Here is a 70839-nt window from a genome sequence, read left to right as displayed (position 1 = left end):
TTAATGACTGTATCAAGGCAAATCTTTAAAAACATAATATAAACACCAACAATTGGGAAACACTTGCCTGCAAATGCTCCAATTGGAGAACACCCTTTACCAAAGGTGTCATGGGCTTTGAAGACACTCAAACTCAGGACGCAAGGGAGAAACACGCTAAGAGGAAGGCATGCTTGGCAAATCCAACCGTGATCAACTCCCGCCCAGAAACCAATGTCCCCATTGTGGAAAGATGTGTGGATCCAGAATTGGCCTCCACAGTCACTTACGGACTCATTGTTGAAACCGTGTTTATGGAAGACGATCTTACTTGGCTACAAGTGATAGCCAAAGAAAGAGAAAGAAAGATTGCTATGGCCAATGGCTGACGCAAATAAAGATTCATTCAATTCAAGCCTGGGGTACACTTTGGAGCACTGACTCTAGTCAGCAGAAATCTCAGCCTGCGGGATGACACTTGCAGCTGCATTGAGTTCCGCCAGTGAGGCCATAAGACAGTTCTGGTACTGATTCCGTGTGATCTGTTTTGGAGAGAGAAAGCAATTACTCCAGAAGCATACTGCCAACACCCAGCATGCACAACCAGACCTCACCTATCTATTATTATTACAATTTATTTAATTTGCTAAGCCACCCAACATAGGAGATTTGCAATGGCCACCATGCTCTCGAGCAAAATACCAGGATGTTTCATTTTCCCCAGGACCTTTGAGGGCTATGCAATGCTACCCTCCAAGCCCTCACTATCTGGCCCTCAGGATTCTCCCCCAGGCCTACTCACGCTTTCCAGCCAGGTAAAAACACACAAGGAAAGTGCAGGCTGAGTGTTTTTGTCTGGCTGGGGTGTATTCTTGAACTCTGATCATGGTTCTCTCTTGCCTGGATGGAGGAAACAGAGGTGTGGGAGAGAGGGGGTGAGTAAAAACCAGCCTGGTGTATAAAAGGTAAACATTCACATTCGTTGCTCTGCCCATCACTGGCATGTGGTTCCAATAAAGTTGCCTAGAAGGGATTGAGGCCCTCCGACTGAGAGAGATTCCTCACTCCTGTCTTATGTATACACAGGTAGTCTGGCCAGAAATGGTGTGGTGGGGGCTGCTAAGGTGGCAGCTCAACCCCTTCTCCCACAGAACTGCAGGCGGCCAAAGAATAAGCTACAAAGAAGTCAGAAGTAGCAAACATCAAGTTTACACCCACCCGCAAATAGGTGTCTAAAGAGAAGCCTTATCAGGATGGTCAAATCAACTGCCCAAGTGGGAGGAGGCAGTGGCGGAGGAAGGGGGGTGCGGGGGGTGCGGCCTGACCCAGGTGTCATCCGTGAGGGGGTGTGACATCACAGTGCCCCCCCCCCAAAGACACAGCATGTGCGCTGCTCCAGGTGCTGGAGCAGCTAGCTCCGCCTTCGGGAGGAGGGAGACCACCCACAATTCTGGGAAGCCTAGATGGGCAGTGGAATACATTAAAAATAATGAGAGATGCGACCACATTCTCAAGTTCCTATAACCTGAGGGCATTCTTCTCCTGCCTCAGCAGACCATTTCGAGAATGAGCTATGAGGGTTTGGGAACCGTTGGTGACCAGGAAATCTGGAAATCTGAGACATGGCCGCAGGTGCCAACAGCAAATGGCTGCCCTGAGCAGCATGGCTAGTTACAAAGCAAAGGTTGGGCCTGAGCTCCAAATGCTAAACCACAGCTTTGACCACCACCTAGTACACAAAAATATTCACTGGTGGGGCTATGACCCTGCAGAAAGTGAATGCAAAGCCACAGTCCTATGCATGCTTACCCTGGGAGAAGTCCCATTGAACTCAGTGGAACTTATGTCTGAGCAGACCTACATAGAAGTAGAACTGAGGGCAGCTTTGGAATTTTCTAGATCAGAGGTGGGCCCTTCAGATGCTGCCAAACTACAACTCCCATCTTCCCTGACCACTGGTGAGGCTTGCTAGAGCTGATGAGAGTTGTCAATGCAACATCTGGGGTGCTAAAGATGAATGAATATACCGGCATCTATTAGGAAAGTATCACCCTTCACCTCACCCAGAATCTCCTTTTCGGGGGTCAAACAAATCCGTCGAGGCCTCACCTTGATGTACAGGAGGTCAGTGAGAGCATGGACAGTGTAGTCTGCCATGTACTGTAGGCTGTTGCTGGGGAGGACCTGGTTGCTGCTGGTGATGCTAAAGCATTGCATATTGCTCATGCGAATCTGGGAGCCTATGATTTCCACACCTGCACATGGGGAAAAGTGAAGCAAGAATTGTACGCTCCAGCCTGCTCTCCTCGGTCTTTTCCCCAGCTGCTTCCCTTGGCCCGCCAACCCACCCAAGCTCCATCTACTTTTGCTGAACTGCCTTCAACCATGTTTCCACCCACCCAAGGGAGCTAGAAATGCAAGTCACATTTATGTAGCAGGGGAGGGGCTCAGACCAGGGTCCTGCCTAGGAAAGTGTATCCAAGAGAAAGGGAACAAGAGGGAACATTGAACTGGACACAGAGATAAACAGTTCCAAGCTGCAAGAAGCAGCCTCTGGGAACAGCAAGGGAGTGCTGTTGTTTTTTGGGTGGGGGGACTGGTGCTGCTTTGAGGCCAGCGCTGCTTTATGCGCATGTGTCCCACATCTGTTGTGTTTCAGAGTCTCTCCTTGCCAAGGACACAAGCCCTGTAAAGAGGCCCCTGAAACAACTTGGGGAACTAGAAGCCATGGATGGAAGGATATAGATCTGGAACCTGCAACAAAATGTTGCCTTGTGAAGTGCTGCTATTCAATAAGCCGCTGTATTCCATTTCCATTTCCTTCACCCAGCTGTCAGCCCTCTCCCACCACAGTCAGTCAGGTTTGTCTCTAGGAGATACTAGGCAGCTGCCTAGAGTGCTGGTCACTGAGAATAGCAGGTCTGGGGAACAGGGGGTGGCAGCAAGTATTGGTGGGATTGTTTTGCCTGCTTGCTTGGTTAAGCAACATTGTGCTGGACTTTTCCTGCCTATGCCTGAGCACTACTTGCTTATAGGACTCTTTTAACCAAGAGGGAGAGAGAGAGAGCAGAAATGATGAGCCAGAGGGAGTTGCATTGTCTGGGAAACAGCCGCAAGAAGGTCTGGCACACTCAGGGAAACTCAAGGGCCCTTCCCTGAATGTTGTACTGGGGATGGATGAATCGTTCTGATTAAACCACTAGATGGCACCAGACTATGGTGCAAACCAAGTACGCAATTATCCAGCCTCCAAAAATGCACAGGAACAGATGACTAATTGCTGCCTCATCCACTTTGTGTGTGTGTGCGCGCACACACGCACACACACAATTTACTTTTCAATTTCATCACTACCAAATTTGCTCTGTTGTCCTGGCACAACAAATCCACTTTTAAAACGAAGCTGACCTTTTGCAGCCAAGAAAGTGATGGGGGAAAGTGTGGACTGAATGGTTAACGGCAGGTGTGCCAACTGTAGGGGGCCGAGGTATCTTCAGGCCCCTCAATATTTGTTGGGGGAGGCTGTTGTGCATTGCATGTGTGGGTCGTCATGCACGTGCGGCGTCACAGCTTCAGTGCCCAGCTCCTCCAAAGTGCTTGGCCTCCTCCAGACAATGTGATGTTTCACATGCATCACATGCCGGGCCCCCTCAGTCTCAGGGGCAACCTAGTGCCTCTGATTAATGAAAAGATGTATAAACACCCCATGAGCACCGGCGGAGCAAGTCGATCAGGCGCCTGTGCCCAGGGTCAGGGCCATGTGCCCATGGGGCAGGGCCAGGCGGGGCAGGACACTCTGTGGGGCCTCCAAGGAGTCTGCCTGCCTCTTCCCCCATAGCCACTCTACAGCTGGGGGGGGGGAGGCGGTGGGCGGACTGTTTGGGGCAGTGCGGAGCCTGCAGGTACCCAAGCCACCACGTCACTCCCAGGAAAGATGCGTGGCTCGGGCACACTGCATTTTGTGTGCCCCCCAGTGGTGACACCTGGGGTGACCTGCCTCCACCACACACCCCTTCCTCCACCCCTGCCCACGAGAAAACTAGGATGCATGCTCCTTGTTGTAAACTGTTCCGCAAACAAATCAGACCAAATGCTCATAGGGCTCACCCATGCTTCCGCTTGTCCTATGCCTGGAAAGCATGGATCCAAGAGGTTTTCTGCTTGTCCCACATTTTCTAGGCATGGGTGAGAGTGGTTTTGCCTTTGCCCTGCTGCTTTTCCCACAGAAAACCCATCTATGCTCTACCAGCTGAAGCTGGGATGTACTTGTGTTTCTTTCAGTCTGCAAATCATGGATACTTATCATTTTTCCCTGCCATCTGCATTGTGTTTCCTTTGACTTGAAATAAATGGGGTAGAATAATGTAATAGCAACGTAATTTATGTAATTTTGCTGCAGCAGAAAGGCAAGTAATGCACTTTTTAGTGGAGAATTAACTGCTGTGGAATGGAAACAGTGATGCATGAGAGAAATAGAAGACATTATGGGAAATGATGTATTCTTATCTCCCTACCTGGTAGTGAGCCCAATTGAATTCAGTAGGACTTGCTTCTTAGCAGACGTGGTTAGGATTACAGCCTAAACCATGGGTTGGTAAACTAAGGCCCAGGAGCCGGATCCAGCCCAATAGCCTTCTAAATCCGGCCTGTGGAAGGTCCAGGGATCAGCGTGTTTTTACATGAGTAGAATGTGTCCTTTTATTAAAAATGCATCTCTGGGTTATTTGTGGGGCATAGGAATTCGTTCGTATTTTTTTCCAAAATATAGTTCGGCCTCCCACAAGGTCTCAGGGACAGTGGACCAGCACCCTGCCAAAAAAGCTTGCTGACCCCTGGCCTAAACTATCAAGTGGGGAGAGTTTCTGACTGTGGGAGGAGAAGGAATGCAGATTACCTCCTTGGATGGGTGTACCCAAGGCCATGACTCCATAGTAGGAGAAGGGTCCGTTCTCAAATTTCATGTTTTCCTTGCAAGCTTCAACCTCCACCTTTCCCTGGAATAGAGAGGCAATATTAGGACCTTCAAACTTCATTTGTCAGAGAAGGGTCAACCTGTAGCACCCAAGCCAATCTGGAATCTCCATGGCAAGCAGAAGTAACTCCCAAGAAACCCAATCAAAGGAAGCATTGCAGACAAGCATTATTCATATCTCTCAAACAATGGGCTTGGTAGCTTTGGCATGCGTAGGATAGGCCCAGAAAGAAGGCCTGCTCCTTAATTCGAAGTAGGGACCAGCTGCTATCACTCTGTTGTGCAGGACAGCTCAGTCGGTTGAGCATGAGACTCTTGATCTCAAGGTTGTGGGTTCGAGTCCCACATTGGGCAAAAGATTCCTGCACTGCAGGGGGTTGGACTAGATGACTCTCATGGTCCCTTCCAACTCTACAATTCTATGATTCTGCAATAAAATTTATTTTTTTTACTTACAGTACTGCAGATATGGGGAACCTGTGGCCCTCTAGATGTTGCTGGACTCCCACCAAACTTTTTTTAATGAATTTTATTTATAATCATTATTACAATGATTACAATTTCCAATATCATGTTCACATTAAAATAAACATTTCCCCCGTTAATTTCTTTCTTTATAATACTGCATTCAATGCCTTCCCTTCTTTCCCTTCCCTGATTCCTTTATTTTCCCCACCATTCCTGCATATTCTCATATATCCATTTAGTTCCCCTTTACTTTTATTATTCCTTTATTATATATTATACTGTTGTTTACCTTAATCCTGCTAGCGTTTTCACATGTTCACAGTTATTATACAAATTCTCCACAATATACTTGATCTCATATTTTACTTGTTAGACCTGCTAATGACTGCTCACCAGTCATGACGTGGGCGGCTTTTGCAACCCGGCACAGCTTCCCTGACCCACGGGGTCACGCCACCCGTTGCTCCGACCCCTGGGCCGTCCCCATAGGCTGTAGGTCATCCATGTGACCAGCACCATCAGCCAATCGGCTGCGGTCCCGGGGGCAGAGCTGGGGATCAGAAAAGGAGGCTGCAGTCAATGCTGGTCAGCCATTCTGGTCAGAGCGTCAGCAAGGAAGGTTGTTGTTGTGTTGTAAGCCAGAAAATAGCTTATCTCCTGAGTTTACACCAATAAAATTCAGAAACGTGAGGAGTTAGGAGTCCAGTGCTGTTTATTGCAAAGCAATAGGTCACAGTCAGATCATTTCGCAAAACTGCAACCCCGCCTGGTGGTCCAGGCAGTGGTATTTATAAAATTTTCAGCAAAGCATTTCAGTTTCCACCAATCATATACATCATTACCTCATTTCATGTTTAATACACATGCGCAGTAAGCACTGGCAATTTCTGCTGATTAAGTTCCAATTCCCACCATGTTCTGTTACATTGTGTTAGTGTGCGTGTTGGAAACCTATGTTACGTGTAGCCATTTGCACCAGGTAGCAAATTATGTTCTAGCTTTGAGCTGTATCTTTGTGATTCATATATTAGCTGTATTCCTGCCCCAACTGGAGTGGGGGCCGGCAACTTGCAAAATCATCAGTTTCATAAAGTACATAACAGGTTACCATAACTTTTCTATTAGAAGCACACTGAAGGATTTACAGGGGTATCACATTTATTGTGGCCCTTTGGGCCACCACCACAGTTGGACCCACCTTTATTCTTAAGGTAACATGGCCCAGGTCTTGATGTCACGGCGCCTGTTGTCGCCTCATCCTCAATGCTGGGCTTCCTTTATTCTGGCACTGACGGGCGGATTGCTGGGTCCGCAGGCAGCGGCCTCCTTGGGGGGAGGGGGAGAAGACGGGCTGCATCCAGGCTAACCCCCCCCCCTTGGGGACACGAGTTCGGCACCAGTTTATTTCACATGGCTGGTGTTAATTTTGTCCCTGGTGCATGGACGGTGCCATGTTGCTGTGATCACATGGTCGGCGCCATTTTATTTTTGGCCACATGGTCGGCGCCATGTGATCTGCACAAGCACGTTCGCAGACGGTCCAAATGGTCCGTTTCCTCCAGGCGTGCTTGGAGTTGTTCAGCAACCACCCGCTCAATCACCTTGCCCAAGAATGGCAGATTTGAGACTGGGCGATAGTTGGCCAAATTGGCCGGGTCTAAGGATGTTTTTTAAGAAGCGGTTTAATGACCGCCTCTTTCAGCGGGTCTGGGAAGGCTCCCTCACAGAGGGAAGCATTCACCACCCCGCAGAGCCCATCACCCAGCCCTTCCCGGCTCGCTTTTATCAGCCAGGATGGGCAAGGATGGGCCATTGACACTTGGTAGGCTCGACGTTGAGCTCTAGCCTGTGTCCGGTCTGATTCAGAATGGTACTGACATGCCACATGGAGTGCCACCAGTGATAAGGCTTTTAAGGTGGACTCTGTTCCAATTGGTCTGTCACTAGCAGGGTCACAGTATCATGGAACTGTAGAGTTGGAAGGGACCATGAGAGTTGTCTTGTCTGGATACATGACTATAGCCTAAGCATGGGGTACTTCTGCATCCATGGGCCCTTATGCCAAACCATAGAAGTTGTTGTGGGCCTCACACGTGTGCTGTCTTTGCTCCCTAGCTGTAACCCACCCACCCCTTGGCTAAAGAAGGCCTTTTTCAAGTTTCAGCACAAAGATGGGACCCAGCAGGCACCAGGAGGACATCTGTGGGCACCTTGGCTACCAAAAGTGCTGCATTGATGACCCACAGATTAGGTCATGCACTTGGTGCTTCCTTGGCTGTGCGGAGAGAGTAGGAAGTGCCAACAAATTACCTGTAAAATGAGAATGAAGTAATCTGCCGGCTTGTTCTTTTCATACAAGTTATATTCAGGAGATTCCTTGTCCTGCTCATCAATTTTCAGCTCACAGATGACACCAGGATGCTTGAGAAGACGTAGCAGGTACTTCTCAGAGATGAGGCTCGGGCAAAATTGCAAGACCTCTGCATGACAAGGAGAGGGCACAGGGATCAAAGGATGCTTCCTGTAAGCAAAATCCTTTCCCAGATCCATGCCACCAGGAGGCAAAGCGAGTTAGCCGGCTGGAAGCAGATGGCGGGTGGTGTCGGATGGAACAGAGTGGGAGAGTGATGGCACTCACATATTATGGGCATCAGCTACCTGAAAATCCTTTTGTGCCTGCTGCACTGAAGTGAACAGGAACTGAGCAGGAGCACAGCTCATTGGGAAGATACTCTGTATGTGTACAGAGCTAGGAGTTTGAATATGCATGTGTGTGACTCAGGTAGGTTTGGCTTTAAGTTTCAGATCAGATGGGACCTTTCCAGTGGCCCAGGTGGTCCCTGAGGGCTCGTACCTGTAGAGAGAAAGCGGTGTGCAGCCAGGAGTAGCTGACGGGAGATCTTCAACTCAGTGTCATTGCCCTTGAAGGCCGAGAAGTCCCACTTCCTTGGGCTGGCATCTCGTCTTCTGGTACGATTATAGGCTGCAAGGGAGGAAACCAAATAAGGAATCACTACACTGTGTGGTTACAGAAGCAGCCATGGGAACACTACGCAATGTAAGAGTGGAAGGAAATGGAAAGAGCAGAATCTCGCAATCGCATGTGGATCTAAACGAACATATATGTTTCTAGTCCTCATGATCACTGAGGAAAATCTGAAAGCACATGGTAGCTGTCTGCGAGATGGCTCAGAAACCAGTGACGTGGAATTTGGGAGCTTCCTGTCTTGTCCCCCTCTTCCGAGGGGGTGACCCCCCATCTCAACACCAATTTTGCTTCCCCTTTAGCCCTTGTCGAAAAGATTGCTAGATTCTACCGTGACTGACATGCATTTGGATTTTATTTTTAAGAAACAAAATGTATATACCACTTCTTAATAACAAAAAGTGGTTTACAAGAAGTGTTAAAATGATCAATAAAACAGTTCAAAACATGTAACTGGAAATAGTAAAGGTAAAGGGACCCGTGACCATTAGGTCCAGTCGTGACCGACTCTGGGGTTGCGGCGCTCATCTCGCTTTATTGGCCTAGGGAGCCGGCGTACAGCTTCTGGGTCATGTGACCAGCATGACTAAGCTGCTTCAGGTGAACCAGAGCAGCGCATGGAAACGCCGTTTACCTTACCGCTGGAGCGGTACCTATTTATCTACTTGCACTTTTGACGTGCTTTCGAACTGCTAGGTTGGCAGGAGCTGGGACCGAGCAACAGGAGCTCACCCCGTCGTGGGGATTCGAACCTCCGACCTTCTGATTGGCAAGCCCTAGGCTCTGTGGTTTAACCCACAGCGCCACCCGCATCCCGTAACTGAAAATATTTTAAATAGTTATATTAAAACACATCAACATCCATGTATCCGGATAGCTTTGCCTAAATAAAAATGTTTTAAGCAGGTGCCAAAATGAGCACAGTGAAGGCACCTCCCTGATGTCCACAGGCAGGGAGTTCCAAAGTGTAGGAGCTGCCATACAAAAAGCTTGAAGTATGAAATTATTTTGGTTTACATTTTTGGATGACTTTATACTCCAGCCTTCACAAGTACATTTACGGCAGCTAACAAATCCAGATGTTCCCCCCTTACACCTTTCATCCTCACATCAGTCCTGCGCGGGTAGGCTAGGCAGAGAGATAGTGACTGGCCCAAAGTCACCCAGTGAGCTTTATGGTCCCTGGGTGGGTCTCCCCAGTCCGAGTGATCAGCAGAGATAAAACAGCGGAGACCTTTGCCTGATACTGAAATGGTATCAAAGTCAGTATCACCACTGAGGTGTCTCCTTTGCTCCCCTCACAACACCACCCACCACACCTTTGGTGGCAGCAATACACTAAGTTAGGCTTTTCTTGACATTTTCCATGATGGAACCCAAAATGGCACCCACAGGACTCCCCATGTGTTCCCTCGTCAAGGCACTGAGCAGCCCCAGATCTGCTTAGCTTGAGCATGTTGGCTGCATCATGTCCCTTCAGAGCACACCAAAGAAATATGTTTGTATAAATATAAATGTGTTTAACTGGCAAGATCAAGTTCACAGTTGATATATCCATGGAGTTTAGCCTTTTTTGAAAATACCGGCAACACGCAACCTGGATTGTACTTGGAATTTCTCAAAGCTTCTCATTTTTCCTGGCAACGCAGAGGGCTAGGTAAGGATAAACAGCAGGGCTCCATACCTGTCTGCAGTTTAATGAGCTGGGGGCCCCAAACCAAGAACTAGGAGTTGCACAAAGGGAGTCCAGGGGCAAAGCCAGCAGTCAGGACCAAGAAGGTGGTTGGAGCTGGAGGACAAATCAGGAAGCAAGGTTGAGGAGCAAACCAGATGCCAGGACTGACAGACAAACCATGAGGCAAGACTGGGGAGCAACTAGAGAGCGCCCCTCAAGAGGACAAAGTGGGGCAGTGCCTCTGAGCCTCACCATGTTGCCTTCCATGAAATGGGTTGGGGGAACTGTTTTGTTGCCATAGAAAAGACTATTCGCTTCACTTATTGTTTTCCCCGGCTCTGTTTGCAATGCCCTGAGCTCCACCAGGCCCAATGGGCACCGGTCACCATTGGGAGCAGATCAAAAGCAGTGGTGCAGTTAGATAATGATTATTCAGGAGGGCTCCTCAGATAAATGTGCATTCCTTCACTTGCTTCTGCTGAGTGAGGTCCTGGACTTCTGCACCACCTTGTTTTGACAGCCCATAATTTCCTTATTTTAATTCTGCCTATTGGTGCTTCATAACATTGCAGCTTGGAGCAATTATAGCTCCTGCAACAGTATCTCAGTAACCCTAAACCCAAGGCCAGAGTCCCAAATTACCTCATGACACTATTGATTCTAGGCAAACTACAAGAGAAATGAGCAAAATTCAGTTGGAAACAACTAGTGCCGATCATGATCTTTTCCCTCTACCATTCTTCTCAGAGAGTTTTCTGCAGAAATGGCAGTAGTCCAAGATAGGCTAGCTGAGTAACCATTGGTGGGAACAAAATACAGTTGCACCTGCCACAGCACAGTGTGTGTTAAGCCTTCATCTGAAGACAGGTGAGGAACACAAGGCCTGCTAAATATTGTAGGACTCCCATCATCACTAAAAATTGGCCATACTAACTGGGGCTAATGGAAGTTAGAGTCCAACAATATCTGTAGGGCCATAGCTTCCCCACCCACACCCAAGATGAGGAAATATAATGCAGTCTCTCTCTCTCTCTCTCTCTCTCTCTCTCTCTCTCTCACTCACACACACACACACACACTGCTGTTTCATAGGTAGAAAAACAACTAGGAATGAACCTAACTGTAGAGATCTGATTCGTCCAGGATCTCTGACTTGATTATCTCTTCAATGACATCCTCCAGGGTCACGATACCCACCACTTCACCTTCATCTTCAGGCTCAACCTCATTCTTCTTTAGGACAATGGCCAGGTGAGATTTACCTGTGGGGCAGACTTTGGTTATATCACTGAGGCATGGGCATAGCCAAGGGGAGAAGCAGGGGGCAGCTGCCCACCTAGATCAAGTAAAACAATAGAAGTACTTAACTAACTGACTAATCACATCAGTTCTGCCCCCTAACAAAGTCCTGCTCCCCCCCCCAACAGAAATCCTGGCCACACCCATGCACTGAGGCGAAGACATCATTTGATGGTGTTTTTAAAAATAAACAAATATATATAAAAATTAGTTTCAAAAAAGTTTTAAAGAGTTACCGGTATATCCATTAAATAAAATTCTTATATAATCTTGGCTTTGGCCCACAGATGTTCTTTTATGGAGATGGGGAACCTGTGTCTCTCAAGGTGTGCCTTACAGCTCTTCAGCAAACTTATCTATAGGTCTGACCATTTGTCCATCTACTGGTAGCCCAGCCTATTCTGCCTGGCAGTGGCTCTCCAAAGTCTCAGATGGGAAATAATATTCCACATCTCTGCTATTTGACCCTTTTGAATGGAAGATGTCAGGGACTGAACACAAGACTTTTCTGCTTTCAATGCAATCCCACCTCCGACATGCCTTTTTCTTTCATCCTGTAGATCCCCCGCTTCCATTCTGCTTTAACTAAGACAACTGTTGCATTTAAAGAAGACTCATAGTATATATGCCTTCCCCAATTTGGTGCCCTCCAGATATTGTTGGACCACAACTCCTGTCATCCTTATTCTGGCTGTGAGTTAGAGAAAAACAACACCTGGAGATTGGCACCAGGTTTGGGGAAGGCTGTAGGAGATCCTTCTCCTGTTCCTTCAGGAAAGCTGCCTGCAATCCTTAAAGTGCCTGTAGCTGATTCTGCAGTCACCTGCTTCTGCATAGGATTCACCAGTTGCTGGGAAGGACAAGTGGTGAGAGGGCTGTTGCATTCAGGTCCTGCTTGCAGGCTACCTATAAGCATGTGGTTGGCCATTAGGAGAAAAGGATGCTGGACTAAGATGGGCCTTTGGCCTGATCTCGCAGGGCTCTTCTTACATGCTTATGGCTATGGAGTGGGAGAAGTTATAGGGCAGTCATCCCCAGAGGCAAAGAACGATGAGAGAGCCATGTGCTCAGGCCAGCTCACCCATGAGGCAGAGTGAGGCAGCTGACTCAGGTGGAAGAATCCAAGGGGTGCTGCCATGGGTGCCCCCACCGGCAGAGAAGTAAAGAGAAGTGGCTGAGACTTCTGAGTTATGGCAAGATCTTGCGAGAGCCCTGCGAGAGCTCCATGAGGTCTTGTGGGGCTCTCACAAGGCTGTGGCAACGCGGGTGGCACTTTCCTGTTTCACCTCAGGTGGCAAAACAGGTTGGGCTGCCCCTGACAGGGTGCTATATAAGGGGGTGCTGAACTCTTCTCTCACCCCACCTCCTGTGATTCATCTGAGTTCTGCCTGGGGAGACACTGGGCCTCAATGGGCAAGGGCCATTTCTGTCATCCATAAAACGTTGGCACCAATCTATGCCATCACTTTCTCTGGATGATGACCAACCCCTCTGGCCTGTTCTAAAGGTAACAATTTTTAAAAGTTGCTCCTTCTCCAAAAGAGAAACAAAAAGTTAACTTTTAAATAGAGGCTGAAGCTGACTCGATCTGCACCTTGTTACCTTTTTTGAACTCTTCAAGCACGGCATCCAGTTTAGTATTGTGGCAAACAAAATGCACCGGATGGTTGTAAAATTTAGTGATTGTCTTCAGCGGGGTGCAGTCATCTGGGTCCACAAAGGCTAGATCCTTGACATATAGCATATCAACTATATTCGTCCTCTCCTTATCGTAAATGGGGATGCGTGTGTAGCCGCTCTCCATGATCTCCGTCATGGTGTTGAAGTCAAGGACGGCGTTGCTGTTGAGCAAGAAGCAATCATGCAGGGGGGTCATGACGTGCTCCACTGCCTTAGTCCTCAGCTCCAGTGCTCCTTGGATGATATTCAGCTCTTGCTTCAGCAGGTCCATGTACGGCTCGGTCAGCCTCAGCATCTCCATCAGCTTCTCTCGGTTGTACCTGAGGCCCATTTCTTGACCGAGTACATAGTCCAGTATTTTACTCATAGGGTAGGAGAGAGGGAAAGTCAGCAGCATGACAAACTTGGTGATGACAATGGTTTTGGCACCCACTTCCAAGCCATGGCGGCAGCAGAGGGCCTGGGGGATTATCTCCCCAAAGAGAACAATGCCGAATGTAGAGGCCACTATAGCCAGAAGGCTTGCACTAACCATGGAGTCAAACAGTATGGTGAAGGAGGTGTTGACTAAGACGTTGCCGAGGAGCAAAGAACAGAGCAGGTAATTGCCGTGCCGCCGAACAGGCTCGATTATAGTGGCACACTTCTTCTCCATGGGTGTGCCACAGTTCTGGATGATGCGCAGCTCCATGGGGTCCAGGGACATCAGGCCCAGGTTGAGACCACTAAACATGCCTGACAATGCCAGCAGGATGACCACCAGGACTAACTTCAGCCAGAGAGGCAGTCTGAAATGATCTCCCTCGATCACTTGGATCACCAAATCGCGGTCGCTAAACCAATACCGTGGCTTGCCCGAATGATCTTCCAAGCACATCACATAGTTCTTGAACTCGATTTCCTTCCGCAGGATCTGAACTGACACATCCACCAGGGCGGTGGTGTTCCGTACCTCGTGGCAGTATGGGTTCACCAGCATGTCACTGCTCTTCTTGATGCAGGGGTCCCCATGAGCATTAGAATCTGACGCATCAGGTAAGTCAGCAAAGTATAACATCTGGCAAGTAGGTCGGTGGATGCCCTGGCCGAAGATCCGAAGCCGGATGATGCTTCCTTCCACCACTTGGATGATGCCATTTTCCAAGACTGTAGTACCTGGTTTGGTGCTGTTCTCCACCCTCATGCCTAAAATGACTGTTCTACTAGACACCCCATTCCCAGCAGTGGCTGGCAAAGGGAACGTCGTCAGCAGAAAGAAGAGATACCTTAGCAGCAGCAGTACCAGTCCAGCATCCTCATCCCACCAGCTGAGGCAACTCCCCAAACCGTTCATTGTGGACATGTCCCTTGAGAGCTCCTTTGATCAGTACCACCATATGGTAGCTCCCTCCAGATACTCTCTAGGTGCACACACTGGGCTGTACAAGCACATGTCATAAACCATCTCATATGCAGACACACTCACCTCATTTGCATACCACACTGTTTCCTAGTAGCTTAAATAACTCCACCCTTGAAGGAGATATTTGATATATTCTTCCATGGTGCGGGGAGAGGGGAAGGTCCTGTCAGAGGTCAGCACCCTAAACAGATGGCCAGTTCTTGCTCTGAGGGAGAAATTGGCCCCCCCAGATCTCTCTGGTCTTCAGGTCATTCTCCAGGCTACACATTTTCCTCAGCCATATTTCCTCTCCCCAGGCCACACCCACTTCACCAACCATAGATTGTCACTTCACTTCTGTGAGTGTTTCCTCCTGACTGGAATGTGTCCTTGAACTCTGATAATCCCTCTTGGTTGCTTGAATGGAGTATAGATGGGGGTGCGTAAAAGAAGCCTACTGTGTGTAAGATTAAGAAGTATATACATTGCTCCCCTCACATTTGTTTCTGGCCCTGCCCATCACTGGCATGTGGCCCCCAGAAGAAAATATGTGGACCCAGGAGAAAATACGGCCCTCAGTCTGGAAAAGATTCCTAACTCCTGTATTAGATATTGGTCAAAAAGAAAGTTATCACCCTACTAGTATTCTTTTTTTCTTTCTTTCCTGGGCAGAGGGATTGTTTGTTAAATCAGTCTGGGAACTGTAGTTCCATGAGGGAAACAGTGGTCTCCTGTCAACTCACAACACTAGTTACAATCCACAGTTCCCAACAGTTCCAAAATGCGAGCATGTCATTTTAAGGGGGGGGGGGGAAGGATGCATAGTATAGGGGGGGAAATGTGTACTAAAGCTTACATTGGTTGATCTCTCTATCTCCCAAGTATGCATTTGTATCATTGTATTCCAAGGTCCTGGAACAGATCTGAGTTTGTGCAGGAGGTGGTGGTGGTTGAAGGTGGGGCATCATTCAGAAGATTGATCCTGTCTTTGGAGTTACATTAACATCCTCATGGAGTAATGCTGTGCAATTTATCATAAAAAGGGCATGTTACCCTACTGCTTCCAGAAATGCTATTATTGGCTGAAATATTCACCCCACAGTTTTGTTCCTGCACTTAGCTGCTGTCTGGCTCTCAAGAGATACACTCTCAAATGTATCTATGAGTCTATGATTCTAATATTCAGGTGGAAGTGATTGCTACACAGCTTGTCCCCCATGCTGTTTAACACCTATATGAAGCCGCTGGGAGCTGCAATCAAGTAGTGGTCACCAACATATGACTGACACCAAACTCTTTCTCTCTGTTCCATCTGAATCAGGAAAGGCAGTTGAGATGCTAAGCAGGTGCTTGGAAGCAGTGATGGGCTGGATGTGGGCCAACAAATTGAAACTGAGAGCCAGTGTGGTGTAGTGGTTAAGAATGGCAGACTCGTAATCTGGTGAACTGGGTTCGCGTCTCTGCTCCTCCACATGCAGCTGCTGGGTGACCTTGGGCCAGTCACGCTTCTCTGAAGTCTCTCAGCCTCACTCACCTCACAGAGTGTTTGTTGTGGGGGAGGAAGGGAAAGGAGAATGTTAGCCGCTTTGAGACTCCTTCGGGGAGTGATAAAGCAGGATATCAAATCCAAACCTTCTTCTTCTTCTTGAAAAGACTGAGGTATTCTACAGGTACGTTCCAAGTTCTCAAGTCCAGGAGGTGGGAAGATGGCCTGCTCTGGTTGGGGTTGCACTTCTCTGGAAGGAGCAGTTTCACATCTTGTGGGTACACCTAGATCAAACATTGTCACTTGAGCACTTCCGGGGTGGCGCCATCGGCAATGGCGGACTCCCTCTGAACCGGAGGGACCAGCTCCGCGCGAAACGGGTCTTTTCCACTGCGGCAAAGCGGGGACCCTTTCAGAAATCACAAGTGGATGAAGCCTGTGACCATGGGACTCGGCGGGCACCTTTAGCACCCCCCCAACCCGCAAAGGAACCCACTAATGGGCTCCGAAGCGAAGAGGGGGAAGTGGCGCGGTGCTGTGAGTCAACTGCTATTTCCGTGGAGCGAAGCCGCACAGCCGTTGCCGGAGAGCGCTGCCTTTTTCCTGGGACAATTTGGCATCTAAAGTAACCACCCGTGAGTACTCAAATATTGAACAATTGGACTTCAAATAAGAACTGGCAATTAGAAAGGAATTGGACTTAAAAATTTACCTTAATTTGGCACTGAAACAGGAAGGTCTAAACAGGAAGTCAGCCTTCCGTTTCCTTGTAGTCAGAAGAAAGCAAAGACAACATAAACAAGAGCTTAGAAAATTACTTTTAAAGGATTGGTTTTCACCATTTAAAACCGTTGAACCCCCCTTCGGTAGCAGGAGAAGAAGGGGGATCTTTTTTGGACTGTTTAAACCTGCAGAAGTGAGTTTAAAGTAAAGTAACTTTACACCGTCCTGACCCTGGAGCGGGGTGTCAGAATTGACGTTTTGAAGCTCATTGACCAGAGATAAATGCTTTTGACAGATAGTTAAAAGAAGAGTAACATTGTGATTCCACTGTTTCCTTTCGCATTTTAAAGGAACTAATATTGAAAAAATATCATTTTTTAAAAAAGAAACTTTGTTGCTATTGTCCTTAAAAGAAAGAACAACCAGAAGCTCCCCCCCCTAGAGGGGGACTGTGAAATTGTAACCAATTTTAGGGAGCTTGCAGCTGCCACAGATTACAACCGTGGGAAAGAAATTGTGACCTTGCAGGACAATGTTATCAGAAGCACTGTTGGGTGCTTTCTGTAAAATAAATGCCCTATTGGATCAGTTAAGTCAGAAGACGGATTTGATGACTAATGCGGCCAGAACATTTGAACAAGTAGTGGGAAATTATACGGAGTCCACCCAGGAACTTAAACAGGAGTGTGTCCTGACAGAGCAGATGAGAGAAGAGGATGTTGCAGAATCTTGGGCGCCAGAGATGGAGGGACTTTTGGCCCAGCAGGAAAATGAGCCTTTGGATTTGACAAATGAACTTGGAAAAAAACAGATTTGGAAAGACAAAGTTTGGAAAGACAAACTTCCTGACAGTAAGAGCTGTTCGACAGTGGAATTTGCTGCCAAGGAGTGTGGTGGAGTCTCCTTCTTTGGAGGTCTTTAAGCAGAGGCTTGACAACCATATGTCAGGAGTGCTCTGATGGTGTTTCCTGCTTGGCAGGGGGTTGGACTTGATGGCCCTTGTGGTCTCTTCCAACTCTAGGATTCTATGATTCTATGATTCTATGATTCTATGATTCTATGATTCTATGATTGATTTGGAAATGGGGGGTTGGACTGACCCCCCTATGCAGGGATGTTTGGACTTTCCGAGTCTGGCAATGGGCCGTCAGAGGTTTGGAGCTGTTGGGACTTCCAATCTTGGAGGGAATTTGAAACATGTTTTAAAATACCACATGGAGTCTAGTCTGGACTATGAGAAAGGGGCTGATTTGTTGAAAAGGGTCAAAAACACTACCAAGCTGGAGTTCCCACAAGTGAAAGGAAAATATGAAGAAGAGCTGCGGAAGGGACATGGAAGAGATTTGAAGGCCTCGGATATAAGATCACCAGGTTAATGTGCCAGACTAATGGGATAAAAAGGACTGACAATCCCGGGACCGGGGGGAGGGGACGCTGGAAGAAGATTGGATTGTTTTTTATTCTCTTTTTTTATCATCAGAAATGTCTTATGAACGTTGGGAAAATGTTGAAATGAAATTACTTGGCTCTTGTAAAAATGTTTAAAGAATTAGGTAAAAAGGTAATGGTTATGAGAAGCTGGTAAAAATAAGATTTAAGTTTTAAGTTTTAAGGTTTTTTATAAGATAAGATGAAAATAGAGTAAGGTAATGTAATGACAGAATATTATGAATTATGGAAAGGATTTGCTGTGACAATTATTAATCAAGATACAAGAGATGGGGGGGAGGAGGAGGTCATGGAAAGAAGGTAATGAAAGTGGAGAATTTTAAAATGATGGTTTTATTTTTTTTTTATTTTTCTGTTTTTGTCTTTTTTCTTTGCAATTTTGTCTTTTTTTCTTTGTAATTTAAAAAAAAATCTTTTTTCAATAAATATCATTATATATATATAAAAAATTGTCACTTGAGGGGTCCAGGTGGTGTCGGTGGCCACGCTGGGGGTGCCTATTACCAGCTCCTTCTAGTTCACCAACAACAACCACTTTTGGACGGAGATGACTTGGCCATGCAACTGCATGCGCTGGTAATTCCCAGACTTGGTTATTGCAATGTACTGTATGTGGGGCTGCCCTTGAAAATGACTTGGAAACATCAAACGTCATGCAAGAAATAAGCAAAATAGCTAAACAGCTACTAGAAGTCACCCCAGAACTGGCCCTACTGAACATCTTCCAAGAGAACAATGCCTACTCATACTATAAAGAGCTCATAACCCACCTACTCTCAGCAGCCAGAAACATCATAGCCTGTCAGGGACCTGTCAGGAATAAACATGGAACACAGTTGTCAAGAAACAGCCTTACTAGAAATGCTAACCAATAGACTTAAACTGACAAGGGGACAAATAGAAGACGACGCCTTCACTCTAGTATGGCTCCCCTTTATCACATACACAACCCAACAAGACAACAACATGAACCCACCGACAGCATTCGATTCAATATGGCTAACTTGACCCAACAACCCACACCCACACATAAACAAATTCCACTGCAGCCAACCAAAGACAATCAACAACACCCTAGGCCACAACAACTTCTCTCATCACCAAGGAAACATGAGAAGCGAATAGAAAGAGAACATACCCATATGACGCTGACACAAAAACCCCACACATACACTAAGTAAAAGAACATTAGCTTTGCCGCCACCCCTCTCCTGTCCCCACCACTTTTCTTCCCAGCCCTATACTTCATATAACGCCAATGTCTCACAACAAATGTAACTGATCTGTAGAAAACACAACCTGAAGAAACAGACAATGCATGTGCTTTTGTACATGAGGAAAATCTTTAATAAAAAATATTTTTTAAAAAAATGCAGATTACTGGCTTGAGTTGCTTTTATAACTCATATAATCACTGCTCTAAAAAGCTGCATTGGTTGCCAGCTCATTTCCAGGCCCAATTCAAGGTCAAATCTATCTGTTTGACCAGGCATATTACAGTTGTTATTTTACTCTGCTCTGATTTGGCTTTTTGGGGTCTCTAATTGTTATTATATTTGTGTTATTTCTATATCCTAGTGTCTCCTTTTGGATATTTAAAAGGGGTCGAAAAGGAGGCAGGCTGCATTATCTTAATCTTTGTGGGTTCCTTTTTTTTTTGCAGACTCTTCTTTTCAATTCTTTTAAGTAGGCTTTGCTATAATAGGGTCAAAAGCTGATTTGAAAATAATCGCTCATTGGGAGTGAGGAGAGAGAACGGGAGGATTTAAGACCAAGCTGTGCATTTCATACCATTAATTGAAACCCTCTGTGAGATAATGTGTTCCTTCTCCCATCTGAACCCTGCTCCCTCCCTCCCTTACACTGCTATTAAAACCATCCTCTCCACTTTCCTTTTGGCCAACTAGACCCTGGATGAGATTATGGCAACAGTGAGAAAGGAGGGGGTCTGCTCTGCCTTCCCTTCCTCCACTTCCTTTATGGGGTCTATGGTGCCATATCTGTCTTTCACTTAAAGAAGCAGCAGCAGCAAGAACTGTGTTTTAGTGATAGTTTAAAAATAAATAAAATAAAAACAAAACAAAACAGGGTCAAAGTGGCACTCACCACTAGGGATAGGGGAGATTTTATATTCAATTTGCATTTAAAGATGAATCTACCTAATTTGAACTTTCCCAAATAATACAACAACCAAAACAAAACAAAAAATTCACTTCTTTGAATTTTGCACCACAATGCTCCAGCCAAGCCATGCGTACACAAACTGCAAAGTGAACATAGTGAAAATAACATACAGAACTGGATAATGTTAGGGGAAAGTCTTATGCAAAAATGTATATATTAGGCATAACTGCATACCAAACGTGAAATGGGCAGATTCTCCAATCCCTGTGCACCACAAAAGAATCAGCCCTCTGGTATGGACAGAACCTAGTCAGATGTACATATAAAAAAAGTGCAATACTCCTGATAGTGTTGGGAGCAGCCTCATGGCAGCAGAGTCTCTACCACTTACCAGCAGGGACAGGCACAAGGCAGTGGCAAAGTCAGGGCTGTGGGGATGAACCAGTGGGAGCGCCAGATTGGCTCCACAGATGTGCCTCTTAAAATGTGCATGCAGGGTTAACACACAGCTTGGAAGCTGAAGAGAGCAGTGGCTCCCTGCTGGATAAGCACAGCTTACCCTTGGTTATAATCGCAATGAGACCCTCAGTTTTGTAATATAAGAATGCTAAGTTTATATAAGGAAATGCATACTTCTTAGGAAAGATTGTGTCTAATCCAGGTGGAGAGATGCAAAGAGCCATGTGCCTGCTCTTTGCTCTCGGCAGGAGAGACATAAAAAGATGTCTCCTCTCCCAATGTGAAGATGAAAGAGAAGGGGAAAGGAAATGAGGAAAGCAACCCAGAGAGTATCAGTCTAGCACCTGAAGAAAGGTCAGCACATGTTGAAGGACAGCCCTAGGGCAGGCATGGCCAAACTTGGCCCCCCAGCTGTTTTGGGTCTACAGTTCCCATCATCCCTGACCACTGGTCCTGTTAGCTAGGGATGATGGGAGTTGTAGTCCCAAAACAGCTGGAGGGCCAAGTTTGGCCATGCCTGGTCTAGGGAGCTTGGAGGTTCCTCTCTCTCTCTCTCTCTCTCTCTCTCCCCATTCTCCCCATGCAGACACACCAGTATTCAATACAAGCTGAGTTGCAATCCAACACTGAAAACATAGTCAAAATAGACTTCCGGGTTGGTGCGATCTGGAAATGGCGGATTCCCTCCGAGCTCCGGAGGGAATCGGCTCAGCGGTGGATGGGTCTTTGCCGTGCCGGCGACACGGGGACCCTTAAAAACCGCAGGCGCGGAAGCCTGCGGACTGAAGACTCGGCGGGTGCCTTAAGCGCCCCCCCTGATTCGCAATGAGCCTTTTTAAAGGCTACGGAGGGGATACGGGGGACGGCGCGGCACTGAGAGTCGATCGCTACCGCCGCTGAGCGAAGCCGCGAGCCATAACTGGAGAGCGCTGACTTCCTTCCTTGAAATTTGGACTGAAAAAAGAACCCGTGAGTAATTTGGAACTGAACTTTAAAAACTTTTACCTTCTGAATTTGAGACGACCGGGGGGTGTGCCAAAAGGAAGTCCCCATCCCCCCCCCTTGCAGACGATCCAGAGCAACGATATAAGAGCTAAGCTGGAGTGCCCACCCTGTAAAGGGTGAGTTTTAAAAAAGACAGTAACTTCCAAGATTTGGAAAAGCAAATTTAAGCAGGAGAGCGGAGTGTTGGAAGAGTTTTTGTTTTGTGGCAAACAACCCTCCCTCCCGAGCCCGGGAGCGATCTGCTTTGGAGCCTGTATAGAGGAGCAGAATTTGACAGCTGTCAAAGCTGTCAAATGGACTGTTAATAGTGAAAAAATTGCTACTTAAGACCTCTCCGGATAAAAAGGAGTTACAATTGAACTAAAATTTTGGGAAACAAAGAAACAATAATAGGACAGAGGATTGTTGGAGAAAAGACCATCCAGTAACCAGACTCCCTCTAGGGGGAATTCTGTGGAATTACAATGGCTGTGGGTGGAAAGATACTGAGAGAAATCGAAAGGATGTTTTCACTGGTGGGAACCTTACAGGAGCAGACTACAGCTATGAGTAAACAATTGACGGCTTTGGATATGGAAACAAGTAGCTCTGCTGAATGTAATGAGGACCTGAATGAGAAAGAACCCACAGCTGAATTTGAGATAATAAACAAAGAAGAGGAGAAGACAAAACAAGAAAGAGAACAAGTTATGTGGGAAAATACTAACCAGAAGCCGACATCTGGAGAACACAAGCAAGGAGACCATTGGATGGAATCTATTTTAAGCCTACGAAAGATACAGAAGACGAAAGTGGAGGCCCTGGGAGTTTATGGAATTCAGGAACTCGAAATAAAGAAGTACAATTGGGGCCTCCACATAGACTTTGATTTTGACCATCACCAAGACTCAGGCCTTGTGGAAATTCTTCAGCAGTTGCTTCTAAATATGGGAAGAGACTATGGACTGATTGGATTGAATGTTAAGGAAATCTTTCGAGACTCGATGACTGACAAAGAGGACTACCAACAAAACCGGCGGAGAGGGACTGAAATAGATTTGAGAGCCTCGGATGTGCGGAATCCAGGCTAAAAACTGCTACTTTGGACATATCTTGGGAAAGGACGCAAAGCGGGGATGGGAGGGAGGGAAGTATAAATTTAAACAACACTCAAGACCAGGGGGTTCAGTAATAAGGAAATTACTTAAGAAAAAATGAGAAATCGAGGGAAGAGAATTGGGGTCCAACTTAGGGAAAATTTATTTTTTGTTTTTATAAAAGGACTAAGATTAAGACGGAAGAAATGCTAACTTGCTGACATAAACCTGGGAACAGGGATGCAAGGGAGGGGGTGGGGGGAAGTCAAGGACTAGGGTTAGAAAATAAGATTTTCTGGAACTATTCATGTTTGTTGTTTTTTATGTTTGTCTTGGTGTTATGTGTTTTGTTTTTGTCTATATAAAATGTGAAAACCCAATAAAGATTATTAAAAAAAAAAAAGAAAACATAGTCAAAATAAAAAAATTCCTTCCAGTAGCACCTTAAAGACCAACTAAGTTAGTTCTTGGTATGAGCTTTCGTGTGCATGCACACTTCTTCAGATACACTGAAACAGAAGTTGCCAGATCCTTCTATATAGTGAGAAGGTGGGGAGGGGTGTTACTCAGAAGGGTGGTGGGAATGGGAGATAGGCAGATAGCTGAGAGAGCCTCTTGACGACTCTTAACGACTGTAATAGGTCTTACAGGAAAAGGCAAGGGGTGGGAAGGTGAGAAATGGTTTAGTTATGTATAGTGAGATAAGAATCCAATGTCTTTGTTCAGCCCAGGTCTTTTCATGGTTTTAAGTTTGGTAATGAGTTGTAATTCAGCAGCTTCTCTTTCCAGTCTATTTCTGAAATTCCTTTGTAGTAAAACAGCTACTTTGAGATCTTGTATAGAATGTCCTGGGAGATTGAAGTGTTCTCCTACTGGTTTCTCTGTTCAGTGATTCTTGATGTCAGATTTATGTCCGTTTATTCTTTGGCGTAAGGTTTGGCCTGTTTGTCCAATATAGAGAGCTGAAGGACACTGTTGGCATTTGATGGCATACACAATGTTAGACGATGAGCAATTAAATAGTCCCGAGATGGTATGTGTGATGTTGTTGGGGCCAGTAATGGTGTTGTCTGGGTGTATGTGGCAGCAAAGTTGGCATCTGGGTTTATTGCAGGCTCTGGTGCCAGTGTCTGTGTTAAGTCTGGTTGTAGTATTATTGTGGGTTAGGAGTTGTTTAAGATTGGGTGGTTGTCTGTAGGCAATGAAAGGTCTTCCTCCCAGAGCTTGAGAAAGAGAACTGTCATTGTCCAGGAGAGGTTGTAGATCTCTGATGATGCGTTGTACTGTTTTAACTTGGGAGCTGTATGTGATGACTAGAGGTGTTCTGTTATTTTCTTTTTTGGGTCTGTCTTGCAGCAAGTTCTCTCTGGGTATCAGTCTGGCTCTGTTGATCTGTTGTCTAACTTCATCTGCTGGGTATTTTAGTTCTGAGAAGGTTTGCTGTAGATCCCTTAGGTGAGAGTCTCTGTCTGTAGAATTGGAACAGATGCGGCTGTAACGTAGTGCCTGGCTATATACAATGGACTGTTTGGTATGTTTGGGATGGTAGCTAGAGGCATGTAGATATGTTTGTCGGTCAGTTGGTTTGCGGTATAAGGTGGTGTCTATGCGCCCATCCTGTATTTTTATAGTAGTGTCCAAAAAATGTATTTCTTGCATAGATTGATTCATTGTAAGGTTGATTGTGGGGTGAAAATCATTAAATTTCTGGTGAAAGGTGTCCAGGGTCTGTTGACCATGTGTCCAGATGATAAAAATATTGTCAATGTATCGCAGGTACAAGAGAGGTTTGAGTGGGTAGGAGTTCAGGAAACGTTGTTCTAAATCTGCCATGAAGATGTTGGCATACTGTGGGGCCATGCGGGTGCCCATTGCTGTGCCGCTGATCTGAAGAAACAGGTCATCACCGAATTTGAAGTTGTTGTGGGTAAGGACAAATTGGCAGAGTTTGGTGGCAAGGTCCGCTGTGGTTTTATCTGATATGGTGTTCCTTATGGCTTGTAAACCATCGTTGTGTGGGATGTTGGTATACAGAGATTCCACATCCATAGTAGCTAGTATAGTATTGTTGGGAAGATTATTTAAAGACTGTATTTTCCTCAGAAAATCTGTGGTGTCACGTACATAGCTGGGAGCATTGATGGCATATGGTTTCAGAACAGAGTCCATATAACCGGAGACACCCACTGTAACAGTGCCAATACCTGAAATGATGGGGCGTCCTGGATTTCCTGGTTTGTGTATTTTGGGTAGAAGATAGAAAGTTCCTGGTCGAGGTTCTGTTGGTGTGTTGGTGAGGATCTGTTCTTGGATGTGTGGGGGTAGCTCCTTAACAATCTTGTTTAGTTCTTTCTTGTATTCTTGTGTGGGGTCTGAGTCCAATTTTGTGTAAAAGGCGGTATTGGAAAGTTGTTTGTGAGCCTCCTGAATGTAGTCAGTTTTGTTCATGATGACGACAGCTCCACCTTTGTCTGCTTCTTTAATTATAATGTCTGGGTTGTTTCTGAGATTATTTATGGCTCTCCTTTCAGCATGGTTTAGATTTTGTTGTAAGCGATGATGTTTTCTGGTCACATCTGTTTGGATTCTGTGGCGGAAGCAGTCAATGTACAAGTCCAGTGTGGTATTGCGTCCATCAGGAGGGGTCCATGTGGAGTCCCTTTTTGTGTAACACTTTTTCGGTGGTAGTTGGTGGTCCGTGTTCTGTTGGGAGGGTGGTTGTTGTTCTCCAGTGGGTTGAGAGGCGTTGTGTTGTGAAGTTGTTGTTTGTTCTGATTTGTCTTGTTGTTGTGTGTGTTGAAAATACTCCTTCAGGCGTAAACGGCGGAAAAATGCTTCCAAGTCCCCGTAGAACTGAATCATGTGTGGGGATTTGGCAGGGCAGAATGACAGTCCACGTGAAAGGACTGATTCCTCGGCTGGGCTGAGTACTTGTTGTGAGAGATTGACAATATTGTTGATCTTGTTTTGATTAGTAGCCTGTAGGTTGGAAAGGTTGGAGAGTTTCTTGTTTTTCTGTTTTTTCAGTAGCTCCAGTTGAGAGTGGTAAATGTTTTGTTTTTCCTTTTGGAACTCTTGCCAAGCTTGGTGGTTCCTGATAGAGTTGTCTAATACAAGGAGTTCCTCCTTTATTAGCTTCTGTTTAGAGTAGAGAACGCTGATCAGATGTTTGAGCAGCTTCTTAGAGAAAGTGTTGCATAGTTTTCTTGCATATTCAGTGGGATATGTGGATTGTAGAGGGTTCTTAATTCTAAGACCCTTGGGTATAATGTCCAGGTTCTTGCATTTAGTAAGAAAGAAGATATCAGTCTGTACCTGTGCAAGTTTCTTGGTGAGGTTGATGGACTTCCATTTCATGCGGCTCAATGTGGTGCCTTCCATGGTTCCAGTAGTAGATAGGTAGCCGTGTTGGTCTGCCATAGTCAAAATAAAAAAATTCCTTCCAGTAGCACCTTAAAGACCAACTAAGTTAGTTCTTGGTATGAGCTTTCGTGTGCATGCACACTTCTTCAGATACACTGAAACAGAAGTTGCCAGATCCTTCTATATAGTGAGAAGGTGGGGAGGGGTGTTACTCAGAAGGGTGGTGGGAATGGGAGATAGGCAGATAGCTGAGAGAGCCTCTTGACGACTCTTAACGACTGTAATAGGTCTTACAGGAAAAGGCAAGGGGTGGGAAGGTGAGAAATGGTTTAGTTATGTATAGTGAGATAAGAATCCAATGTCTTTGTTCAGCCCAGGTCTTTTCATGGTTTTAAGTTTGGTAATGAGTTGTAATTCAGCAGCTTCTCTTTCCAGTCTATTTCTGAAATTCCTTTGTAGTAAAACAGCTACTTTGAGATCTTGTATAGAATGTCCTGGGAGATTGAAGTGTTCTCCTACTGGTTTCTCTGTTCTGTGATTCTTGATGTCAGATTTATGTCCGTTTATTCTTTGGCGTAAGGTTTGGCCTGTTTGTCCAATATAGAGAGCTGAAGGACACTGTTGGCATTTGATGGCATACACAATGTTAGACGATGAGCAATTAAATAGTCCCGAGATGGTATGTGTGATGTTGTTGGGGCCAGTAATGGTGTTGTCTGGGTGTATGTGGCAGCAAAGTTGGCATCTGGGTTTATTGCAGGCTCTGGTGCCAGTGTCTGTGTTAAGTCTGGTTGTAGTATTATTGTGGGTTAGGAGTTGTTTAAGATTGGGTGGTTGTCTGTAGGCAATGAAAGGTCTTCCTCCCAGAGCTTGAGAAAGAGAACTGTCATTGTCCAGGAGAGGTTGTAGATCTCTGATGATGCGTTGTACTGTTTTAACTTGGGAGCTGTATGTGATGACTAGAGGTGTTCTGTTATTTTCTTTTTTGGGTCTGTCTTGCAGCAAGTTCTCTCTGGGTATCAGTCTGGCTCTGTTGATCTGTTGTCTAACTTCATCTGCTGGGTATTTTAGTTCTGAGAAGGTTTGCTGTAGATCCCTTAGGTGAGAGTCTCTGTCTGTAGAATTGGAACAGATGCGGCTGTAACGTAGTGCCTGGCTATATACAATGGACTGTTTGGTATGTTTGGGATGGTAGCTAGAGGCATGTAGATATGTTTGTCGGTCAGTTGGTTTGCGGTATAAGGTGGTGTCTATGCGCCCATCCTGTATTTTTATAGTAGTGTCCAAAAAATGTATTTCTTGCGTAGATTGATTCATTGTAAGGTTGATTGTGGGGTGAAAATCATTAAATTTCTGGTGAAAGGTGTCCAGGGTCTGTTGACCATGTGTCCAGATGATAAAAATATTGTCAATGTATCGCAGGTACAAGAGAGGTTTGAGTGGGTAGGAGTTCAGGAAACGTTGTTCTAAATCTGCCATGAAGATGTTGGCATACTGTGGGGCCATGCGGGTGCCCATTGCTGTGCCGCTGATCTGAAGAAACAGGTCATCACCGAATTTGAAGTTGTTGTGGGTAAGGACAAATTGGCAGAGTTTGGTGGCAAGGTCCGCTGTGGTTTTATCTGATATGGTGTTCCTTATGGCTTGTAAACCATCGTTGTGTGGGATGTTGGTATACAGAGATTCCACATCCATAGTAGCTAGTATAGTATTGTTGGGAAGATTATTTTGACTATGGCAGACCAACACGGCTACCTATCTACTACTGAAAACATAGACCTTGCATTGGTCTCCCACTAAGCAGTAACTATTGTTGCTGCTCTACCCTACTGCCAGGCAAGTCACTGCTGGGCAGCGTTAGGGGCCACCCATCTGGAAACAGTTCTTAAGGTGCAGGAGCACCTTTTTTCATGTGATCACCCTACTGAGGACATCCAAGGTTGTTGGGGGTTTTTTAAAGAAAATATATTGTTATAATTTTTTGGTGCTAGAGCTTTTGTGGGTGCAGAAGTTCTAGATTTAGTGTTAGATTTTAATCAAGGTTGGGGGAGTTAAAATGCAAACACTGAAGTCCCAGATCCAGTAAGGATTCAAGATGGAAATAACACATGCTGGCTTCCTCCTGAAGTAACTGACTGACAATGGCTGAATCGTTAACCTAACAAAAGATGAATCATCATGACGTTCAGTGCCAAACAGTAAGAGGAATGGAGCCCCTCCTCCAGCTGTGTGTTAGTGGGCAGAGACAAAAAAATGGTTTAGAATTCCTGTTTGGATGATGAAGGCTGGAGGGGGGTGGTTTCACTGGGTTAGCAGTGAAAAGGGAGAAGAATGGGGGTGAAAAGCACCACGCTGCAACCAAGAGACAGGGAGAATGGCTGATTTCTCTGTTCTTAGACCCAAGCCTGCTATGTCTATGGGAGAAGCAAGTGGCCCTCTTGGAGTGTAATGCATTGACCCAGGTAGACTCAGGTTGTATATATGTGTAAAGAAACCATATAGCATAAAGACACCAGAGTCTCCGCAGTGCCCCATTTTCCAAAAGGAAACATAGACAAAGTGTGCTTGCAACTCTGTTCGCTGCAACTTTGTAAACAGTTTCTTATGAGTACTATATCTTGTTACTTATCCTGGGCCCATCAGTTTGATGAAGGGTGTTGAGATATAAATATTCCACCAAATAAAACAAATTATAAAAAAAAACACCTTCTGGAAGCACTGATCTTTGTGATCAGTTCCTTGGCTTCAGTTGGCTTTCCTCAGACTTCATCTGAGCTCAATCCCCCTTGGAGCCTGAATCTGACACTGGCAGCAGCTGACTTACATCCTACGGTCAACTTCCAACAGCGCCATACCTACCTGGACGTTGTTATAGCTCAGTGTGAAGTTTGGAGCAAGTGGAGGCATTGAGAAGGAGCTCGTTTTCCCCATTAGCATGAAGAAAGGCAGGCAGCATGAGTCAGCTGCAAGCTAGGCCTCTTGGCATTTCCACAGTATGAGCTGGCACCGTGACGCACAGCGTTGGTACATTGTGACACAGCAGGAGGAAAAGTCACCAGGCTGGTTAAGGGAAACAGTACTGGCTTAGGAATTACTGCCAGGAGTATTTCAAGTAGAGGTGTTGTTGTTTTTTAAGAATTGCTTGCTTATTTGTGTTGCCTCCTTATGGAGCAACTTGTCACACTGGGGCAACAATCCTATGAACACTAACCTGGGGCAAAGTCCTACTGAGCATAATGGCACTTCTGTGGAAACGTGTGTTGATTTGCATTGTACATCTAAAACCTGCCATCCAAGTACTTTGAGGAAAGGTTGAAGGAGTTACGTGTGCTGCAGGAGAAATGACTGAGAGGCAACAGAACATAAAAAGAGCCCTGCTAGATCAGGTCAAAGGTCCGGCATCCTGTTCTCAGTGTGGCCAGCCGGATGTCTCCTCTGAGAAACCCACAAGAAGGAACAGAAAGCAACAGCAATCTCCCCACTTGTGGTCCCCAGAAATGGGTATTCAGATGTATACTGCTTCCAACAGTGGAGGGATAACGTAATCATGGTTGGGGTGGTGGGGATGACGACAAGTTTATAGTCCTGACCGAAGCACACTAAGAGCTCATCCAGACTTATGTTTGTCTCCTGCCTAGAAAGAACAGGTCCTAGTGGTTTTCCAGTTGCACCTGTGCCTAGAAAGTGTGGGACAAGTGGTTTTGCTCTAGCCCCGCCACTTTCCCCTAGAAAACCCGCAGAACCCGATTGACGTATACCACTGAAGAGGCTTTTCAGAGGAAAGTGTTGGGGCAAGGGCAAGTCTGGATGAGTCATATGTTCTGATGAAGTCAAGCAGAGTTGCTTCTGAGTAAGCATGCATAGGGCTGCATCATGCAGGGGTGGTTCTCTACATTATAATTTTCATTCACGGGCTGCTCCTGTGAGCCATTCCCATCACACACAAGCACTCTGTGACACTGTGCCTTAACTATGTTTGCTCTTAAGTCAGGCAGAGATGCTTTTGGATTGTGACTAGAGGCTTGGTGTGCCCATTACTGACTCTTTGACAGTGTTCCAAGTGCACGACACTGGGGAGTTTTATGTGTCAGTTTTGGTGGGCTGCAGCATCAGTTTCTTCCCACTCCCAGATCTTACTAAGGTACACACTGCAAATAAATGGTGTTCGTTTTTCCTTAAGAAACATTTTTTAAAACACATTGGGAACAATACATACCAACCTGTGCATCTGCCATTAGGTGTATTTTCTGTTGGCACCTCCAAACATTTTTTATTGTGCACTTGCAATGACTGCTGTTCATTAAGGTATTAGGAGGCATTCACAGCTTCTGCACTGTGCTGCAACCCTGATCAGATTCATTCCCAGCCCATATTGCTACCGGGATGTGGCTTTGGGTTGTTTGTTTGTTTGTTTGATGTGATATCATGTGTGGGGCAGATAGAGGCACAGCTGCATCAGCTACACAACAGAATTCCCTGTGGCAAACTCAATCCCACAGCTGATAACACGCAAATAGCATCTTTGCCATCCGGCTAGTGGTCAAGTGCTTGGGAAGTGCTGTCCAAAGCACTTTGCAAGCCCTGTGCTCAGCAAATCCTGAATGCTGAGCAAAGGGCTTGCAAAGCCTCCTGCATTGCTCTTCCCAAGTGTCAGACAACCAGCTGTCTGCTGGGTGCTTGGGAAGCACCACAAGGGATTTTTAGATGGTTGTCCCACCCTCCTGTCAACATTGACCCATGAAGGTAGGGACAATGATTCCACCAGACTAAAAGGTTTCTCCACTGTTTACTTACCAGCTTCTCATCCTACTTCAAGCATCTGTCAACGCCTTACCAGCACACATTCACATTCCCATAAATCAGCCAGCCTCCACTTTGTGTCATGTGCCTTTATTTTATTTTCAGCTGCAGAAATCTACTCAATAAGCACTTTTAATTTCAATGACACTCCTCCAGATTCATATGATTTTGTGATCATGGCTATTCAGTATTCCTACACATGCCCTCTTGAAAGCAATCCCCAATGAGACTTACTCCCAGGTAAGCATACACAGGTGTTCAACCATAGGGAGGGAGAAAATCACACTTTCAAAGTATTTCCCATTGTTTATTTGCAAAGCTATCACCCAGGTGCTGGGATTTGCTTTGTGTGTCTCACCTCTTCCATCTGACTTAAGTCAACCACCTTCAAAACAATGAACACAATGTTTATTTGGGTATAAACTATGTGCTTCTTTCCAGCTGGTGCCTGTAGCAAAATATGTACATTTGTTCCAACAGAGCCCAAATGCCGCATCAGCAGGGCAGGAGCCCTTCGCCAGAAACATATGGGAGGCAAAGATTACGTAACAGACCAGCTGCCTGATTATCTCTTCCACATTAAGGTAGTCCCTGCAGCACTTTCATGAAATAGCAATTTATTTATCTATTTATTTCTAAAAACAAACACACCAGCAAATACCTTCAAGTTCCTTTATAAAAGAGGAGAGTGGACATATCATTTTATCCCTACTAGGCGAAGATAACAGGAGTCCCTTTCTGATGCCAAAGGTCGGGGTGGGGGGGAGAAACAGATTAAAAATTTCCTATCCTTTACATTCTTGTAATGGATTGCTGTACAGGAAGGGGAAATATTATAACTGAATAGGGTATCCAGATGCAAAAGAGAGGGCTCCTGCACCTTTAATAGCTTCATGACCAGCTATAGTTGCTGAAATTCCCTTTTCTACATTGCTACTAAAAGTACAGGAGCCCTGTCCTCTTTTGCGCCTGGCAACCATGCAAGACAGCTAGGGCAGAACCAGTACCTCTCGTACTCTCATTATCTAAACCACATGAATCCCAATTTTCTTTGCTCTTTGTCAGGGCTGTCCAACAGGTCGATTGCGATCTACTGGTCGATTGCGGAGTGTCCGTGGTCTATCCTGAGACACTGACCCCCCCCCCAAAAAAAATCAACAAATTTTGCTCCCTAAAAGAAGTTCAATAACTATGGTCAATACAATGGGTAGATCACTGCCAGTGTTTTTTTAGTGCAAGTAGATCACAGTCTCTCGGAAGCTGGACATCCCTGCTCTATATGAATGCAACTCTGTGGTTGAAAGCATGCGTTTATCCAAATTGCTAGTGGTTGGCAGCCTGGCCCTTTCTTAGGCTGCAATCCTATCCACACTTGAACACAGTAGGACTTATTTCTGAGTGGACCTGTATAGGACTGCACTGTATATGTTCCAGAGAAAGAGAAGAGGGGTTGCATATCTGGATAATGGTCACTCTTCATACAGTCACTCTTCCATGCATTTAACCGATTCAAGATGTCCTTCTGGGGCTTCAACCTGGGGAAAGTGTGCGGGGGGAGTGCTTGGACACAGAGCTTTAAAGTGTGGACCTGTGCCTAGTGTAAGTTTGGGTGAGCCCTTAGTGTGTATTTAAAGCTTCTTATTTCAGAAGCTTTAAATACACACCAATATATTTTTGTAAAATACTACGTCAGTCTCTTGAGAAATCGGTGTTCAAAAATGAGAATGTTAAAATTCCTCTCCTGCTGTCCCCACTATTTTTATTGTTGTTCAACCAACCTCTTGTTATCCTGGTGGTAATGATAACATCAGGTTAAATGCAGTGACTTTATTTCAGTCCTGGTTTTGCAATCTCCCTCCTTTTTTCTTAAAGGGATTTTCTACCCCTCTTGCTTTTAAGTCTGGCTGTTATCAAACCCAAGTGGTTTCTCTGGACGCTCGCATTTCTCCAGTGAGCTCGTGCCTCTTCCTGAGCTCCTTTTCTTCCTACTGCACCACTCCGCCTACTATCTCCCAGTGCTTCATGCATCAATCTCCTTCACTGCTCCAGTTCCTGCAGCAGCATAGCTTGGTAATTTTAGAATGCAGTTCTAACCATGCCTACTCAGAAGTAAGACCAACTGAATCAAATGGGGCATACTCCCAAGTAAGCGGTGTTAGAATTGCAGTGTCTCTGGAATTAATGGTCTTGTCTCCCTACCTCTTTTGATGGCAATACCAGTTTACTTCAGAATGTGATTAGCCAAACCTGTGGCGTAGGTCCCCCACCCGATGCCCATGTCCATGCCCATTCGGCTGAGTGCAGCCCTGGACATTTGCCCCAAAGTCCTGCCTGGATGGCACCACCAAAAGCTTAAACTTGGTGAACCTCACAGGTGCCCAAAGCTCCTTGTTGCGTTTGCTGCAGAAGAGTAACTAGGCTACTTCGCTAGATGCAAAAGCAATCCGAATTCTACAAGAAAACCCCTACAGTTATTTTTGCAGTGAGAAAGTTGTGCAATTTTGTCCAGCATTACTTAGACTGCACAGTACATTCCTGTTACATAACAAGTATTTTAGCTTCGAATTCTAAGCACATACGGTAGCCCTACCTAAGAGAAATGCAGCCTGGCTTCGTTTCAGCATTTTCAGGGCCCTGTTTTGACCCCCATTTTGAAATCTGATTCAATCTGTTCCTTTGTCAAAGCAGCTGAAATTGGAACTAATACAAAAGTACAAAGCTGGCATTTCTTCACCCCATATACCCAAACCTGTTGGATACAGAGGATCAAGAGCACAATATCCAGTGGATATTCTGCACCCATTCGTTACCCTGTAAGATTCTAAATGGCAAAGCAACGCCAACATCTATATTAAAAGTGCAATAAAAGTATTTCAGAAGTTCCCATCAGCTAACCAGCAAGAGGCAAAATCTAGCCCTCATAAAGACCAGGATAGATTCTCAATATGAGAAATTATAGTGTTTCTGATGTTCAGAACAGCAGGTCAGTCCAACTCAGGTCAGTAAGTGCTAGACAAGAGGCTAAAGAAGAGCTCTAATACAATCATTGTAGGAAAAGGTTCCTGCTTAGTCCCCCTTAATGCCATTGTCCAAAACAGCAGGAAGGAGCAATTCAGGGTACCTCTTGTCTTGGTTGCAGTTCGATAGCAGTTTTCCCCTGGTGTAGAAAGGAAGCTTTTGTTATGTACAAGGGCAAAAATAAGGCCAATTTCTTGGATCCAGTAAGCAGAAATGTGATGGAGAGGGGAGAACAGAAGCCAAGCATGACCAGCAGCCTTGCTGGGTAAAAGAAGCACCTGTGTTGAGGAAGATCTAGCAGCAGAGTGTCAGGTGAAGGTCAAGTCTGTCAAGCAGGTGCTTACCTTTGGGCAAGCCTACTCCTCCACATCACTAAAGTCCCATGGCTGGACAAGCAACTTCAAGGTGGAATCTTTGGCAGACAACTTGGAAGCCAAGCCAAAAAAAATCAGAGGGATGGAACTTGCTCTTCTCCTCCTGAACCAAAATTTCTTTCTTCAAAGACCCATGGGTACTAGCAGAGTTTAGGAGGGGCAATGTCAAGTCACAAAAAACTGACTGCTTTTAAGAGTTATGCAAAGATGAAATGTTTCCAAGTTCTGCAGAATCCAGAAACTCTCCCAGGCCCTGGACTAAAGAGGATGAGTTTCTACAAAACAGATGGGTACTTTTCGATTGCATAAGAACCAACAGACTCAACACCCTCTCTCCAGCTGCTGCCAAAATGGCTGCCTAGACATCTCCATGCTGCCCGTTTTGCTCTGGGTCCTCACTAGAATGCAATGCAGAGGCCTCCTGTGGTAACAGACATTGCCAAAAGTCGAAGCTGAAGCACCCAACTGCTCGACTCCTGATAAAAAGGACTCATTGGCTAGGAGCAGAAGGTGCCGTTTTTTGCTTCCTAAAGGCCAGCAGTCTAGGACTGGTTCTCACCATCATCTCACCCTCTGACCGTCAGAGCAAAAAAGCCAGTTCTGGAACAACTTCAAAGCTTCAGCAGACCAGTTCAAGAGCAGCAGAGCAGCAGCTGAATCTGGGGCTGGTTGCAAGCCAAACTTATCCAAACCAAAGGAAAGTCAATGAATGAGATGGTCATGAGAACCAGATGTCTCCTACAGTTGAACCCAAGGCCAAGAGATCTGATGATGATGAGCAGCTGCAAAAGAGCCACACTATACATCTGAAGCATATTTAACTCCCCCCCAAAGAATCTAGGAACTGTAGTTTACTCCTTTACAAACCTTTTCAGCACCCTTAACAAATTTATAGTTGCCAGGATTCCTTGGGGGAAGCCATATACTTTAAATGTGCATCAAGTATGCTTTAAATGCATACTGTGGGTCTGCCTGGAGGGAGCTGTTTGCCACAAGCAGATGGGGAAGGAAGGAAGGAAGGATGCTCACCAACATCATCATCACACCCTCCTGCTCTGGGGGGCTCGGGAAACGGTCCCCATCCTTGGAGGAAAATTCTGTAAGGAAGACCCTCTGCACACTTACTAGCACCCGTCGCCTTCCACCCCACCTTCCTAGCGACATCCCCCCCCCCAGCGGGGGGCAGAGGGGTGCAGCGCCCCGCCCCACTTCTAAGGCCGGGTTCGCCGGGGCTGATGGGGAGAAGGAGCTGCCCCCTGCTGGATCCTCTTGAAGGGGGACTCGGGCGGCTCCGGGACGCCCCCTCGGCCGCGGCGCGTTCTGCAGGCAGCCCAAGGCACGCAGCTGCCCAGTCCCAGCGCCGAAGCCAGCAAGGCGGGCGGCCTGGCTTTCTTGCAGCGCCGCAGGCTCTTCTTCAGGCGCTGCCCGTGCGCGGTCAGGTAGAGCTCGGCCTGCGCCACGCCGCTGCCCAGGCGGCCCAGGCTCTCGGCGCGGTTGGCCATGCGCAGCTCGGCATCGATGAAGACACGGTGCAGCTGCTCGACGCGCCTCTCCAGCTCCGACACCAACTGCCGGCGCCCTTCCGCCTCCAGCAGCCGGCGCCGGGCTTCGGCCAGCTCCAGCGCGCCCCGCACCGCCGCCGGCAGGGACGAGGCGGAGGCGCCCGCGCCGTGCAACTCCAGCTCGCGGCTGGCGGCGGCGGCCGCCTGCTCAGGCTTCCCGGCCTCCGAGCGGCTGTGCGGCGTCATGGCTTCGCCGGCAGAGGGCGCGGGTCCGCAGCCGGGCATCCAGGCGCGCGCGCTTCGGAGAGCGAGAGGAGCGCCCCGCCGCACCTTGGAGAAGCCGCCGCCGCTGCTGCTGCTGGCGAGGCGCCCGGGGCGCGCCGGGGTCCGCTCTCGACGGGGCTAAGGAGCTCCTTCCCAGGCTCGCCTCGGGGATTCGGGGTGCGCTTTCTCTCCCCCGATCCCCCGTCCCGAGGCTCCAGCCAGGGGACCGGCGGCGGCGGCGTTGCTGCTGCGGCAGCGAGGCGCAGGTCTCGCCGGTCTATGATGTTGTGGCGAAGTGGCGAACGGCTCCGAGCGCTCTTATAACGGGACGGCAGGGCGGGCGGGGTGTTGGCAGGGGGGCGGCTGAGAGATGCCGCCCTGAGCCAGTCATCGAAGCGGCGGGAGCATCACTCAGCCAGCGAATCCCCGCCCGGTGCCTGCCCGCCCACCCGGCTGCAGCCGGTGCGCATCCCTTCGCCAGTCCCGACCCCGGCTCCCCTCTTCCCGCCTGGCGGTTGCATCACCTTCGCGCACGTCCGCCTGGGGACTCTCCGCGGTTTGTCCTCCGCGGACGCCCCTTGCCTATGTACGGAAGAGCTGCCAACCCAGCAGCAACCTGCCGCAGGAGCTTCTGGCCAGACACGTTTTCGCTCTGCTTGGAGGCAGACCAGACCACGCACAAACACACCCCTTTCTCACGACGCCCTTTCCCTCGGCGGATAAACACGTGCCAATAGCACACTTTTACTCGAGGCTTCTCTCCCCTGCTGAGGGCAAAATACATGCTTCTGGCAAAGGTGGACAGGCACATTGACTTAACACATACACTTGCTAATCATGGCAACTTCCCATCCCCATGACCATAAAGAACAGGGAGCGGGTGGCATTGTGGTCTAAACCACTGTGCCTCTTGGGCTTGCTGTTCAGAAGGGTCAGTGGTTCAAATCTGTGTGACGGGGTGAGCCAGTTTCTGCCAACCTAGCAGTTCGAAAGCATGCCAGTGCAAGTAGATAAATAGGTACTGCTGCGGCGGGAAAGAAAATGGCATTTACATGCACTCTGACTTCCATCCCGGTGCCCCGTTGTGCCAGAAGCGGTTTAGTCATGCTGGCCACATGACCCGGAAGGCTGTCTGTGGACAAATGCCGGCTCCCTCAGCCTGAAGTGAGATGAGTGCCGCACCCCATAGTTGCCCTTGACTAGACTCAACTGTCCAGGGGTCCTTTACCTTTACCTTCCACCCATTAACAACTAGGGCTGATGAAAGAAATCTTAATACAATCCTATCTGTACAAAATTGATTGTCTTATTGCGGTCTTATTATTCATTGCAATGTATTATGAATTTTACTATAGTAGTCACAGGCCCAGTAAACCCTGTAAAGATATTAGCTTAAGTTTCATGGTCTATACATTTTCCAAGTAAATGTATTAATTAAACCTATACCCTAAACCTATACTTACTTCTGAGGAAATGAACATAGGATTGTACCGTCAATCCAGTGAGCTTTCATTGATTAATCAACCAATGATCTACAGAGTAATAAAGCAATAGAAGAAAAATAATACTGAAAAGTGTTCCCCACCCGTGTTATGCAGCTTCCTCTATTGTTTTTAGCTGCCTCCAATATTTTAATGAATTGGCTGTTTTATTGATTTAGGTATTATAATTTATTTTTATGTTTTACCCCAATCTAGTATTTGGGGTGTCAGTGAGTGGTAGGCTTTTTTAATAAATAAAAATGAAATAATAGAGTAAGGTTCTGCTTTTGCCCATTTTGTACTCTGATTGCTTTCCTTTGAGACTTACTATAGAAAGTTATATATTGATTTTACTTTTTGCCTATCTGTATTTCCAGCACCCCTGATGAGGACAGCTGTAGCAGCATACTGGACAATAAATTATCCAGAAACTGCTTGAGGCTTTCCTCTCATTTTTATGCCATTTTGGTGCCATCTTTTCTTTTTCTCGTTAACTTTTTAGGGATGTTGGGTTGTATTCGAAGTATCACTAAGTGAATAGTTCCTTTGGCTCAATGATTTTGTCTTGCACAATGAAACTTTCCCCTCCTGGCTTTCCCTACGCCCCTCCCCAATCTGTTCTGGGAGTCCCCCCAACCCTCTGTAGCAGATTTGGGGAGGGTATGGGGGGTGGAGTTCTGTTGCACAAGCTTAAATCTTTTCACTGGCAGGGAGTGTTAGATGGATACTGCCCTGTGTATATAATGTATAACTTTCTGCATTCTGCTGCTTGCATTTTTGTTGTTGTTCTAGAAGGGATTAATCTGCAAACTTCTTTCTTCCCTTGCAGCTGGTAAAACACAGTGCAATCCTCCTCATGTCTACTCAGAAATAAGTCCCCACTCAGTCAAGAGAACTGACTCCCTGGAAAGAGCTTTATCGGATTGCAGCTGAAAAAGCACGACTGGGGGCTGGTTCGGCTCCTCTGCAGTGTGCAAAATGCAGGTGACTCTCTTTGCCATGCCCGCCCCACCCGCAAAGGCAGCTACTGCAAGCTTGAGTCAGTTTCATCAAAGAGCCGCAGCTTCATCTGTCTCAGTCATGCCTCCTGCGTGAATTCAGAGGGGGTAACGGATGAGAGGGTGAAACCTTGGCAACTTCCTGCGGGAAATGTTTCTATAGTAATCCAGACAGGAAAATATTGACCTTAGGGACACAGTGCAGCCCAGTGAGAAAGGAGATAATGGGTGGTTACTGGAAAGAGGTGCATATTTACATGATTTCCTAATCCTGACAAGGACAGTATGTTGTTGTTTAGTCGTTTAGTCGTGTCCGACTCTTCGTGACACGAACTCCATGGACAAAGGACAGTATATGCACATGCTATTCTTCTCCATTGGAACTTAGATTCATCAACGCCAAAACACCCAGCCTTCTATTACATGAACCAGGCAGATCTGAGTGGGGTATAGAATAAATGCTTTAATTTATATTATATATTAGCTCTTTAGGGGAAGGGCTGTGGCTTAGTGGTTGAGCATCTGCTTTGGATGCAGAAGGCCCTGGGCTCAATCCCAGGCATCTTTAGGTAGGGAGAGCTGCTGTCAGTTAAGTGGCGATGGACCACTGAACTGGCTCGGTATAAGGCAGCTTCCTCTGTTCCTATGTTATGGGGGAAATACTTTTATTTTTATTTGTTGGAAGGTTTTAACAGCACTCGGATGGGCTGGAGAATTTTGGGGCCAGGGCCAGGGGAAGCGAGAGACTGGAACATGCTTGGAGTGACAGTTCTAAACATGGGACAGAGCAATGGGAGCTCACCCCATCACAGGGATTCGAACCGCCGACCTTCTGATGGGCAAGCCCAAGAGGCTCAGTGGTTTAGACCACAGTGCCACCCAAGTCCCTATGGGAAGATGCCTGGAGGGACAGTTGATTGTGCCTGGGAGAATGAGGGCTCAGAGGTTCCTACCAAGAAAGCAGAACCTGACCCAGCTCTTGTCTGTTTACTTGCTTCAACCTTAGTGGCCATTCCATATACAATTTAACTCCCCCCCCCCCCATTTTCGCACTTCTCATCCCAAGGAACCGTCCCCAAGTTTTCCTGTTCTCTCAAGATGTTTAATCACATTACTCCCCCTCACACATGCACATAACCACCATTTCTGCACATTCTCTGAATTACAGCATCCTTCCACTAGATGTTCCACCTGATACTGCAACGTGTCTGCCAACAGCACGGTTACATAAGGCTTTATTAATAAGGCTTAAAGTGGGATGGGTTGGCAGGAAACCACAGGAAACCCACTCAGAACAAGATTGAGAGCTGTGTGGCAGCGAAATGTCATCCATAGAGCTGGCTGTATCCTGCTAAACAGGAGGTAGCGTTGGCAGCCTACCCATTGGGGATGTTCTTGCTTTTCTAAATTGAATTTTTTTTCCTGCTTCTGGTTAGAACTGGAACAGACTGGACACTGGTGAATTTGCAGTATGAATTTGGGGACTTGGGGGCTTCATCCAATATGTTTGTTTGCCTGTTTCAGCTTATAGCTTGACTGACTCTGCAGCTTCACGGCATATGCTGTCAAATGAAAAGAGTACAAACAGATCCCTGCTCCCCAGCAGGCTTGCAATATGAAGAAGAAAAAAAGAGGGGGAGAGGGGGCTCGATGCCCTTTCTTCTCCCAGAAATGTTGTTCCCTCCTTTTAAGAGCACCCAGCCTGATAATAATTGGATATCAAATCCCGCATCGTGGCCAGCATTCTTATCCAAACCTCCATGTTCAAGAGGAGGGAGGCTCATTTTATGCAAATTCCACCCATTCAATTCTGTCATTAGGTTTTAAGGCAGTAATAATATACAGACCTGCAGTACCTGGGTGTAAACCTCATGTGAATACAATTGAGGTTTATTTCTGAGCAGATAGAACTGCACAGCTAGAAATGCAAACAGAATCACTATCCATGGTGCAAGTAGCAATCCTTTTTTGGCCCAAGGACTGCAGTCACACTGGGGGAAACTGCCGGGAGATGCATGTCCGGTGAGTGGGACCAAAGACAAAAGTGAGTGGAGCAATGTGACCTTCAGGCCCCCCAAAAGTCAAGAGTTTTTGTACACAGAGACAAGCTGCATAAGTACTGTGCATTTAAACACATTACTTCCCACCCGCCCCCAAAGAATCTTGGGAACTGTAGTTTGTTTAAGGTGCTGGGAGTTGTAGCTTGTGAGAAGTAAACTATGGTTCTCAGGATTCTTTGGGATAAGACGTGCTTTAAATGCAGTGGGCATTGTCACAATTCAAGGACTAGCCATGTAATTCAAGGACTAGCCATGTAAAAGCACTTGAAGGCATGGAGCAGGACCGGTGAAGGGCATGGCCTGGTGAGAATCCCAAGGGAATCCTGGGGGGGGGCTGCATTCAGCCCCCAGGCCTGAGATTTCCCCACCCCAGTATAAATGTAACATGTTTGGGCTGCTTCTTGCAGAAATGCAGCTCCAAACATCTCCATTTCTGAGCCTCAGTTCAGCCTCTTTGCTAAATTATTTAAAGTCTTTTCATTCTGAGCTGATCTCCTGATATCACCTTGCAAAGCTGACAAAGGAGGGTTGGGTTTGTGCGGGGGGGTGTCTTTTTTAACATCAAAGAGATTTATACCTGTCCTGGAAGGAATTGTTCTTTGTCCTCTGAAGACAAAGACCAGGCATGAGGACACAGACCCTTCCTGCCTTAAGGCAAGATATATTCTATTGTGCATAAACATAATATAGAACACATGCCCAAAAAAAGGGGGGGGCAGAGGCTGCTTCATTTGCAGTTTTTCTTTTGCTGGCTCATAAGGTAAGCTTTTATTCCTGTGTCTGAAGGACCATAGCTTGCAAAAAAGGGGGTCCTGTACATTCAGTTGAGCATCATTGTTACTTGTTATATCTTGCCCTTCCTCCAAGGAGCTTAGAGCAACATACATGGTTCTCTCCTGTCCCACTGCCAATTTTATTTTCATAGCAACCCTGTGAGGTAGGCTAGGCTGAAATATGGCGCAAGGTCACACTGAGATTCATGACTGAGTGGGGATTTGAATTCAGATCTCTGTAGTTTGCTGGGGGCTTTCAGTTAGAGACCTGCTGATGTGATACCCCCTCACATAACTACCACTTCCAGCGTTCCCTGGGGAGAGGAAATTACTGTATAACCCAGAGATGGTGAGCCTGCGGCCCTCCAGATTTTGTGGGGCTCCAGTTCCCATCAGCCCCAGTCACATAGCCAATGGTCAGGGATGATGGGAGTTATAAGCTGGAGATCCTTGTGTTCCCTGTTCCTGGTTTAAGTGGTTTAAATCTGTGCTGTAGACTGCTCCACTGCTTTGCAGTGCACTGTGGGGATTTCAGTACCCTTCAAAAGGCCTGTGAGAGAGAGGTTATATCTGTAGGGAAGGGTCCCTGGTTCCGGTTGGGGTTGGCAGAGTGCAAGGCAGGAGGTTCACTGTAGGGGACACCAAAGCCATTGACAGGCAGAGCAAACTAAAACTACTTTTGTCCCCACCTTCCTCCCTGCTGGGTTCTACAAGTGCAACACGTAAGACTAAGGTTGAGGAGGTAGCTGACAACCCGTGCTACCCTCTGAACTGGTTGTAAGAGGACAGAGAGAGGATGGGCTGGCTGAGGGCCCTAAAGGATCAGCTTAGCCTTCTGCAGGCTTGGAGACTTCAAAAGGACAACAGCTCTGCCAGGTGCACATGTGACTGGAAGATGTGATGATTGCAAATGAATGGCCCTAAGGAACACTTGTCTATGGGGTACACCTTTTGCACAATGAGCCCCAGTGGAATTGGTTTTACCAACACAGAGAACAGCAGTAAGAAGCAGGAGGTGATCAAAGATGGCCCAGAGGCAAGGCTTTTCTTGGCACATCACTCTAATGATCAGCTGTGCTTCCCATCCGCCAGGTTGCCTCAGGAGACCAAGAGGTACACCTACCCATTACTCTCCAGTATTTTTCCCTAAGGAAAACAGCATGATGTTAAGCCTCTCAATAGGGAACCTTAAAAAGGCTAGTGGAGGATGAATTTACAATACCGGAGGACATGAAACAGACCCGTGCAATATCAGGAAGATGGCTCCTTATTGTAACAGTGTCATATGTTAGCAATTGCCCCAGCTCACAGAAATGGGGAGTGGTCAGGGATCCCCAAGGCTCATGCAGTCCAACCCCTTGCAGTGCAGGAATCACTGTCTCGCAATAGCTCTGGGTACATGCGTCATTTATATGAAAATGCTTGGGCCCTCAGCTGTATAGTGAAGAAGCCAGACGTACCTCTGTGGGGAAGGAATTCCACAACTTAGGGGCTGCCACAGAGAATGCCCTCTCTGGGGTCGCACCCAATATTTCTGAGGGAGGTGGAACTACCAAGAGGGTCCCCTCTGCTGATTTAAGACCCAGGAGATTCTGTGGGGAAGGAGAGGTTTGCGGCCTAAGTTGTTTGTGGCTTTAAACACTAGCAGAGCACCTTAAATTGGGCTCAGAAATGAACTGGCAGCCAATGCGTCTGCTTTAGAACAGGGGTTATATGAGTTCTAAAAGCAATCCCATCCAAAAAGTGGCTGCTGATTAGAATCTTAGAATTGTATAGTGGGAAGGGACCCTGAGGATCATCTAGTCTGACCCCCCTGCAGGAATATCCAGCTGTCCCATATGGGGGTTCAACCTGCACAACTGTGGCATTATCGGCACCATGCTCTAACCAACCGAGTGATCCAGCTCCATTTTGGGGCAGTTAAAAGTTTCAGAGTCCTTTTCAAGGGCAGCCCCATGTAGAGTGCATTGCAATGATGCGATCTGGAAGTTACCAGAATGTGCAGTACCATGGCCTGATCGCCTCTGTCCAAAAGGGGCTGTAGCTAGAAAACTAGCCAGAGCTGGAAATAGGCACTCTTGTCTGAAAACTAACGGAAATGCTTTCTTAGAAAATTGACTGTACATATGGGAGGGCAAAGAACAATGTACGGTCATTCCGGGGAGTGCTACAGAAAATCAGGAATAAATTCATTGCTGGGCTGCACATCACTTGCTAAATGATTGCCCTTTCCTGGCAGATTGTGCTACTCCAGTCCTCTGTTCATAACTAGGCTGCCGGGATACATCTATTTATTAAATAGGATGAAATATTTAAACCTTCTTCGACCTGATGTCTCTTTTATAATGCAGGGTTTCTTTGAAGTATTTGTTACAAATTCTCAGTAAAGGAGCGGGGAGATGGATTGATCTGACATTTTATTTTGAACATAGTCTTGTTTCCAGTGCTTTTTTTTTCAGGGAGTATTCAAGGGTACAGAGTACTGGCACCTCTTTTGTTGTTGTTAAAAAGTGTGGCGCTTACTGTAACAGCTTTATGGTGAGTACTGGCACCTCTTTTCCTAGAAAAAAGCACTGCTTGTTTGCTAAGCTGACACTGGTTAAATATCTATGAATATCCTCCCTCACTTGCCTCCGCTAACTACAGGGTTTTCTCAGGAAGCTCCAGTTCATGGGTAGACAAACTGAGGCCCAATCGCCTTCAAAATCCAGCCTGCGGACGGTCCAGGAATCAGCGTGTTTTTACATGAGTAGAATGTGTCCTTTTATTAAAAATGCATCTCTAGGTTATTTGTGGGGCCTGCCTGGTGTTTTTACATGAGTAGAATGTGTGCTTTTATTTAAAATGCATCTCTGAGTTATTTGTGGGGCATAGGAATTTGTTCATATTTGTTTTTCAAAATACAGTCCGCCCCCCCCCCCAAAGTCTGAGGGACAGTGGACCGGCCCCGTGCTGAAAAAGTTTGCTGAACCCTGCTCCAGTTCTCTTTTCCAGCTGTAACGTTTCCTGAGCTCCCCACTCCTGAGATATGGATTCTTTGGGTATGTTCAAATTAGTGACTTAAGACTCAGCACGAATAGAGTTCCACCACTTTCCATGGCAATCCGTTTCACTGTCAAGCAGCTCTTACAGTCAGAAAGTTATTCCTTATGTTTAGTCAGATTCTCCTTTCTTTTCTTTTCTTTTTTAATTAATTTTTATTCAATTTCCAATATGCATTCCATCCATGTTTAACATCCACTTCTAACATATACATCTTTTAGACTTCCCTCAGCCTGTCTGTCAATTTTCCATATTATCACAATTACTCACATTTCTTTCCTTTCTTGTAATTTGAATCCCTTGGTTCGGGTCCCACCCTCTAGGAGCAGCAGAAAACAAGTTTTCTCCATCATTCATGTGAAAACCCTTCAGATAGCTGAAGATGGTTATCCTATCACCTCCCAACTTCCTCAACTGTCCCTCCTTAAGGCTTGGCTTCCAGAGCCTTTATCGTCTTGGTTGCCCTACTCTGCACATGTTCCAGCTTTTCAACATCTTTCTTAAATATCCTTCTAGTCAAGCTGAATCTGGTTTGAAGAAAAAAATGCATCAAACAACAGTATTTCTCAAGAAGCCATAAGCTTGATATGGATTGTGGCTAACATCAAATGTAAAGGTAAAGGTAAAGGGGCCCCTGACCATTAGATCCAGTCGTGGCCGACTCTGGGGTTGCTTTATTGGCTGAGGGAGCCGGCGTATAGCTTCCGGATCATGTGGCCAGCATGACTAAGCCACTTCTGGCGAACCAGAGCAGCGCACGGAAACGCAGTTTACCTTCCCGCCAGAGTGGTACCTATTTATTTACTTGCACTCTGACATGCTTTTGAACTGCTAGGTTGGCAGGAGCAGGGACCGAGCAACGGGAGCTCACCCCGTCACGGGGATTTGAACTGCTGACCTTCTGATCCGCAAGTCCTAGGCTCTATGGTTTAACCCACAGCATCACCAGCCTCCCAACATCAAATGTAAGCAGCTTCAAAAACCAGCAACAGAAGCAAACTGGATGCGGAGTATGTAGTAAATTGAGCATACCCCATATGTATTAGTTTCCATCCTCTGCAGTCATTCAGAAACATTGCTTTCTTTTTGGGTGCATCCCCTGCCCCACCCCTCTGTTTTACTTATCCAGATCAAATCATTGGTACTTAGAGCTACAAAAACAGTTTGCAAGCTTCACTTATTGAAGATTGCATTGACTTGCCTGCAGACAGGTGTGGACCAGCTTCTTCATATTTTGCCACCTTGGAAGCTGCTGCACTGGCTGTCAATTTGCTTCCAGGCCCAATTCAAATCGTTGCTTTTTTATCCTTTAGGCTGCAATTGTCTCCATACTTAACTGCATTTAATTCCTGCTGAACTCAATGGCATTAATTTCTTTTTTTGTATATAAATATCAAGGTTTTCAATTAAGTACAAAACAGATAATGTCTGAAAACAATAACAGACATGCACATAATCTGAAACATAAATTAACATAAACATTTATTTTGCTGGAGGCAACAGGGAAGAAGACAAAAGTGGATCTGGTTGGAGAGGAAGAGATGATACAGTTCTGCAACTTTTAACTTCTGAGTGGGCATGATTTGGATTGCATTGTTCCAGCTCTAAATGGCTTGGGCCTTGATAATTTCAAGTCTCCTCATACTGGTGGATCCCTAAGATAAACTGATACTGGGGAACTATACTGGCATAGCACCAAAGTTACCACAGGGTTGGGTACCTTCCAGCATTAGGGGATGTAAGATTCCTCTGTCCAGGTGTCCATCCCTGACAACCCTGTAAGGCAGGTAAATATTTAATTCCCATAATGCATATTGCAACTGCAGGAGGATTTTGATCAGGGCTGAGAAACTTTTTTCAGACTGAGGGCTGCATTCTCTTCTCATCAACCTTTTGGTGGCCAATTGCTAGTAGGGGATGAAACCAGAGGCAAAAATGGATGAAACGACGAACATAAATGTTACTTTGTGCAGCAGGCTTCTTGCTACACACACACACAAACAATTCTCCAGGAAAGCAAAAGGCATTATCGGAGAGTTCAGGGGCACATTCCAGCTGGGCAAAAACACTGGAAGAAGGTGCAAGTTAGGGCTGATGTGGGGTGTGGCTAAGGAGAGTGCCAAGGGCCAGACAGGTAGACCTGGAGGGTCACATTCAGCTTCACCACGGTTCTCTGGTTCATAACTCAGGCTGAGAAGCCACTATACATTTAACACATTCGAAGCACATTCTACCCCAAAGGATTCTGGGTACTGTAGTTTGTTAAGGGGCTGCTGGGAATGGCAGCTTTGTGAGGGGCAAACTCATACCCTCCAACATTTCTGTGATGAAAATAGGGGTGTCCTATTCCAATTATTATTATTATTATTATTATTATTATTATTATTATTATTATTATTAATAATACTCCACCTATCTGACTTGGTTGCCCCAGCCACTCTGGGCAACTTCCAACATATATAAAAACATATTTAAACATTAATCATTTAAAAACTTCCCTATACAGGGCTGCTTTCAGATGGCTTGGGGGTCAGATAACTGCATACCCTCCAACATTTATCTCATGAAAATAGGGATGTCCTAAGAAAATGCAGGGCATTCTGGGATCAAATCAGAAACCAGGATGGCTTCTGTAAATCTAGTACTGCCCATGGAAAGTAGGGACACTTGGAGGGTCTGCAAACTACAGTGCCCAGAAGTCTTTAAGAGGGGAAATGTGCTTTTGAATGTGTTTGAATGGTATAGAGTGTACATTACCTCAGTCACAGTAACCATTGTTCTAAGGACAAAACTAGACATGAATTTTATGAGTAAATAATAGGCCTTGGGAGCCTGATCTGGATTAGCACTCTGGCAGGGGTGGAGATGGTGCCTTCTATTTGGTCTCTGCTCTGGCATTGACGCAACTCTTCAAACCATCTGCTGTCACGACAGATGCATTGCACAGTCAGGGCCCATTGTAACCACCACCAGCCTGCCCTTTGCAGCTTTGCAGGCATTTCAGCCACTTCTGAATATACCTCTGCATCAGTAACAAATGTTCCTGGCCAGTTCTATCACCAGGCAAGGAAGGTGACCAGCGATGGAGCGTTTCTGGGCAAGGTGACCTAGGACAGCTAATTCAAGCTGCAAGAGGAACCTACTTTTGCTGATTAATTTCCTCTTGGGCACAGGAGGAGATTTACTTATGTAGATCATATGTAGTGAAACACATCCACAAATAGCTAAGTTGATATACCATCTCTGAATGCTCCACTGCATAAACCTCCCTATAAATATAGCTCTAGCATACGAATGATCACTCTTGCGTAGCTCCTTTTCATTTAACTGGGATTCACTCAGGAAAACTTTCCAATAGATGGTGCACTGGATTCACTGGAAGGAAGATGAATGCCACTTGAATTTTGCAGTTCTCCAGTATATGTTTGGGCTGGCTCTGACTGCATAGCTGATTTATTTTTTTTAAGTGCATCAGAAATTGGCTGCAGCACCTTGAGTTCAAGAACACAGCAGGATTTTACTCCAATCAACCACAATGAGCAGAACAGATGCTTAAATTAGCAGCCCGCCAGCCCATCCTGCACTGAAGATGCATTCAGGCCCCTCATCCAAGCCTTATCCATCTGGGAGCTCAGCCCCCAATAAGCAGCCTTGACGTCAGCAGCTGCTGCCTTAATGCGCTGTTGGCTGCACAGCTCTGTCTGCTGACTAGTAACACTGCGTTTCACTCTGGGATGCAGGACATCACTCAGGCAGCAAATGTGTCTGCAGCTCGCTCTTGCCAAAGTGCACAACCTGATCCTGCAATCAGTAATTCTAGAATGACATTCCGGTAGGTTGTCAACGCTGGAGAGATCAGAATACAGACAAACATACCCACTTACCACACCATTAACAGATTGGTTCTAGAGTGGGTGGGCAGAAGGGAGATCAGGATCTACTGCTAGTTCTTTGCTTGATGTGTAGTAGATTGGCATGGATTGAAATTCCCAATTGAATTATACTGCAGGAAGGAAGTGTTATGGGGTGCAGGTTATCAGGAGTGGATGTTGTGTGGAAGGACTATGAACTCAGTTCGGTTGTATGTTGATGAACTACAACTCCCAGAGGCCCAGCAAGCAAAGGCTATGGTCAGAGATGATGGGAGTTGTAGTTCAGCAATTTCAGGAGGGCCAAAGCTTTCTCACACCTGAGGTTCTCAAAGCAGTTCTCAAATTCCTTGGCATAGCATTCTTTTATTTTAAGCTTATGTTTTTTGCACCTACCTGGCTCCACTTGGTGGATCTCTGTGTTCTAGGAAAACCAAAGTGGATCCTGCAAGCCTGTCTGCCCCTGCATAGAATATGCAATGCAATATTTATCCTGGTTTGCTTGTGGAGTGTTTATTAGCCTTTCATTCATCCCACACTTTTCAGTCCATTTCTCTGACACTTTCCAAACTGCAAAAAACTTACCTTTTTTTAAAAAAAAGTGGATTTGTTCGGCTAGGGCAACAGAGTCCTTTAATATACTTTAGCAGCAGAAACCTAACATTCTGGGTATGTGCATGAAACCATCTTGGAAAATAGTGACAATCTGGAGGTGCTACTTTGTTCCTTTCCACCAGACATTTTGAGCGTGTGAGTCACTCCCATTCAGAAAAATAGTGACTCACACACAGGGACAGAATGCTAGGAGAACTTAACCAAGACTGCTTTCAAGTCCAATCTAACACAACACAAGCTGGGCATTAGCCAATGTATCTAGAGCAGGCTTCCTCAACCTCAGCCCTCCAGATATTTTTTGGCCTACAACTCCCATGATCCCTAACTAGCAGGACCAGTGGTCAGGGATGATGGGAATTGTAGTCGCAAAACATCTGAAGGGCTGAGGTTGAGGAAGCCTGATCTAGAGCATGTTTTGCACTCATGCTATACCACAGGTTTACTTACTACTAAATAACCAATGGCAACCTCCAGACAAGTTTTTTATTGTGCATCCATGATGATTTGGGTTTTGGGGTGGTTATACATGATTCTGTTTTCAATACTGTTTGTGTCATGTCTCTGATACACAAAATATGGTATGTAGATTCATTGTTCAATATGTGTGTTATATGTTTTATTTTCTAATTTGTAAAAAAAACTACATTATTAATTTTATCTGCATTATTTAGAGTATGCTTGGCTGACGAAGTCCAGCAGGGCAAAACAAGGTATTATTCCAGGAATTCTTGTCACGTTTAAGTTCTTTCGTCTGATACCAGCAAACAACATTTTGCAAAGGCACATGTTAAGATCTTTTGTATCCTTTGTCTGATACAGCAGCTGCATACAACAACCATACTTTGCAAAGGCACATGTGGAACATTACAAGGAAAAGTTCGTCTTTTGCAAGTACTGCTTCTTAAAAGTTGTTACGTTTGACACTGGTATTCGCTAAGACATACGTGGAACAGAAAAAGCTTTTATTTGCACATTATGTTTAAATAAACTGATTCATTTGTACATACATGGAATACAAAAGCTTATCTTTGGACATTACATACCATAAGAACTGATCTATTTGTATTTTCTGTTCTAAATGTTGGTCCTTAATTGCTTCTACTCAACTAGATAATGTGAAAAGAGCTATGTTTATATGATGTATAAATAATTTATATAGTTAGATACAGCCAGTTATATTGTGGGTATATTTGAACAGTTCTTACCATCAGAAAGTAAATGCATATAAAATAATTATAATGACTATTCACTAAACACTGATGAAACCTCACAATAACACAAACATCTGGGTACTGGTGAGCTAATTAGCAAGTGCATGAAACCACATACATAGGGTTGGATCCAGATTTTAAGTTGGCCACGCCTAACTTGTCCGACTGATTTCAGTGTAACTATAAAGTGTGACTTGGTCTGGATCAAAGCCCATAGTTCTAGCCCGCCATCTAGCGGACACAGTCCTTCAACTCTCTTTTTCATTTAGATTGCTTTTCTGAAGCTTCTTTCATCTCAAAAGATCTGAAAGCTCTTTTTCTGGCTTGGTTAATTAAGCAGGCCCAGCCATGAGAAAGATCAGTATCACCTAACCTGAGACAAATGAAGAAGCAGTTTCACCTCAGGGTCACATGGAAGTCAAGAGCAAAGACCAGCCTCAGTGACTCCTATGACTTACCGGTACTTCTAACAATGAGGAAGAAACCTGCCACACACACCACACAGCTCTCCCAGTGTTGTGGTGTATCTGTGTGCATTATACAGTTACAGAGCAAAGACAGGCACAAACTCTTATTGCTTCAGGAAAGCCCTGGGGAGAAGGGGACATAGAGGCTGGAGGGAGGCAGGGACCTCTAGTCTCGGCAACTGCTTCATAGAGGCAAGACCTGCTGGGAAGAAGTTGCTGTGCTCATTTAAGCCTGATAGGCCACCGGGTCCAGGCAGATTGTGTTCTTGGTAATAAAGAGTTAACTCCAACTTGCATGACATGAGCCCACTTAGCCATCCTTAATGAAGCCCAACACTTCAGTTTGCTTTACAGCAGGGAAGAGATAGCTGGTGTTCCTTGGTATGTACTGGTAGGGTGGAAGGAAGGGAGGCTAACAGTAGGGGGAGCCAGAGCCAATAACAGGCAGATCTACCCTCTGACTTTTAGGTCAGAAGGCAGGAAGGTGGGGGCAGGGTGAGGTTGGTGGAGCAGTGTCCTATTTGCCCATTTGTTCTGGACAACTAGTCCCTTCCAACTTTTTGATTCAATGAGTAATGTGTGCTTATCAACAAAAAAAAAGCTACTCCAACAGGGCTAGTATCTGTTCTGGATTGATTAATACAGAATATAAGAGTGGGATCTTATAATACAATTTAATAATTTAACTAGTTGTTGAAACATAATAGCATAAGATCGCAGATTAACACTGGATCAATCCTATGCATATTGGCTTTCAAAAGTAATTCCCATTGAATCCAACGGAGCTTACTTGCTAGCAAATTTTTTTTTGAATGCAGCCTTAATGAACAATACTGAACCATAGGTCGACATCACAGTTTAAAATACAGAACTGAAAAGACAAAGCAGAATTTTATAAAATATCAGAAAGTCTCCTTAAGAATAAACAACATTCAGCTTCAAAAATCCTAATTGTCCTAGCTGCCGCTGTGGAGATAACCACCTGGTATGTGACATTTGCCTTGGTTTTCAATACAAAGTGTATTTTAACTGCGTCATGCTGAAATCTTGTTCCAGTCAGCAGCAGGTCAGATTTAAAAAACAAACAACAAAAAATATCCCTAGGAGAGGAATACAATACAATAGACAAATAGAATCTGCAACAAAGCGTTGCAGTGTGAAATGCTCCTGTTCAGCTATCCAAAAGACAGCAACACCCTCTGCTCTACCAGAATAGTCCACCCCCTCCCTCATATTTTACACCCCCCCTACCCGTAAAACCAGTTTCTCAACATCTGTGGCGGCCATCAAGTAGCTCCGTTCCCAATGGGCTTTTTTAGTACTCCCCGACCCCATTTGGCTTTTGTGTGTGTGTTGCAGTTCTGCACATATTGGGGTTTCTCCATGTCTGCTTACACACCGACGATTCCGTTTTGGCTACATAAAGATCTACGCTCACCTTTGAACTTGGAAAACTGAGGGAATTGCGACATTGGACTATTCCCTGGCTACCATATATGCAGGGGAGAGAAAAGCAATGATTAAATAATGCTTTTGAGCAGCTACAGAGTGCCTTTCCCTAACCGCTAAGTAAGTGCAATAAAAACCCCTCGAATCTGAGATTAATTAAAAAACAAAATACGTTGCTGTTGCTCATCCACTATCTTAACTTGTTTTTTGGAAGTGTATTAACAGAGTGGGGGGGGCGGTCAGGGTTTGCGCGAGAGTTAATTGCTGGGGGCGGAGACCATTCCCGCGGGTGGGGAGGGGGAACGCGGTAGCCTCTCCAGGGAGCGATTTATTTGTTCTATGGGGGATTTTTTGCCTTCCGTAAAAGCGTGTCCCACGAGGCAACCCGTAGACACGTGACCTCACCTGGGCTCAGGTGAAGGAGGGGCCCTGGACGCCGTTCACCTGGCTCGGCAGGTAATGCCAAGGCGGGGCTGGCGGGGCGGAAACCATTCCCGGGGGGAAGAGGGGCGCAGGGATCCAGCAGGGATCTTGGAGAGAAGCGGGCACGGGCCCCGGGGTACCCCAGCGGCCTCGGCTAGGCTAGGCTCAGACCTACCTGTAGAAGGACTAGGCCCTGCCCAGGTGTTAATGGTGACACCAATCCCCTCGGCGCCTCGCTCGTCGCCCCCTTCCTTCCGCCTCCTAGTCTTCGAGTGGTTCCCACCCCCGTCTCCCCCCCCCCTCGCCTCCCACCCCGGCATCTTCCACGATTTGGGGAGGAAGGGCTTTAACCCAGAAGATCTGAGGCCAGACCAACTTTGAGGGGACAGGCGGATGCAGGTCTGACACTTGCTTACGTGGAGAGACCACCCCACCGCATTACAGGTAATCTGCAGTAGCCTTTTCACCTCCAATCCTGCATATGAATCCCAGGGGGCCCTATCGATTTTAGGGCGGGAGTGCTGCTCCTGCTGCTTATGCTCAAGTGAGTATGTTTGAGATTATAGCCTCAAGTGGAGGGGATTGGTGATTTTTAGCCTAGAGGTTTACCAGTCTTTTAAATTTGGAACTTCCTCTTATCTGACTTAAGAGGACTGTCTGTGCACGGACGACTTGTATTTATTTAGTTAGCTTGTAAAATGTATGCACCATTTAAAAGAAACCTCAAAGTGGTTTGCAAAAAAACACCACTCACTAATTTGACCAGTCCAGAGACTCTGCACCCCTTAACACTTGCATGCACTCTCTTTTCTTTGGAGCAAACATGTCACTCTCACTGAACTGAAAGAGTAGCCCTTAAAATGTCTGCCCCATTCTTCCTGGAATGCAGGGTAACTACTTTATTTTGCCTTTGTGGTCAATATAGATATACTTATTGATATACTGGTGGGAGCAAATGTTCCACTATCCAAGACCACCCTTGACTCTGTCAGAAATTTAAGGGTAGGATGGAGATTCAGAATATGTTAAGTGGTAAGTCTAGGTTTATGGCTGTGGTCCTACCATCCATTGCCGGAACAGTCATCTACATATTGCACACCAGCTCAGCAGTAGTTATTGTGTTTACAAATACAGTGTGGCCAAAATAAACTGGTGGTTACTGGCTTTGGCTGTTGCACTGGGGAAGCGGGGGTTACATATAACATTGGAACAGTTGTTTTGGTTGAAACCAAAGCAATAACAGGAATTAGGTAGGGGGGGCAATTCTCTTTTTAAAAAGCAAAACAAAAAACTACAAATAGCTGGCATAGCTTGATCTGATGATTCTGGAATTATTTAGCAAGGGAATCTAACAGAGAGATCTTGTGTTTGTTCAACATGTACTTGTCTGTCTCCTTCCTTCATTTCAAAGTCACCCCTTTGTGCAGCAATGCTGAATGCTGGTCATATACCTTAACTGCTCCTGTCCACCAAGGACACCTTGATTTGAGCCTAACTGCTTAAGCTGCCCCTTATTACTCTCACAAAGCCTTTTAATTCTCACCATGCATTCATGTTCTTCTGGATTTTCTTGCATCTGTATCAGATAGGTCCTAGAAATGTTCATGATGAAGCCATTCTCCACACACAGGGTTATATCCAGTTAAGTTCTACTCAACGTATACCCATTGAAATTAGTGGACCTAAGTTACCTAAGAACAATATAAGAAGAGCCTCCTGGCTCAGGCCAATGGCCCATCTCATCCAACATCCTTTTCTCACTGAAGCCAACCAGTTGCTTAAGGGATGCTCACAAGGAGGACCTGAGTACAATAGCGCTTTCGCCACCTGTGATCCCCATCAGAGACATACTGCCACCAGCAGTGGTGATAGTACATAGACATCATGGTTAGCGGCCACTGATTTGTCATAAAGTTAGTCATGTCCATTCATTTCAGTGGGTCTGCTCTGTGTCCCAGCTTCTGCCAACCTAGCAGTTTGAAAGCACACCAATGCAAGTAGATAAATAGGTACCGCTGTGGCGGGAAGGTAAACGGCGTTTCCGTGCGCTCTGGCTTCCATCATGGTGTTCCATTGTGCCAGAAGAAGTTTAGTCATGCTGGCCACATGACCCGGAAGGCTGTCTGCAGACAAACACTGGCTCCTTTGGCCTGAAGTGAGATGAGCGCCTCACCCTTTAGTCTGGACTTAACCGTCCAAGGATCATTTACCTTCTACCTTTTTCTCTGAGTATGACTAATTTTGGATACAGCTCACAGTTCCTGGAAAAGTTCTACTTCCTCTGGAGGGTTCCCATTGCACAAGCATTGATTTGTATTAATTTAAAATATTTCTTAACTACAAGTCTTTCTACGAAGCAGTGGATAAAGCTACTTACACAAGAGAAGTGCAATGGCAAACCCTACAAATAAGCAGTAAAATAGAGGCAGACATACAACTGAAGAAATGAATAAGGCAAAATCCCAACTAAAATGCCTAAAATAAGACATACAGAAGGTCTTAACACGGGGCCAAAAAGATCGTAATGCCGTCTCCAGAAGTGCTCCTTTAGGGAGGGGATTCTGGAGTTGGGGCACCACTGTAGAAAACACCTCTCCTTTGTAAATTCATAATGTACCCCAATTAAAAAAGTTACTTGTAGCTGGGCTTCTGCAGAGGATCTTAAAACACATTAAGGCTTTTATGTTGTTATTGTTGTTGTCGTTAATTATTTATTTGGACTTATTAGGTGCTTGTTACCTAAGAGCATCTGGGTCCCACCAAAGTGCTAACTATGACCTTTAAAGCCCTTAATTGGGCTTGCCAGTGTGGCATCTATGAGAACAATGGTGCCATTGAGTCCATTCCCCGGTGCTGACAACACCTCTGAGGCCGCCCGCCTCCCTGGCCCCTTGGTCATGAGATGGTGGAGGTGATTACCTTTTTCTCCCTTGAAAAGTGCATAGAGCTGAAGGATGAAGTTGGAAGTGTGGTGCTGCCCCCCCCCCACTTCCTCTTTCAGTTTGATGTGTTTTTTCAGGCACAGTCTACTGGATCTGACTTCTAGCAAGATCCCTTGAAAAAGTGAAGGTGGTGCACACACTTTCTTTTTTTCTCTCTCTAGGCGGGTGAGGGCTGGTTTGGGAGAGGGGAAAGAGAAGTGACCAGAGGGGACGGTACCAGGAATGGATTAAGACCTTTAGAGGTCCTAAGCACTTAAAATATTTAGGCCGCCCCCCCATATATATATCTAATTCAAAATAGAAACAATAATAAACCGTAAAATAATTCGTCGCCACCGCCAAAATAAAAAGAAACCTACAATAAGATGGAAAACAATGTTGATTTTTGTATATTTGTATAAATAATGTTTTTTGTTCAGCTGTGCCATATGGTCCATGGTAAATCTGGCAATGGAAAAATTCAGTGGTGTCCCCCTCCCTTCCCTTGATGCTCTAAGCACATGCTTATTTTGCTTAATGGTTAATCCAGCCCTGGATGGTACCCATACCACTTGCTCAAAAATCCAAAGACTTTAAACAGTTGGCAACCCCTGCCTTAATGGTTTAGGGCCCAGTTATTTAAAAAAAGGCTGCCTACCCCCATGCAAACCTGCCAGATATTTAAGCTTCTTGACAGAGGCCCTACTCATACACCTGTCGGGAAGAGAGGCCAAGCTAGCAGACAGGAAGGATTGGGGCTTTTTCCATCGTGGCTCCATAATTGTGGAGCTCCCTAACCCAGGATACACAATCAGACTCCTCCTTGATATCACTTAAGAGGGACCTAAATGCATTTTTAAATTAGTATTTGTGACTGCTTTTATTGGGGATATGTAAGAGGTAAGGAGCTTCTTAATTTTGTTCAGATGGATGGCTAATGGAACTGGATTGGAAGAAGGGAGAATGATTTACCGCTGCTATTGACGTAAGCAAAGTGTTTGATATTTGTATGTCATTTTAAAATTGTTTTAATATCTTAGTCAGCTGCCATGGGAAAGCAGTCTCTTTTGCACAGTTACAAACTAAGAGAAACGAATCCTCTGAACCTACTTAACGAAAACAAAACTTTTCCTTTTTGTCTTTGTGAGCACAGGATATTCTGAAATGGACGAAGCAACTGCTTAGGGTTTAGATTAACCCCAAAGAAGGCAAGGCAAAAGGTAAATAACAAAAAGGAGGGGGTTTTGGGGGGGAGGGAGGGAGAAGAGAAGGGAGATGGAAAAAGTTGGCACAAAAATTATGACATGCTCTGCGCTGGGGGGGGGGTGGAATCCTGCCTTTCTTCCCTCAGGCCATTCTATTTATGTCTTCAAGGAAAGCTGAATTCTTTGTTAGACCTGTACAAATAAGGCAAAATGAGTTCATTTACACGATTCCTTAATTTGTGTAATCCTGCAATATTTAAGGCATTCCATAACTTGATTCTGGCTTTGCCATTACAAGGAGTTCTGTGAGATGCCAAAGCTCAGACTCTCCCCTTCACCACTGGAGGTTTTCTTCAGCTACTCTTCTACCTCCTGAAACTTCAGCCACCCAGCTCCCATATAGGACAGGTGTGTTGTATGTGCACAGAACTTCCACCACCAGCCGCAACCACCCCAGACACATTGCACTTGTCTTTTCCTGGCTCATCCTCATTTCAGCTTCCTGCAAGCATATCTACCTTCCCAAAAGCTATGTTTGAAAGCCCTGGGCAGAAATTTCATATGACACAAAGGGTTGCACTTGGAAAGCAAAGTTGGCAAGCCTTGTCTTCAACACCAACAACAGAAGTGCTTTCTGTTTATATGTGGGGTCATCTGGAACTCCATTGTATCTTCAAAGGGCTAGAAACTTGATTTATTTTTATTTCAAATGGAAAGTTGATCTTCTCAGGAAACTGCATTCTGCATCCAGTGCTGCCACATGTTTCCATAGAATTGCAGCACATAATGCAAAGGTAAGGGATGCAGGTTGCGCTGTGGGTTAAACCACAGAGCCTAGGACTTGCCAATCAGAAGGTTCGAATCCCCATGGTGGGGTGAGCTCCCATTGCTCGGTCCCTGCTCCTGCCAACCTAGCAGTTCAAAAGCACATCAAAGTGCAAGTAGATAAATAGGTACCGCTCCGGCGGGAAGGTAAACGGTGTTTCCGTGTGCTGCTCTGGTTCGCCAGAAGCGGCTTTTTCATGTTGGCCACATGACCCGGAAGCTGTACACCGGCTCCCTCAGCCAATAAAGCGAGATGAGCGCTGCAACCCCAGAGTCGGTCACAACTGGGCCTAATGGTCAGGGGTCCCTTTACCTTTTAAATGCAAAGGTGGGGGGGGTGAGAATCTGAAGTGGACACTAGTACAGAAAATCTTTGTTCCACAGCTTGTTGGCCTCTTAAGGGAGCCTCATGGGAGACTTGTATCATCTGACACCTATATGCAATGTTGGAGGCGTATCTTTGGTGCATTCCCAGTGCCCAAAGGAATTTTTCATTAGAAAATTGGCAGCATTGTGACCATGCTCCCATATAAACAGAAAGAGGGGACATGTGAGGCAAAGAGGTACTGGGATTCAGAATATGGCACTCAGTCCTGCCAGCCTTTCATCGTTCCTTCTCTGAGCCACTTGCAATCTCTGCTTTGTGGGATTTTTGTGCAGTTACAGATCCCACACTGCAGCAGCAGTAACATGGAACCTAATACCAAGTGAATCTTGACCGTAGCAGACTCTTGCTGTCCTGGTGGAGGCAGAACTTGAGCATCTTAACCTCTTTCTCTTCTGGTGCTTCTGCTCAGGTCATCTGGGTTTGATGGGGAGCATGTATGTTTGAGCATGTGTGGTTTTTGTTGTCTGTTTTATCTCTCTCTCCTTGTCAGGAGTCGAAAGGGTAGCAAGTCATGCTTGGAAAGACACAAGGACATCGCCAAAACCTAAGCAGCTACCACCAGCCCCCTAGAGATGTTGCGGTACCCCAGCAGATCAACTCTCCCAGAGCGACTGACATTAGCCTGGAGGTGTTCAGTGGCTCTACCCCTGAGCTCAAGCAAACCCGCAAGCCAACACGAGCTGCGAGAAGCCGCAAAGCCGACCCCAAAGATGCCAGTGGGAGGGAGGGCGAAACAAGTACCTTTATCCCTGGCGCTGTGGAGACCCCCCGGCCCCCCTGCTGCCCCACTCTGTCCCAGGCCTGGAGTGTTTACAAAGCGATCTTCTGCTGCATTGTGACATGCGGGGACTGCTTCAGGGACTGCCCTTCTAGGAGCCTCTACAATGAGGCACTGACAGATGAGAGCCGAGAGTGCAATGGGCGTTCGCCAAACAGTCCTGCCAATAGCTCCCCTGCTGAAAAAAATGGGAGCCAAACCAAAAAGAGCACGATCGGGAGCAGTTTCAGCTACCCAGATGTGAAACTGAAAGGGATCCCAGTGGGGATTTATACCCCTAGCCCCCACACGGATACTGATTCATGCTACAAGGAGCCTCTTCCGGAGAAGATAGCCAGGAACAGCATAGAGAAGCAACCTCTCCCCAGCAGCCTTCGAAGCTCTGAGGATTACTCCGCCGATGATTTGGATAGCGACAGTGACAGTGACCCAAAGAATAGCTCTATATCCAGTGGTCGGATTGATTACCTGATCCACAGGAAACTGACCGAGCTCTTCAGCATTCACCAAATTGACGAGCTGGCCAAGTGTACGTCGGACACCGTCTTCCTGGAGAAGACCAACAAGATCTCAGACCTCATCAACAGCATCACTCAGGACTATCACTTGGATGAGCAGGATGCCGAATGCAGGCTGGTCCGGGGGATCATACGCATCAGCACGCGCAAGAGCCGGGTCCGACCCCGCGTTTCTGTCCCGACCCGCCCAAGTCTGGAGGAGAGCATGAGCAGAGGCAATCTGCCAGACAGTGGCAACGAGACCATGTTGGCATCTGTGCTCCCTAGCGAAGGAGGTACGTATGAAGCTCTGTGCTGTGTGTAGAGCAAAGGAGAGCCATAATAATCAAGGGTGCCTACCACAGATACATTAAAAAGCCTATGAAGTATGGGGCTATTTAATACATATTAGTGAGAGAGAAGGAAGAAGAAGAAATAAGCAAATATGCATGAATAGTTAAGCACCAGTTTTAACACCAGATCTGGTTTCTCTCAGTGGTAGTTATTCCAATTCACCTGCACCATATACAAAGAAATAGCCTGTATTTTAGCCCAATTTGCCTAACAAACAACACTAATCTTCCCCTGGAGTCAGCATTCATAGGATCCTTAACAAGGGTAAAATATAAGAACCAGTTGAAAACCTTTACTACTCTATGTTCCCAAATTGCAAAAGGATGCCACTGTAGGTCCCAGCTCTGCATTACAATATGGCGGTGGGCAACTTTAAAGCTTTGGAAGCTGGAGTAGTGTGGGAGACCCTGGTCAAATCCCTGTTTGGTCAGAAAGTTCACTGAGTGATTTTGGATCAGCTGTCCATTTGTACCTATGTGCCCCTGCTGGGAAGGCCTGTTGTGAAGATGAAACTGGATGGAGGGTGGAGACGATAGTGGCAGCAGGGAACAAAGTATGCTACTCTGAGCTTCTTGCAGGAGTGATGGAATAAGAATGCAATAAAATCCTTTGGTGGGCATGCTTGTATGTATACTCCTCTCCCACATGCACGTGCATATCCCTCACTCTTCCTAAGTAGGTTCAAACAGCCATCTTTTCCCAAAGTGTCACAGTTGCCACACTGGCATGTTTTAAGATGTGGAGAGGCCCAGGGGCTGAATGTGCACTTGAGTGGCCCCTTCCTTCACACACAAACCTACATCAATGTCATTTATACCCCTCAACTGGAGCGCACTGTTTCGTCAGTATGAATGTGGCCCCTGCTTGTTTGAGGCCTGGGGCTGTTACCTCCTCTAAAAAGGGGGGGGGGCATTGTGTTGCCACCTAGTAGGAGCCTTCTGCTAGGGTCAAATGCATGGGGTGTTTGCAGCCAACACTCCCTGATAAGCTATGAAAATCTGGCTTGGAAGGCTACCTGAATTCATGCTTTTTTCTTCGCTGTAGGCCAGAAATGCCTGGGAGGCAAGCAAAGGCGAAGGCTTTTATGTCTCTCACATGCACCCCCAATGCCAGGGATGGAGAGCCCTGTCCTTCCACATGTTGTTGGGCTCCTAACAGACCCAGCCAACCTAGTCAGTTATGAGGGGTGATGGGAGCTGTAGTCCAGCAATATCTTGAGATTCACAGGTTTCCTGCTAGAGGTTATCAGTAGCTTCTTATTTTGAATGACTTGAAAATATTCGCTCATAGCTAAGGTAGCATATGGTGGGCTCTCCTTTAGCAACTGGATCTAGCCACTAGAAGACTCAGCAAAGACTTGAACCAAAATCCCAGTTCAGCAGCTGAGTCATTCTCCAAGTTACTACCTCTAAACCTCAACCTCGTATTTGCAAAAAGGGGTATAACGGCAACACAATTTGAAGGGTGATAATGAGAAGGAATGAAAGAATGAGGGTGGACTACAAATTGAAATAAGCTCAAGTTTTCTTACATAAGATCCTGGGTACATTTGGGGGTTGTAACATTTTGTGCACTCACTAGTCTTGCCTGTTTCACAGAGGCAAACCTGGCTGTGTTGCCCAGTGTGTGCTCATCAGCTCCCCGTTTCCCCACATTCACACACTTAGCTGTTTGGGTATATCCCTAAAATATGTAGATGCCAAATGATGTGTGTTTCCTTTCAAATTTCTTCTTCTTCTTTTGGTTATCTGTCTTCTAGATTTTCCTGTTCAGATATCTGTAGAAACCACAGCAGATATGAAAGCCAGGAACATGCGGCACGGAGCATACAGCGCTGCTGGTAAGCCATCTTCACAGAATGAATCGTGTTACCTCCTTTTTCCATTTGCGACCATCGAGCCATCACCGCCTTCCCAAAGTGAGCCTGAAGTCACTTATAATTAGGCTCATTATAAAAGTTGTTTGCAGACAGTACTATTGTTTGTTACTAAGCAAGGTATTGGCTTGGGTTTTATATTGAAATAATAGCATGAGCCTTATTCAGGAGTTCAACTTGCAGAATGAATAATCGTATAGAGCTCTGGCGGTGCCCACTGTACCAGCCCCCCACCAACATTGCAACCCTACCCCTAACCCACCTATGCTTTTGGGGGAACCTGCAGAACTCTGCACAGTCAAGATTCCCCATGTGGTTCCCAAGATTTCCCCCACGTGATTCTCAAACTATTTATCCCCTGGACCTGTTGAAAATTGCTGAAGGTCTTGGCAAACCACTTAATGATTTTTCTGCCTGTTTAGCAATGGTAATTTGCTGCAGCGTTATTCCTTTAAGGAAGACAGAGCCTTCTTCCAACCGCTCCATTCTGCAAACCACCTAGTTTCAAAGAACATTGGAGTGGCTGCTGTACTTGCCTTTATTCTCAGAGAGAGACAGCCTCTGCATCTTCTGCTTTTCACACACATACATTGTTCTTTGTTATCCTATGGAAGCAGTAAGGGTGCACTTAGTTTTTCACACATGATTTCTCTATATTGGCTTTATTTCTGTTAAATAAATCATGACGCAGTATAAGATGCCTTGTGTTGTTGTTCATCTGAGGTTGTATTTACCTAATTTTAAGACCTGCTAAGGAACAAATGATTGCTATTAGGTCTCCATATGTAAAACCACATAATTCAAACAGGGTGCACTTTCTTTTCTCCATGACTGTACATATAACCGCACAACTCCACAGAATCAGTGCCACACACACACAAAGGAAGCTGAGTCATGGACTGTTGGTGGTCCATGGATCACTCTTTGGGAACTCCTGGCTTAGAGCACAGCTCTGCTCCATGCAGTTTAATCATCATGCAATTTGAATATTCAAATGTAGAAATGGGTAACACCAACTGGTCCTGGGGATCCAACTGCAGATCAGTTCGACGATTTCCTTTGAACAAGTGTGCGGAACCTATGATCATGCACGTTTATTTATGTTATTGGGAATTCTGGAAAATCAGGTGTTCAGCTGAAGGTGCATGGGGTATGTTGTCTAAACAGCGCTTCTGAACTCCAGGGCTAGGAAACTTGTGACGCAGCCCTGAATTATCAACTTGTTTATAGAGATTATAAGAAGGGGTGAGACCCTGTCAGCATAATGCACATCTGCTCAAAGATTTGCTCTGGCTGCCAATAAATTCAAGGTGTTACTGTTAATATATAAAACCTGCAACAGCTTCAGACCCATGTACTTGAAGGATCTCCTTCCCCTATATGCTCCCACTTTGGAACTGGTGCTTTTAAATGACCCACTCTGCACTTGCAAGAAATCAGTCCTTTACCGTGGCAGCACCTATTTTCTGAAATCCCCTACCTGTTAATGTCAAGCAGGCAATTCTCTTCTATTATTTTTGACAGCTGCCCAAAAATGTTTTATGTGGGCTAGTCTACCCAAAACATGTAATGAATATTTTATACCATTTTATGTAAACTGTTTAGAGATATATTTTTGATGCAGTGATACATACAATTGGCTTGAGTGCAAAGTAAACCCATTCCTGCCTTCTGCCTAATGAGCCCAAAGGCACTGGTAGGATTCGCAAGCCCTTTGCTTTGGCAGCAGGGTGGGTGGAATGTTCTCCTATGTGACTTTGGGGTTGGTTTTATTTATTGGCTTAATTATTTCAGTGTTACTGATGAGTGAGGAAAATCGGAGACATGACTTGAGAAGAGAGCGTAGCAACTAATTCCAGTCACTACTTCTTTCCCCATGATAGTCCTGTTTTAAAATTCTTGGATGAGCCTAGCTTTTTAGCCTATACCCTCTTCCACGCACATTTCTGGCTATGGTCTTGCTGACCTGTTTTAATATATGCAACAACCTTTGGTAACGTTATTCTTTTTCTGCTAGCCATGGAGAGAGGCAAAGTACTATACAAGGTACGGAAGCCCTGCTGTCTGGCAGCTGGAAATGGTTCTCTCTCTGCCGGCTTCTTCCTGAGGTTTCCCAAGGCCATGGCCTGTGTTTTTCTGACCCTACTTTGCACAGCCTTGAAGGCTAAGAACTTGCTCTTGGTTTTTACAGGCTCGCCGAGATTCTTAGGAGTTTTGACTTCTCTCCTGCAATACCTGTTTCCACACAAGTGATTGGTGGGAGTGGAGGGTGGAGGCTGCATAAATCTGAGTCCCAGAGACAGGGGAGACCTTATAGTCCAGCTGCCTGCTTAATGCAGGACACAACTATGGCTATCCCTAACAGCTGTCATTCAGCCTCTGCTTAGATTATTCCAGTGAAAGAGAACCTACTGTCTCCCATGACAGTCTTTCTCATTGCCAGACAGCTTTTGCCATGATTGTATTATGGAATGCAGGCTGTAATGTCTGATGTGGAATCTACCAGATCAAGTAGGGTACAAAGAATCTCAGGTTCTGTTTGTTCTTACCAAAAGTCAGGTTCTAGTCCTCATGGCTGTGGACTTTTTGAGAGGGATCCACTGCTTGCATTGGATTTTAGGGGTTGCAGCGTACCATTTTTGCAGATATTTTCTTCTTATTCCCCTTTCCTAAGTATGCCATAGTCCTGTGTAGCTCTCCTCTCCCTCTTCTTGTTCCTTCTGCCTCCTGTTCTTAGGGTTAAAATGGCTGCCAAGAGCAGCATCACCGGTGTGCCTTAGCTGTGCTTTAGCAGACACCGACTATGACAGAGTCCGAGAGCACCTTGCACACAGCTTGTGGTCAAGCTACATTCCCCGAGCTTGATGCAAGAATGGCTGGGTGCAGTTCTTGGGTCTTACATGGGATCTTGGGTTAGTTATAAACAGGGCTGTGAGTCTTCTGCACATCCATGATGCAGGGCTTGGCTAAGAATGCTGGCTTTCTTTCCCCACCTACCTCTCAAGATGAGCTTCAAGTTTTTGTAGCTACAAAGAGACACTTCAAGACATGCAGTTAAATATTTTTCAGCTGAACATGAAACAGCACTTCTGTAGCCTACTGGGCTTTAATGCTGTTTCTTTATGGCAAACAGAAACAGGGGCTTCATCTGCATTATATATTTAAAGCAGTATCATAGGATCCTAGACTTGTAGAATTGGAAGGGACCCCAATCTTATGTAGTCCTGCAATGCTAAAGAATTCCTAACAGATGGCCATCCAGCCTCTGTTGGGCTGGAGAGTCCACCTCTTTCTGAGGTAGTCCGTTCCACTGTCGAAAGCTCTTAACATCAGGAAGTTTCCCCAAATGTTTAGTCAGAATCTTTTTTTGTGGAATTTGAATTCATTGGTATCATAGCACTTTAAACAGTTATGGCTTCCTCCAAAGAGTCCTGGGAACTGTACTTCGTTAAGGGTGCTGAAAGTGGTTAGGAGACCCCAATTTGCCTAATAGAGCTGTGATTCCCAGAGTTCTGTGGGAAGAGGGGTTGGCTGTTGAACCACTGTGGAATTGTAGCTCTGTGATTGGAATAGGGGTCTCCTTGCAACTCCCAGCACCCTTAACAAACTACAGTCCCCAGGATTCTTTGTGGGGACTCCAAGACTATTTAAGGTAGTATGATACTGCTTTAAACATACGGTGCAGATGGGTCCAGGGGTTTTATAAAAAAACTAAAAAGCAACCAGGTTTACATAAATACGAGAAGATGCTGTTTTCCTGCATTGTGCTTTTCAGTCCAATAAATGATGAATTGGTTCCATTTTTTGTGAGGAGGTCTGTTTATTTTTCTCTACTTCTTTGACAGATGTGGTCTGTCAGTTTACCCATTTGTGCAATTTCATATCTTCCACTATGGATGGAAAATGGGATTTCCAACAGCTGACCAAAACCTTTTTGCCGCAGTTAAACAGCTTAACAAATAATGCAAGAGGGGTGGACAGATTTCAGGCTTTTGGATCTACTTTTTTCTCCTTTTTTACTAGAACCTAAAGATGTACAAACCAAGAGCCAGGTACAAAAGTCATAGAATCATAGAGTTGGAAGAGACCACAAGGGCCATCGAGTCCAACCCCCTGCCAAGCAGGAAAATGTCATTCAGAATGAAAGAGCAAGAGTCCCTCTGAGCACATTCTGAGCCTCAGAATTTGGTTCGGGTACCAGAACTGACCTGAGCTCACAATTCCACTCCCAGTTACCAAATCTTCATCTCAGAAACATAATTGGGGTGGGGAGAGCTGTTTGGTTGTTGCATTTGTTAATCAGTTGTGGGTTGGAAATCCCTGTTAACCCATTGCACATCACCCAGTAGATCCTGAACTACCTCTTGCCCTATAACTATTATATGTACCAGGGGTGGGGAACCACTGGACCGCAGGCCTAATTAGGACCACAGCACCATTTGGACCTCAGGACCATTTTGCCCAAGCCACTCATACCTGGGGCAGGTTAAGGTGTAGCTAGGTCAGAGGGGACTTGCAGTAGGTGCTGCCACCATCATGATATCAGTTGATTTACAGGGGAGTTGTCCTAGCCATATGCCCAACTTCGCCCCCAGGGACTAGGGAAAATAAGGAACCCTAAGGTTGGCAGAAGTCCATAACAGCCGAAAGTGGACTGAGTATGTTCCATGGGCATGGAATGCTGAATGACTGCCAGCTGGTGGAATGGACTGTCTGTAATCTTGAACAGGAGCACTTCACACAAAACTCTGTTGCAGATGCAACTTGTAGTCTCCAAAATGTCAAATTGCAGCCTCTTGGGAACTTAAAGTAAAACAAATTTGACCAATTCAAATTTCCAGAATTATTCATTCATTCATTCATTCATTCATCCTCCCTTCCCCCTCCCCCCCTGCACTGAATTTGGGGTGGGTGGGTGTGCTGATGATATACAGCCCTGGTTATAGTACAGTGTTCCAGCTTATCCTTTGGGTATGCATTTTCCAGGCTTTTGCATATTGTGTATAAAACTCAGTGTGATCTATTATTTACAACAAAAACAACAACACCCTCTTCTTTGTTTTCCCCTCTCCAGGATCTCCCCTGAGCAGAGGTTCTTCTTTCCAGGATACAGAGACGGATTCCTCTGGAGCTCCTCTGCTGAAAGTATATTGCTGAAAAATGGACCTCGGGAACAAACGTGCTAGGCAACGAGGCCACGGGGCAAGTTCCCGATTTCTAAATGACAAATACGATGCCACTTTATTTTGTTTGTCAATCTTTAAAAATTGAACTTGACTCCCTTAACTTGCATTTTAAGGGAGCCTCATAAGCAGATTGTTGTCTAGCAGCAAAATGACAGGAAAAGGATATTGGCACCAGCCATAAGTTGGGCTTTCCCAGAATGCCTGGTTCTGTTGCCATTTTCCAAGATAGATTCTGCTGTAAACTTGCCTTCAGATGACCAAGCTAGTGCCTTTTTCACTACATCCATAAGCAACTTTTTGCCGTAATGGACGTTAAGTAGCAGTGATGGTTTTTTTGCACACGTCTTTCTAAGTGTGATCGTCCCACTAGTGTAAGGGCTCCTCTTATGCAATATCCCACATTATGTTGGTTTGATGGTGCTTGGAGACCTTGAAGACATCTTTCTACATCTGTCGTTACTTAGTACAGTATGCTTGGCTCAAGAGTACCACATCTGTGCCTTGGATGGACTGTGTTGAGCGAGTGATGATGAAACCGCCTTCAATGATGGCAAATTGACATGAATGATGGCAAATCAACTTTCAAGCAGTGTGTAATCTGTGGCCATCCTACAGACTTTCTAACTAAGTTAACGCAAGCTGCTTGGAAAACCAGCCAAGACATGACTTCATATGGCTTGCCAACCATTTGTTGCAGAGCTTTGTTTCAGTCAACTGACAACCGTCATCCAGGGTTGGAAATGATAGCTGGGGTCCTCAAGCAGATTGGGACTTGCTATGAAAAACCATAGGACTCGGCATCACGTGTCATTTTCAGTTCTTTTTTTCTAAGCCCATCCCACTCTACATCAAAGTTAAGCCTTGGAGGGTAAAAGAAGAAACCAGTTTATAAACAAGCCAGTTTATATCAAGCAAATCATAGCTTTCATAGTAATTGTCAAGCCTCAGAATGGCATTTAGAAACTTGATACCTTTTTTCTCTTATGGAACATCAAGGAGTTTGCGATGGATGGGGTCCACAGTGTATCTGGGACATTTAACTTGAAATTCAAACTGGTTTGAAACCCATTTAAGTTGTTTTGCTTCCCTCAGATAGCAATGTGAATTGTTACTAGCAATCCTTTTAGCAATCCTATAGTCTGTTGACAGAATAAAGGTACCCAGGGCTCCTTTGTTCAGAGCCCTTTTCACCTTGTGCCTCAAATTCAGGCTGCTTTGATTTCAGTGGCAGAAGAGCTGAGATGTCGATGAAATGTTCTGCAACTGCGGATGGACAGTTTCCAACAACGGCTGTGCAAAAGGGCTCTTGTCCCTGGAGTTGCTGCCATAGAGGATGGCAGCATCACGCACTGACCCACTGATAAGTGTGGTGTAACACTGGGCTTAGCTGGGTAGAGCAAGCACGTTTGTGTAATGTTATTAAACAGCGGCCACAGTCCAGAGCCCCATAACTCTGCATACTGTTTTTGGAGCTCTTGGAAGGATGCATATGTTGTTGGGTGGGGGGGGGGGAGAACGCATAGCTCTCCCTTTCCCTTACCCTTACCCTTACCCCCACTTGCATCTCGTGAGTGAATTCCTTCTCCTTTCTGTTCCCCCAATCCCAGTACTCTCATCTGGAGTCTTCCCAGATTGGACCAATGTGTGTGTTTTGTTCTTTGCAGAAGACTGCAGGGAAATCCTCAGCCAGGTTAATTCATGCAGCTGGTGGCATTTTGGTGATTTGCTGTATACTTATCTTCATTTTTAACTTAGGCTTGATCAGAACTGGTAGCAGTTCTTTTAAATGTGCACACCTAGTTGTCAGTAACACACTGGATACACAATACTGTGCTGATTTTTTAAAAAGTGCCAGTCACTCCCCACTGTTACCTCTCTTTTTCTCCTGCACTTTTCTGTTTTGTACCTTAACTTGCCTGGAGGGGACATTTTCGAAATAGTAGTGTGTTTTCTTTGGGAAAGGAGCTAATATGGAAAATACATGTCCTCTTGCTCTTTTTAAAAAGCCAGTGAACTTTTAAAAAATAGTAATGATGATTATGATGATTTTAAAAAATCTACCCCTCTTCCACCCATACCAAGGGACGGGTTTAATCTCAAGGATGACAGCAGCATTTAAGAATGGGTTCTGATGTTGCCTTTTGCAAATACCATGAACTTTGCATAATGTTCTAATGGTTTGTTTGTTCCACTTGCAAATATGTACATATTTTTATTGATTATTAATTTCAGTTGACAAAAACATACCCACAAATGGAATACAGAACTTAACAGTTGTTCAGAAAAGAAATAAATAAATCAGTTGATGGTTGTGGTCTTAAAACGTTCCAAAGTCGGCAGTCAAATGAAGGTCCTTCACAGGGTTGTGTGTGTCAATGGAGGGTGAAAACCATGTTCAATTGTCTTAACAAAGTCAATAAAAGGATACCATGTTGTACAGAAGAAGTGAGTCCTTTTTTCCAGATCAATGTTCCTTTCGTGAGGTGGTTTGTCCATAAGCACGATGTCCCATACTTGCAAAATTCAAGCTTCAAAAAGTTTTGCAGTTAAAGGCTTTCCAGTTCTTTGTTTATCACTAATCAATCTGCAACAAAGGATGAGATATTTATTAATTGTATTCTTAATCTGAAGAGTAAAATAAAAGGGCTAGTTTTGGGTCTCGTCATAGTGACTGTCCTATCATCTGATTAATTATTTGAATGAATGGGGCAAAATGATTATTAGGGAACTAGGAAAATTGCATTCCTGCCAACAGAGTTGGATGTATTGTTAATTTTATTCAATCTGATTGGGCATATGTGCTATTTTTAGAGCATTTTCTCAAGTCCTAATTGAGAGAGATCCACATGGTAGTCTAATCCAATTTTGTTTCCATAGTTGTTCCTCTAGCTCTTCTCCACAATATTTTCCCCATTTTATTCTTAATAAAATGAAATAAGAGGAGGGGTAGCAAGAGGATTTTATATAGTTGGGAAATGATTCCTTTTTCCAGTGTGTTGGTAGTATCAAATAATTGTTCAAAGCTGTTTAGGTTGAGTAGTGTCTGAGCCCTTAGGTTTGGTTGGTTTAGGAAGTGTATGATCTGTTGCATCTGGTCTGGAACTCCCCTTTAAAGCAGCATTTGATGACCCTGAAAAATAAGAGCAAATTCCTATGGGGAGCAGTATCAGTTGTGGGTCTGCACAGATAAGGAAGCCATATGGTGTAGGCTTGTGTGGTCTTAAGGAAAATGCTTCAAATGTGCCCAAGGTGGATTAAGTCTCTGCCTCTTTGTCAGAGAACAGATAGCTTCAGGGGATATCAAAGGTTAGAACACACTGGACTTGATGAACCAGTTTTCCCCTTTCTCCTACTACTAGGAGCTTTCACCATCAACTTCCTCTGCAGAAAAAATAAATTTTAAGCTTCTACCAGTGACTCTCTGGGATGACAATAAAAAACAAGGAACGGGTGTGCACACCATAATAAGCTTTGAGCCATCCCAAATAAATACAACTTGGCACTCTGCAGTCAGAAGAAAGCACCACTGGGAGTTCAGTGGCATTTACTCCCAGGAAATGATGCATGGGATTGCAGTCATGGTGATCCTAATAAATTGGGCATTATATGTATTGCTGCTACCCACCCAGCCCAAAGCAGGGGTAAAATATATTATGAATCAACTCAGCTGCTTTTCTTTTTGACTCTCCTTGGTGTGACTATGGGGCATCATCAGCTCCTGCTGTTTAAAATGTGGACATGAGCGCTCATTTTTGTTTCAGTGGAAAGTAACAATAGAGCTGAGGTGGCCACCTCCTTCTCTTCTCCAGTTCATTGATTTCCATTTTTCATAAGAACTTATTAATGGTTGTTAATTGGAAGAATACCTCTGGAGAGTTTACAACATTTGACGCTTTTTAGCTTAGAGCAAAGGTGAGGAAGATGAGTCATGATGGAGGTATATAAAATAGGTTGGAGACAGCAGCCAAAGAAGTTTTGTTCCTCATCAAAGCAAAGTTTGGGAAAATCCAATGAGGCTGAATGGTGGAAGATTCAGGATGGACAACAGAACCTACTTTTTCACACAGAGTGTAGTTAAACAATGGAACACACTCCCACAAGAAGTAGTGATGGCCACCAACTTGGATGGCTTTAAAAGATAATTAGACAAATTCACGACTATGTTTGGTGATGATGATATACCTGCCTTCACCCTAAGGTCTCAGAGCAGGTTACAACAATTTAAAATCTAACATTAAAATCCACTATCAGAGGTAGTAAGCCTCTGAATGCCAACTGCTGGGAATCACAGGAGGGGAATAATAATAATAATAATAATAATAATAATAATAATAATAA

At 45.5% G+C, this 70839-nt stretch overlaps 3 protein-coding genes across 8 annotated transcripts; 1 reads left to right on the top strand and 2 right to left on the bottom strand.

Moving 5' to 3' along the window:
- Positions 1-365: 365 nt before the first annotated feature.
- LOC310710796 (metal transporter CNNM4-like) lies at positions 366-14608 on the bottom strand. The gene is made up of 7 exons (XM_083511920.1): positions 12982-14608; positions 11202-11342; positions 8274-8402; positions 7730-7899; positions 4874-4973; positions 2089-2234; positions 366-521 (listed from the first exon to the last, which is right to left on the bottom strand). Exons 1-7 carry the CDS (start codon positions 14399-14401, stop codon positions 423-425), a joined length of 2205 nt encoding a protein of 734 aa, XP_083368046.1. The 5' UTR covers positions 14402-14608; the 3' UTR covers positions 366-422.
- A 16391-nt stretch (positions 14609-30999) lies between these two features.
- Positions 31000-37841, bottom strand: TRNP1 (TMF1 regulated nuclear protein 1). Its single transcript, XM_083512049.1, has one exon. The coding sequence runs from the start codon at positions 36102-36104 to the stop codon at positions 35529-35531; it is 576 nt and encodes a 191-aa protein (XP_083368175.1). The 5' UTR covers positions 36105-37841; the 3' UTR covers positions 31000-35528.
- Positions 37842-52300: 14459 nt separating this feature from the next.
- On the top strand, positions 52301-68946 carry KDF1 (keratinocyte differentiation factor 1). 6 transcript variants are annotated; one of them, XM_083511991.1, is made up of 6 exons: positions 52390-52504; positions 56546-56612; positions 58301-59381; positions 61199-61279; positions 63333-63361; positions 66390-68946. In XM_083511991.1, exons 3-6 carry the CDS (start codon positions 58322-58324, stop codon positions 66399-66401), a joined length of 1182 nt encoding a protein of 393 aa, XP_083368117.1. In that variant the 5' UTR covers positions 52390-52504; positions 56546-56612; positions 58301-58321; the 3' UTR covers positions 66402-68946. The 6 variants fall into 6 exon arrangements, with proteins under 6 accessions (XP_083368113.1, XP_083368112.1, XP_083368117.1 ...); XM_083511987.1 differs by lacking the exon at positions 63333-63361 and having other exon boundaries at positions 52301-52915; XM_083511986.1 differs by lacking the exon at positions 63333-63361 and having other exon boundaries at positions 52317-52504.
- The last annotated feature ends 1893 nt before the right edge of the window (positions 68947-70839 follow it).

This window comes from Podarcis liolepis (genome assembly GCF_965112155.1).
Source record: "Podarcis liolepis genome assembly, chromosome: 7".
Taxonomy (NCBI): domain Eukaryota; kingdom Metazoa; phylum Chordata; class Lepidosauria; order Squamata; family Lacertidae; genus Podarcis; species Podarcis liolepis.
This window is presented reverse-complemented; position numbering and strand designations above follow the sequence as displayed.

Excerpts from the sequence above, each read along its gene's own strand:
- KDF1 (XM_083511987.1), top strand. The coding sequence starts at position 58,322 with ATGCTTGGAAAGACACAAGGACATCGCCAAAACCTAAGCAGCTACCAC. Across the intron at positions 59,382-61,198 it reads TGTGCTCCCTAGCGAAGGAG|ATTTTCCTGTTCAGATATCT; the intron begins GTACGTATGAAG and ends TCTGTCTTCTAG. Across the intron at positions 61,280-66,389 it reads CGGAGCATACAGCGCTGCTG|GATCTCCCCTGAGCAGAGGT; the intron begins GTAAGCCATCTT and ends TCCCCTCTCCAG.
- TRNP1 (XM_083512049.1), bottom strand. The coding sequence starts at position 36,104 with ATGCCCGGCTGCGGACCCGCGCCCTCTGCCGGCGAAGCCATGACGCCG.
- LOC310710796 (XM_083511920.1), bottom strand. The coding sequence starts at position 14,401 with ATGTCCACAATGAACGGTTTGGGGAGTTGCCTCAGCTGGTGGGATGAG. Across the intron at positions 8,403-11,201 it reads GGACGAATCAGATCTCTACA|CCTATAATCGTACCAGAAGA; the intron begins GTTAGGTTCATT and ends CCTCCCTTGCAG. Across the intron at positions 4,974-7,729 it reads ACTTCATTCTCATTTTACAG|GGAAAGGTGGAGGTTGAAGC; the intron begins GTAATTTGTTGG and ends TCTCTATTCCAG.